At 47.1% G+C, this 71,072-nt stretch overlaps 3 protein-coding genes and 1 non-coding gene across 5 annotated transcripts; 2 read left to right on the forward strand and 2 right to left on the reverse strand.

Annotated features, from left to right (window-relative positions):
* Positions 1–5,417: 5,417 nt before the first annotated feature.
* On the forward strand, positions 5,418–59,721 carry LOC8025744 (SH3 and cysteine-rich domain-containing protein). Of its 2 annotated transcripts, XM_040207731.3 has the most exons (14): positions 5,418–5,483; positions 11,015–11,167; positions 11,645–11,914; positions 12,714–12,896; positions 29,806–29,966; positions 32,794–32,905; positions 34,097–34,275; positions 35,914–36,053; positions 37,781–37,863; positions 38,531–38,612; positions 40,315–40,593; positions 45,375–45,479; positions 46,413–46,543; positions 46,786–46,872. In XM_040207731.3, the coding sequence occupies exons 2-14, from the start codon at positions 11,060–11,062 to the stop codon at positions 46,870–46,872; spliced, it is 1,920 nt and encodes a 639-aa protein (XP_040063665.3). In that variant the 5' UTR covers positions 5,418–5,483; positions 11,015–11,059. The 2 variants fall into 2 exon arrangements, with proteins under 2 accessions (XP_040063665.3, XP_042145452.1); XM_042289518.1 differs by lacking the exons at positions 5,418–5,483; positions 11,015–11,167; positions 11,645–11,914; positions 12,714–12,896; positions 29,806–29,966 and adding exons at positions 31,873–31,967; positions 47,625–47,676; positions 53,812–53,949; positions 56,351–59,721 and having other exon boundaries at positions 46,786–46,868.
* Trnaf-gaa lies at positions 13,933–14,014 on the reverse strand. Its single transcript has one exon. It is a non-coding gene; the product is annotated as a tRNA-Phe (tRNA).
* Positions 59,722–65,958: 6,237 nt separating the features above from the next.
* On the reverse strand, positions 65,959–66,761 carry LOC8025743 (alpha-crystallin A chain). Its single transcript, XM_029971403.3, has one exon. The coding sequence runs from the start codon at positions 66,642–66,644 to the stop codon at positions 66,093–66,095; it is 552 nt and encodes a 183-aa protein (XP_029827263.2). The 5' UTR covers positions 66,645–66,761; the 3' UTR covers positions 65,959–66,092.
* Positions 66,762–67,519: 758 nt separating this feature from the next.
* Positions 67,520–68,204, forward strand: LOC8025742 (alpha-crystallin B chain). Its single transcript, XM_029971405.3, has one exon. The coding sequence runs from the start codon at positions 67,642–67,644 to the stop codon at positions 68,131–68,133; it is 492 nt and encodes a 163-aa protein (XP_029827265.2). The 5' UTR covers positions 67,520–67,641; the 3' UTR covers positions 68,134–68,204.
* The last annotated feature ends 2,868 nt before the right edge of the window (positions 68,205–71,072 follow it).

Consider the following 71,072-nt stretch of genomic DNA (forward strand, 5'->3'; position numbering starts at 1 on the left):
AGGACAAAGGTACAGGCGCGTGAACCTAGCTCAGCAAAACGCTTTTGTTTGTACGAGAACTCCTGCATAGGAGCCGCTTTCCAAAGCCACGCGATCGTGCCCTTGCCTTTGTCTGCACTGCTGATGTTGGCTTGTTAGAACAGCGTCCAGTGACTGGCGGAAAGAAAACAGTGCAAAGGGTGGGGCGCACGAGCGTCTGGAGACGCGGAGTCCCGCTCGGCTCGTGCGCTGGCTTTGGCAGTGCTTTCTTTCAGCGTCTCAGCTGAGACGCTGTTTCTAGCAAGTTGGCCCTGGTTTGGAGCGCACGTTCGTTTATTCTACACTTGAATATTGGCGTGACGAAAACCTCGCACGCACAAAGTTTTCAGTCACTGAGAGTTACACCTTTTAACTCTAGCGACGCTAAAACGGCTTGAATTAGTCGTGTCACAAATTTAGAGTTCACGACCACCGCTAGGGGCTGTTTCGCGGCCTGTGGTTGGCCCAGAGAAGCTCGCCTATTCAAACCAATGTATGGCCAAACTCTCTCGATAAACGGCTCTGGCTCCGAGCAGCTGCAAGTGCCATCTGGGCCCACCGTGCAAGCGCGTCTTTATAAAAGTCTTCCCCGCGCGCGCACCAGTGCGCTGCCACGCGCGCTCATGAGGGGCGACGCACGCCGCATTCCAATCCACACGAAATACTTAACGCGCGAGAGAGGGAGAATGTTGCCTCGCATAACACTGACGACCGCTCGTTGCGAGACACGTTTGCGGACTACTTTTATTTCATGAAAAACGTGGCGGAGTTTTCGGACCGTTGTGCACAATTCGTATCTGAGAACTGAGCAACATCTTGCGCGCCACCTGTATCCTAAAAGGGGAGAAATAACGCAAACCTCACGGCAGGCACGTAGCCAGGAAGGGGGGGGGGGGGGGGGGGGGGGCATGGGGACTGGGCCTTCCCCTCCCCCGAAATCTCCCTTTTACTGGGACCTCCTCTCTCCCTCCCCCCCCCCCTTTCCATAAAGCATAGTGTCATGGGCGCCCCCCCCCCCCCCCCCCCCTTGAAACAAAATCCTGGCTACGTGCCTGCCTCACGAAAGGGAGCGGGGAGGGCGATTAAAAGGCCACCGTCGACCAGTTCACGCTTTCCACTTTCCCTCGCTTCCTTCTCTGCCCCTAATACACTGTCCACCGTTGCCTGTTTCCTTTTCCCTCATGGTGACGAGGATTTTCTGCCTTGCAGAATCTCAAGTCTGGTCGTCGACCTTTAAAACGAAAGAGGTTGTAGCCAGCCGAGGACACAAAGTGGCGGCGCTCATAAGTTCCACGCCAGCCCCCAAGCAGCTTTGCCCGTGCTGGGCCAGCTGACGTCACGTCTCCCGTGATGCGATCGCGCTCTCCGATGGCTCATCTTCGAGCGCTCGCTGAAATTGGTTCTTCGGAAAGAAAACTTTCAGCCTTTCCACTCTGGTGAAGAAGGAAGACCAGCGAAGCTGTACTATGGTGGGAATGATGTAATGGACGGCCGCAAGTCGGCAAGACAGAGTGGAAAGGCTCGAAAGGTTGCCGCCATCTATGAGCGACCGCGGCAACCAGACAACCGACAAGCCGGTTGTCTCGTTTCCGCCGTCGCTCCTAGATGGCGGTAGCTGTCCAGAGTTCTGTGTCATCATTTGTTTGCTGAGGGACACGATCCTGGGGAAACTAGCCCTTGACAGCTCCACTGTAGCAATATAGCCGTCCGTTCAAAATATAAGCGTACGATGGACATTAACAGATATAGTTGATCGTATTTACCTTATTTCTGAACGCCAGAGAAATATTTTAAAGGGACCATGAAATGATTTTTCAGATTTTTCCAAATGAAAACCCCAATAGACCGATCCCACCAGCCAGTTTGACTACGCCACCGCTGCCGCAATGTATCGATGGAACTTTAGTCTTTCTGCACGTGGGAAAACTTCGATGGAGCTCTGCGCGTGTAGAACATAAGACGGCATGAGCCCTCGCATGCACGGCCGTCTGCCTCCTGTGAACCAAAGTTGTGGCGGCGTCACGCATGCGTCGAACGCTCAGTGAGATCCGCCTATTCATCTTCAACGTCCGTGGAACCCGAAGCAGGAATCCGTCTTCGTTTTAGTGCCTCCAAATTCTAACACACACACACAAAAAAAAAAAAAAGATGAAAACTTACGTTTGCTTTTTTCCTCGACTCGACCGGACTTGGACACCATGTAAAATCACGTGGCCGTGACATGCAGGAAGCCTTTCAAACCGGAAACGAAAGTTTCTTCAGCCGAGCGTGGGAGTCGCGTTGGACACGAGCAGGGTCACATGGACGTATGGACGTGCATGCGCTCGTCAACAATCATTCCATCGGCGAATACTTGAATTTTCGTTCGTGGACAATGAATGCCGTGACGGCACTCGTCATCGCTTGCAAATTACAAGTTCCATAAGCTCTCGGAGTCATTGAACCTAAAGCCCCTTCATGTTCCAAAAGTAGAGCAAGGTGCTTCTATGCACGAGGCACGTGCAACGTGCGGCGCTTGGGAAGTTCATGGCAGCACAGCGCAGCACTGGGCTAGATTTCAGACGCCATGAATTTCCCACAAGTGGCGTGCGGCACGTGTCTCTAGCATTTCCACAACAGTGAATGGCGCCACTTTTCCCAGGATGGAGGGTCTTCGTACCACTACCCAAGTTCTTCACGACTACATGATTTATCATTTCCCTTTTGAGTTGAGGAGGAAAGCTAAGGCGAAGAAAGAAGTTGAAAAATCATTTCCAATTCAGCATTCCCTTAACCCCGGAAGCAGCCGATGCTGCGAGGTGTATAGGACAATTCAAGCAGCGTCAAATGGCGCAAGTCATTCGGCTTTTTCTGTGTATGATTGGTTCATCATTGACGGAACACGTACATAAACATCGATGAAAACCATAGGGTGCACGCTTTTGACATGTCTAATAGACCGATGTCACCAGCCAGTTTGACTACGCCACCGCTGCCGCAATGCATCGAGGGAACTTTAGTCCTTCTGCACGTGCGACAACCCCGCTGGAGCTCTGCGCGTGTGGAGCACGGTACAGCACGAGCCGTCTCGTGCATTGCCTTTTGCCTACTGTGAACTAAAGTTATGGCGGCGCCACGCATGCGCCAAACGCTTGGTGAGATCGGTCCATTGATCCAATCAACTCGTAAAGTCGGCTGTGTTTAGGCTGATGCCCGTGTCTTACTAGAGCGACAGACAGAAGCAAAAGACAGCGACAAGCCTCAAACCCATGCAGTATGCTCGCGATGGTACATTTGCCTGGCGTTTAGTCGTTCGGTGCTCGTGAAGTAAGCACGAGCGATTGCAAGTCTGCCAAAGATACCTTCGCGTGCATGATGCTCGTGTTTGAGCATAGCCTCCTTTATCCTACAAAGCCCCTCAAATCACGAAAGACTCTGGTTTGAGGCTTGTCGCTGTCGTTTGTTTCTGTCTGTCGCTCTAGTGGGACACGGGCATTGAGGTGAAACGAAGTAGCGTGTCACAAAAGAAAATTTACGCGGTCTTTTTTACCGGAAAAATAAATTAGGCATCGCCGAACGCTCAATCTCCGCCCAAAGGTAGAGCTAGAGGTCACAACCAGATGCCAAAGTTTCAGCCCGATCCGATAACTTAATCAAAGGTTATAAATGATTTTCTGAAAATTTCAATGGGAAAATGGTGGCCGACGGAGTTTTCAAACAGATAGGGCTCTATGGCACCAGAAACCGAAAACGGGCAAAAATGGGCTCCATTTTCCCATTGAAATTTTCAGAAAATCACATAACTTTTGGTTAAGTTATCGGATCGGGCTGAAACTTTGGCATCTGGTTGTGACCTCTAGCTCTACCTTTGGGCCGAGAATGGGAGTTCGGCGATGCCTAGTTTATTTTTGCAGTAAAAAAGACCGTGTAAATTTTCTTTTGTGACACCCTGTATAGTATATCTTCCACTGAACTCAGTGTTTGTCCAACGCAACTGCTTGTGTTGGATAAGCCATTATTTACGTCATCTGCCTAAATCAAGCGCGGGGCATAGATTGGATACGAGTGCTGGGTCAGCGTTCAGATGGCGTTGCGTAAACACAAACAAATAATTTCTGGTGATTACGTCGCTGTCCACGCGGATGTAGTTCTTAGCGGCAATTCGTTTGCATCCACATATAGTCACATCCGGATTATACAACAGGGCGTATAGTGGCCGGAACACGACGATGCAGAAAACCGGAGAAACTGAAAAGAACCCCCCCCCCCCCCCTTTCCCCTTCTCGGCGCTCATGTTGCAAAGGCCGCGACCTCTGCGCTCATGTTGCAAAGGCCGCGAGGCTGCAGCGCTAGGCCTAATCCAAGCAACGTTCGACGCCGAGACGAGCGAGCAGAGCTAAGAAAATCCTGCACACCAATCTCGTTACTTGATCACGCTACGCAACTTCCCTTCTTGCTGCCGTTTCTCGTCTTGGGGCCGCGCAGACAACCCCCCTTGGGCAAAAGAATAAAAAAGAAAACTATTAAAAACGGGAAAGGAATGTCGAGCGAGCCCTCGAAGCAAGCGGAGCACGCTAATCAACTTCGGGCCTTCTCTTCTTGCTTGCGCCCGCGCGCTCTTGAGATGCACGCTTATTACTAATTATCCGGGATTCATGTTCGGATGAAGGGCCTTCCCAAGGACAACGTCTTTTGGGATTGTATGCTTGCATTCGCTTGCAAGCTGCCTACGTGCGGGCGGGCTTCATTAAGCCGAATGCGCTCGTACGTGCGTGCTTGGTGCCTCCACAATCTCCCGATGCATTGCGCGATACCCGGAGAATACAATTTGAATCGTATCTTCATCGAGGTACGATGAGCGAATACAAAACAATACATAAAAAAAATTGGTTCAGTCGTTTTTTTCTGTTTTTTTTTTTTTGTATTTTTAGTTTTGTTCTCATTTTCAATTTACTTTGTTTTTATTTATTTATATTCTCAGTGACATTTCTTGTCGGATGGGAGGCAGGGACAAAGGGTATTGCAGTTTGAGGGGGGCCCTCGCCCCCTCCATGCTGTTGAAAGCGGTGCGACACAGATATAGGCAGCGTTATTCCAGCATGACAACAGAGAAATAAACTAAAATATTCGGATGAACATCGAGATACGCAAACCAGCGCAAACCGAGGAACATAACAACAGCAGTAGAAAACTCAACTACAACGCACATAAATGCCTTAATTACAAAATATTTAAAAGAAACATAAAATTCAATCCTTGACGGGTTTGTCGTCTTTGTGGTGGTATACTTCCAGTCCTGTCGTCTCGAGTCCGGATCGAACTTTAGAACGAAACCGTTGATGAGTTGTCGCGTTGGAACGTGTCTCTGTGTGGGCGAAATGTCTCTCTAACACGCGATCGATTTCACCCAAAACAGGCCTCCTCATCACAGCAGCCTGTTCAACTGCTGGGAAGTCCTTTTGCAAGAGGTCGAGGTGGATTCCCAGGTAAGCTGATGGTTATCCTTCGTTGCTTCCGATAGGTACAGTATCGGACAGAATCAAGTGGAATGCGCGACCGCATTGCTTCCGCCTCGCCGGTAACTTGCCCCAGAAGCAAAATAAACGTTAGATGTAGGGACAACAAGCAGTTGGTCTGACATCGTATGGAGACACTGGCTCGCGCTATAGATGATAAATTGAACCAGTGCAGCGTAAATTCTATCCTGAAGTCTGTAACCTGCATCACGAAGACGACCATATGTTGCTCGTCTATCAAAGCGGGTAGGTGTGAGTGTGATAACTTGAGCAGACGACATTCCAACGGGCAGAGAGGGCTTCTTTATTGACCGTGCTATACTTATAGGCGCTTGTCACGTGACATCCGTGACCGGGGTGCGCACAGCCGATGCGCCGTGGTGCGCCGTGACTTGCAGCGCCACGCTGCTACATTCCTTCCCCCTCACATCAGCTTCGGAAGTCCTCCGGTTTGTACCTGTCCGGTGGACGCCGCACTCGCGTACTTCTTCTGGAAGTCGGTGCCTCAGTACAAGGCTCCGGTGTCGTCACTGGCGCACTTGTGGAACTCGGTGGTGGAAGCGGCTGCTGACGCGTCCGTGTAGCTTGTTGACTGCCGGCTTGAGAGTCCGCTGGCATAGCAGCAGAAGCAACTTGTGGCACCATCGGCTGGGTTTCTCGAGGCACCGGAACATCTGGGAGCGTAGGCTCCTCCGGCGTAGGCGGTGCAGCAAGGGACGTCGGGCTTGCAAGGCGGTCTCGGATGTGGTCGGCGTGTGTGAACCGCACAACTTGCGCCACTTTCACTAAATATGTCACAGGACTGACGACTTGAGTCACCACACCTTCTTCCCATGACACTAGCTCGCCTCGCACCGTTTTGACCAACACAGTATCACCCACAACAAAAGACCGGTTAGCACCTCGCGACGCATCACTCTGTTCCTTCAGGTGCTGCTGTTTGTTTTGCATGGCTTTTACAAAATCGGGTTTAAGCAAAGAAAGTTTCACTCGTGGCTGTCGCTTCAAAAACAGCTCGGCTGGAGTGCGACCAGTGGTACTGTTTGGGGTGTTTCGATAGCTCAGTAAAAAGCTATCCAAACGCTCGAGCAAAGAGTGTTTCTTGCCACTCTGTTTCTCGTCTAACAATTGCTTCAGCAGAGTTTTTTTTGTGGTCTGCACGAGACGCTCTGCTGCGCCGTTGGAGGCAGCATGATAGGGTGGCGTCTTAACGTGCTTGATGCCATTCACCCTCATAAACTCAGAGAACTCATCTGAAACAAACTGAGGTCCGTTATCACTCACCAGTACCTCTGGCAGCCCATAAGCCGCAAATACACTTCGCAATTTGTCGAGTGTTTTACCAGTAGTGGTGGAAGACATGGACCACACTTCGATCCATTTCGAGAAAGCATCCACCAGTACTAGGAAGACATGGCCTTCTTTAGCAGCAAAATCCACGTGTACTCGTTGCCACGGCTTAGTTGGATAGCTCCATGGCTGTAACGGTACAGGTGGAGCAGCGTTCTGAACAGACTGACATACGCGACACTGTCGTACGTAGCTCTCGATTTCTAGGTCTAGCCCTGGCCACCATACAAAACTTCTGGCAAGCATTTTCATGCGGCTAGCACCTGGATGGTCCTCATGCAACAGTGCCAAAACCTGTGACTGCAGCTTTTCAGGTACAATCACCCTTGAGCCCCAGGTGACGCAGCCTTGCTCAAATGACAACTCGTCACGTCGTACATGGTACGGTTTTAGCTCTTCGCTACTTTGGGCAGGCCATCCATTCAGAACGTAGTTAGCTACGCGAGACAAGGTCAAGTCACGTTTTGTAGCTCTAGCTACATCTTCCGCGGTCAAGGGAGTACTGTCAAACAACAAAAGACACTCAGCAGGGTCGTCAGCTGTTGTCATCGGTCGTGGGAGTCTAGACAGAGCATCAGCCACCTCGACATCTTTTCCTTTACGGTACTCGAGTTTGTACCTATAGGCTGCAAGAATCATTGCCCATCTTTGCATTCGAGCTGCCGCTAGCGTAGGTACAGGCTTATCGTGCCCCAGTATCCCAAGCAGTGGCTGATGGTCTGTATAGAGAGTGAACTCCCTACCATACAGGTAGCGATGGAACTTTTTCAGACCAAACATCAGAGCTAGCGCTTCTCGCTCGCACTGCGCATAGTTCTTTTCCGCTGACGTGAGCGTTCGCGACGCGAACGCCACTGGGCGCTCTTCCCCTTCTGGTGTTACATGAAAAATGACAGCACCAATCCCGTACGATGAAGCATCACACAGCAATGCAATTGGCTTGTCTACGTCGTAGAACGTAAGAACCTGGCTGTTTACGAGCAACTGCTTCGTAGCAGCAAAGGCCTCGCTGCACTTCCGAGTCCACGACCACTTTTCACCTTTTTTCAACAACCGATAAAGCGGTTCAGCTACGCACGAAACATTCTTGAGAAACTTAGCGTAAAAGTTTAGCATCCCCAAATACGCCTTCAGTTCCGTTACGCAGGTGGGCTCGGGCGCTTCTGTGATAGCCTTTGTCATTGCTTCTGTCGGGTAAATGCCATCGGCACTCACCGTGTGACCCAGGTAGGTCACCGAGCTTTGGAAAAAACGGCACTTGTCCGTTTTCAAAGTGACATTGTAGTCACGAGGTCGACGCAAGACGCATTCCAGCGTCTTTTGACAGTCCTGGGTGTCCTTTCCAGACACGATGACGTCATCAATGTAGCATCCCACATGAGGTATGCCTTTAAGCACCTCGTCCATGAAGGACTGAAAAATGGCTGGCGCACTGGCCACACCAAACGGTAGGCGTTGGAACTGAAACAACCCCATGTGCGTGTTTATAGTCAAAAGTGGTTTGGACTCGGCAGCCAGCGGTACCTGCTGATACGCAGCAGAAAGATCCAGCACGCAAAACACTTTGCCACCTGCGATGGCAGTGTACAGATCTTCAGGTCGCGGCAGTGGGTAATGGTCGGTTTTTAGTACAGGGTTGATCGTTACCTTGTAATCCCCGCACAACCTGAGTGATCCATCTTTCTTGTGAATTACAACTACCGGAGTCGCCCACTCACTGTGACTTACGCGGCGTAAAACCCCGCTCTTCTCTAGCCTGTCCAGCTCTTCTCCAACCTTATCGCGTAACGCGTAAGGCACCGGTCTCGCCTTGCAAAAAACCGGCGTACAATCTTGTTTTAGAACTATCTTCGCCTGATAGTTGTTCGTGACACTAGACTGATTAGAAAATACTGTCGGGAACTTGTTACGCAGCGCTTCTATTCGGTGTGAATCAGTTACATGCTCCAGTGACATGACGCTTTTCCAATCAAGTCTGAGCCTCTCAAGCCAGTTCCGCCCCATGAGCAACGGCAAGTTCTTGCCTTGGTTATCGACGACGATAACGGGCAGTTTCAAAGTCTGGTTTTCGTATGTGACGGAAACGTCACATTGCCCTTTTACCGGGATTCGTTCACCCGTGTACGTTTTTAGGTTTACCCGAGATGGCTCACACTTGACATGAGGGAACACGGTTTTCGCAACACTTTCAGGAACAATTGTTACAGCCGCTCCTGTATCAATTTGCATGAAAACGTCCGCCCCTTCAACATTGACTTTCACTTCATAACCCGAACGCACCGTGTTAAGGCAGTGATAGACGTCCAGTTCTGAATCGTCCTCCGAGCAGTCCACTGCATTCGTGTTCTTGGGTCCCTTTTTCTCGTTCGAGCACACTTTTTGCAAATGGCCTAACTTGCCACACTTGTGACACGTAGCATTCTTGTACCAACATTTGCTTGCCGCATGCGCCCTTCCACATCTTTCGCAAGACTTCTTGCTTTGCTTGTGTTTTCGAACGTCACGCTTATTGACGTTATCTTTCTGGTTCGCTCTTATCTCGTTCAAAGACGCGTCTTTGCTTCCGGCGTGTAGTAACGCTGTCTGTCGTGCCGCCTGCTCTTGATCCAATGCGATCTTGCATGCCCTTTCGAAGGTTAAGCTTTCTTCGGCGAATAGCGCACGTTGCGTTTCTTCGCGCCGTATTCCCGCCACAAGCCTGTCCCTCAGAGCATCTTGCAGAAACTGGCCAAAGTCACACTTCCTTGCCAAATGCTTTAGCGCTACAATGAAATCTTCAACGCTCTCCTGTTCCTCTTGTACACGTGTGTTGAATTTGCACCTTTCCGCTATGACCGAGCTCTTCGGGCTATAGTGGTTTTTCAGCAAAACTTTCACTTCTTCGAACGACTTATCTCCCGGTACTGCCGGTACGACCAAGCTTTTCAGAACTTCGTAAGCTCGAGGTCCTATAACGGTCAAGAACACCGCTAGCTTCTTTTCTGGTTTGATGTCGTTTGCGCTAACGAAGTGCTCGAAACGCTCTAAATACGAGTCAAAATTCTGTTGTTTTTCGTCGTATTCGTCAAGCTTTCCAAGAGGTGCCATATTTCGGCAAACCGACGGTGTACTTATCGGTTGCTGGCTTCCGTCCGTCGTGTCCGCTCCGTCCGTCGCCCGCTTGAGATGCGATGACTGCGCTGCTTTGGCTGTCGCTGTCCGTTCAGTTGGCCCCGCTCGTATGGTGCTCGTCTGCTGCCGTCTGCGACGCTTCCGCTGGGCAGCGCGGGTGCGTTGTCATCCTCGTCGCCAATGTGATAACTTGAGCAGACGACATTCCAACGGGCAAAGAGGGCTTCTTTATTGACCGTGCTATACTTATAGGCGCTTGTCACGTGACATCCGTGACCGGGGTGCGCACAGCCGATGCGCCGTGGTGCGCCGTGACTTGCAGCGCCACGCTGCTACAGTGAGGATTTATTCCAGGGTCCCTGGGTTATTCATGGCGACTGATTTGATAAAGGTATACTACGGTTTAAGGATAACGAGGAAAGGTAGACGTCGGTAAAGTGGATATGAGCAAAAAGCGGTGATGTGACCGGTGGCATAAGTTAAGGGAACAATGAATATAAACTTTTAGTAGACCGTGCGCTAGAGCTTCGCATTGCGAGCTGGAGCTCGTGCCGTCACTTTGGATTGATCACGCGACCGCTAAGTCCGCAATTTGCAGCGTACTACTAAAACTCTTTTAAGTATTGTCTTATTTTCTTTATGGCGATCCGTAAAGCGAAAGATATGTTCGCCCGGCTGCGAATTATGAGGCACTTTAAAGTTTTAGACACATGGATTGTAATTTGTAAAAGCATTTGTCACAAAATGTTAGCTGTTATTTTCTTTAATTGGCAAGGTGATGCAACACATTAAAAATGTTTCTCATATCCACCCAGCCAGGCAGTCAGCTATAATTTGTTTCACTTTATGTGCAAGCAAAGCCGGAGCTACAAGCACGACTATGTATATGCAGCCCAGAACGATGCTGAAACGTCGGAGCTCACTCTTGTACGCCACTTGTGGCTTGTGCTACGCTCGTGCCTAAAGTGAAACGGGGGTAGCATGTCCCGGTCGTGCATCGCCATGCGTTGGTTCGCTGAATGCGTCCCTCCCATGTCCAGGTGCACGGCGACATCTCTCGGAGCCTGGGCCACCACGTCGGGGCCATGCTGCTGGAGAAGACGTTCCACCGCAAGGTGCAGTCCCGGAAGATCTTCCAGCACCGGGAGAGCTTCGAGACCATCCTCGTCAAAGCGGAGGAACTGCTCAACAAGGTAGGGCAGTCCGCTAAAACTCCGCTTCGTCGCCACAACAATAGGATAAAGACAGGACGTGGCCTACCATCATCACGCTCCATGCTTGATTTTTTCACGTTCGTATTGGTTTATGCCGCAACCTCAGCAACTTATTGCTCTCTGATGTCACGAAGAAGATTCGCCTCTCCCTGACGTCACGAGTTGTAAGCCATGGCTACTTATCACTCGTTACAAACTGAAAGCTCGATCGCTTGTGTGTGAAAAACACGATAGAGGTCTAGGAGTTTAAGATCCTCATATTCTTAAACCAAGACCATCAACGTTGACGGTCTGACGTTACTCTTATTTCCTTGCAGGAATTGGAAAAGTAGTAAAGACGTCATGTGAGCGTTTGTCCAATCGTGAATGGCGATCACAGCCACGCTTATGTTCGCGCGCGTTGCCAATGGGCCCGTCGGCCATTAAAGCGCGCGCCCCGCCCTCTCTCGACGACAGTGCCAAGCGGAGTACGCCGAGGCGTACCGCACCGTGAGCCGGCGCGGGTTCTCGGACCCGGTGGACGCTGCCGATGACGCCGCCCTGGCGGCCTACTACGACTGCCACAATGCGTACGTGCAGCAGCTGGCCGCCACCAACGGCATGCTGGACGAGTACTACGGCAACACGCTGCCCCGGCTGCTCGACGAGCTGCAGGACGTCTACTGCGACCTCAGCACCGTCGTGGCCCAGTCGCTACTGGCGGCGGCCGACCTCCTGGCCTCGAAGGTGCCGATCCCTCCACGTCCCTCTTCCGTTTCATGTCCTGTGTGAGAGAGGAAGTATGTGTGCTCAAGGAAAAGTGTGATGTGCTGGCGGCTCTACACACTAAAAGCCAAACAGGTATATTCAAACAGCCTTTGTCCCCAGGGCCGGCCCTTTCAGGCGCCCTGGGCAGCAAACTCCGGCCGTGGTGCCTCCCCCCCCCCCCCCCCCCAACGTCTCCGGCCGCGGCGTCGACTTGGTGCATATGTCACGTGACATCAATTATTTCTCAGCAAAATTAAGCGAGAAAACTGAATTGGTGTTGAGGCCACCTGACGTTTCCCTATATAGGTGCATAGGACACATGACGTTGATTTTTCCGCTAAATTTAGTAGAAATGCGCAAACAGTCGAACAGATGAGTAGACAGACGAAGTACAACATTGAAAAGTGGGGAAAAGAAATTAAAATTAAAAAAAGTTGGTTTTTTTGCACAGGGTTGGCGACGGTGTGCGAACGTCGAGCTCTTATTGGCTGATTTGAAAAAAAAAATAGTGGGTAGACATCAAAGCCTCTAGTGTTAAGGTCTACCCACTATCCTCTCAATCAAAACCAATCAGAACTCGGCGTGGTTCTGACGTCACTGCAAACCCCTGCACAAGGAGCAGACGACTTGCTCTCCGCATTGCTTTTCGAGTCGCCAAAATGGCCGCAACGTTTCGACCATCCTTGGTCCGTCGTGATCCATTTACCGTTTTTTTTTTATTTATTTATTTTTATCACATTTACATGTGCATATTTGTTTTGTTTCTTTTCTTGGTCAGGCTCACGAGCAGGCGGAGCATTACGAGGCTGTGGGGTCGTCGTGCCGGGCCGTGAACGCCAAGACGGACCTGGCAGGCTTCGTACGCACCCTGTTCACGGACCGGAACACCGGGGTGCCCCTGACGCCGCCCCGGCACCACTTCCTGACACCCAGGGGAGACGACGAGTCCATCTCCTCGGGCGTAAGTGCCGTCGTATCGTCTCACGCGCGAACCAGGTCGGTACATGGTCGGCTAGAGAGAGGTGGGAGGGGGGACGTCCGCGCGGGTGAGAGCACGCGGCTCGACAGCTGCGGTGGCGCTGCTGTCGACATGGCGCATGCGCAGACGCATTGCTTTACGGAATTCTGGTTTATGCGCATGCGCTGTGCCCACACCTCGTGTGGGCAAACGCGGGTTTCTTTGCAAACAGCGCGTTTCATACCAGTTTGTATGGAGGTATTGTTAAGCCGTAAATGGGAACCTGACACCTTATATCTTTTCATATACTGTATATATATTTACTAGTGATGGGCCGAACTTTTGCCTAATCGAAAGTTTGGCGCCGAATCTTGGGATTCGGCAAAGCCGAACTTTTGCCGAACTTTTCTAAAAAGTCGGCAACGATTTGGCAAAAATACATTGTTACCAGACTTACGTGGATATTTTTTTCTGGTGTAAAAAGGGTGTTACGTTGTATTTTTCTTAACTTAAATGCAACATGTAATGCATATTGGCACAGTTATTATTAAATACGGTGATATTTTACAAGATAATTGTATCGGTGATGTTTTTGTGTTTTACTAGCAATTTTAGTGACTTCTTGCAGAGTGGCGTGACAATGAGGTTGGGTAGTAGCAACGTTGGGTAGCAGCGAGCGCAGTCACGAATCACGCTACGAGAGTTTTGGTTTGGACGCCTCATCAGCGCAAGCCTGCAAGTCTGTGTGGTGTAAATACAAAGGCAATAACGATGCGTTTTTATTTCCTCTTTGAGGCACCGTTTCGAGCGCGAAAATGAGTGCAACGGTTACCGAACCTTCACCAGTAAAGATAACAATATTATTGTCAGTATGCATGTTTTTCTATTTGAGCAACTTGACGTCAGCTTTGCATGAAAATGTGAGTCCCATATTCGCAACGTCTCGTTTTAGGGGCAAAGCTCCTTAGGGTCTAGCCTTGTCCGTCCGTCCGGCCGGCCGGCCGGCGTCCGTGCTCACATAAAAAGAAAAAAATGTTTGCGCAGTCGACAGGATTCGAACCCGTGCGTGGAGACCCCAATGGATTTTCAGTCCATCGCCTTAACCACTCGGCCACGACTGTGGTACGAGCAGGGGGCTCTGAGATGTGGTAGTAACTGAAAAGCTGGGGTGTCATGGATGAAACATTGCATGTCGCCGCTCAACGTCTATACAGGAGAGGGCGCTGCGGTCAAATGCGTATATAATCGCGTTAAACTTTGCATGCATTGGCTCAACGTTTATAAACGAGAGGGCGCTGCGATCAAATGCTCAACTGCGTATATAACCACGTTCCATACCATTCATTCTCTTTCTGACATGGACCGTTGACTTCAACGGTGGAGATGCGTTCCCACGGCTTCTAGCGGATCCAAGCTGATCCGCTAGAAGAACCACTGGCTCTGCATTTCACCGATCATAAAGCAGTAATAATAAAGTCGAAACGCAACCCGGAACTCAGCACTACCTATGAGCAATAAAAAAAATCATCCCCATCAGCACTACCTATGAACAATAGAATCAGTATCATCAGCACCACCAGAGCTTCGCCTCAATCAACATCATTCACCACGTGGAGATGCGGTCATTTTTTAACCTTTAAATTGCCAGTTTCTTGTGTTAGGATACCCACGGACGTTTAGGAAGATGGGGAAAGTTAAAAATGTCGGACGTGCAACGTCGAGCATTATAGTTCTGTGTTTAGTTTCATGCAGATACATGAAAATCGCAAAATAACGCTAATTAGCGTTATTTCTTCAAAACTTCGGCATACGCCGAACTTTGCCGAATCTGAAGTTCGGCAGATTAGGACCATCACTAATATTTACGCTGCTGTCAGCTCAAAGATGGTGCCATATGGCGGTAGTGACAGATGAGGCATGAAGCGTGGGGCAGCGCTCTGGGAAGCTGGAAGAAGCAAGCGATGCCCACATATCCCCTTCTGCTCCACCGTAACGTCGGTCAGAGAAAGGGATATGTGTGTGTGTGTGTGCCTGTGTGTGTGTGTGTGTGCGCGCGCGTGTGCGTGTGTGTGTGTGTGTGTGTGTGTGTGTGTGTGTGTGTGTGTGTGTGTGTGTGTGTTTGAGTTATACGGCCAGGGGGACATAGTATCGGAGGCTAATCGTCGCCATCAGTCAGTTAATTAATGAACAATTGTTAACTAACTTTTTAATTCCAGAAAATAGACATGGTTCCAATTACAAACTTACTGAGCGTCATCGAAAGCCACGAACTCAACTCTTTTTAAGAAGACATGACGTATAGGGGCAGCATTTTACGACGTTCGGTAAAAACGCTCCATTTGGACGCGTTTCCAGGTTTCGGTTCCTTATCGGGGCAAATCTGTGCGCCCGCGGTCCTGCTCCCGGTGGTAGGGCGCGAAGCCACCGCCTCGCCTCCCCCGTAGGGTGGAGAGAACTCTGGCGCACGTGTGTTGCGCGCCTCGGCCACTGGGAACGAGGATCGCGGGCGCACAAATTTGCTCCGATAAGACACCGAAAATTAGGAAAGCGTCCTAACTGAGCGTTTTCGCGGAACGCCCTAAAATGCTGCTCCTAGCTGCCTTATATCTTTCTAAAAAGAGATGATTTAGTGGTTTTCGGTGACGCTCAGCAAGTTTCTAATTGAAAGCATTGTCTATTTTCACTAATTAAAAAGTGATTAGCAAGTTCTAATTAATTAGTAGGCAGATCGTTACTATTAGCCTCCTATACTGTGTTCTCTTGGCCGTATAACTCACTTGCACAAACCGCATAACTGTAGCTTTAACGGAGTTTTTAAATCTGTTACACTGAAAGAAAAAAAAAAACCTTATATGTGCAAACTGTTTTTTTTTTTTTTTCTTACAGATTTGTTTAAAAAAAAGACGTGAAAGCTACACTAATGCGGTTTGTGCAGGTGGGTTATACGGCCAGGCGTACATTATGTAAGTGGTTAATCTTTGCGACAGGTCGGCTAATTAATTAAAATTCGTTAATTAACTTTTCAATTAATCAAAATAGACATATTGTTCCAATTAGAAACTTGCTGAGTGTCATCCAAAACCCCTAAATCAGTCATTTTTAGAAAAACATTCAGCGCATGAGAAACGTAGTGGCGCATTAAAGTTACCACTCGTGGAGCAGGTACAAGGCTAGAGGTTGCGGGAAGGCGCCCGCGCAATTTTTCCGTCTCTTATCTAGCCCCAGCCTTGCGCCTGCTCCACGAGTGGTAACTTTAGTGCACTACTACGCTTTTCACGCGCTCGAAGTCTTTCTAAAAATTACTGATTTAGGGGTTTTGGATGACGCTCAGCAAGTTTCTAATTGAAACCATGTATCTATTTCCACCGATTAAAAAAGTGCCTTAACAAATTATAATTAATTAGCCGACTTATCGCAAAAGTTATCCACCCAAATAATGTCCGCATGGCCGTATAACCCACATGCACAAACCGCATTAGTGTAGCTTTCACGTTGTTGTTTTTTTAAACAAGTGTGTAAGAATAAAAAAAAACAAAAAAACACGCTGTATATATCGTAAAATCCCGAGAGATGCCCCACCCCCGAAAGGTGCCCCACCGCTATTTTCGGCTTGATTTGATATTTTACTTTAAACACTGAAAAATAGCCTACTTCTAGTAATCGTAGAGTTCGGATCAAAAGACCGATATCAAGAAGCGTTCCGCGCAATCGTAAGGCCGCCATAACTTTAGTTCAGAGGGGGCAGGCGGCAGTGCACGAGACGGCTCGTGCTGTTTCGTGCTCTACACGCGGAGAGCTCCAACGAGGTTGTCGCACGTGCAGAAAGACTAAAGTTTCCTCAATGCATTACGCCAGCGGTGGCGTAGTTAAAGGGATACTGAACCAAATAATTTAGTGCCCATAATAAGTGGCGCACGTTCTTTCCACGAGCCAGCAGCCGCCGGTGTGCGCGAGCACACGCAGCGAAAATGACGTCACAGACCTCCATTCGCGCTTAAGAGGACAGTGAAATGCATGGGCTTTGGGCCAAAGGAGAATAAAGACAGGCTTTTCATCTCTACAAGTGAAAGCTACGTGCTTGTTAGACCAATTAATCGCTTACCTTTTACACCAGACACCATGTGTAGATGAAAAACTTGTCTTTATTCTCCTTTGGCCCGAAGCCGATACATTTCACTGTCCTCTTTAGCGCGAATGGAGGTCTTTGGCGTCATTTTTGTTGCGTGTGCTCGCGCACACCGGCGGCTGCTGGCTCGTGGAAAGAACGTGCGCCACTTATTATGGACACTAAATTGTTTGGTTCAGTATCCCATTAAACTGGCTGGTGAGATAGGTCTATTATGACCTCGGCGAAAATGCCGCTGGCTGCAGGTAGCTATGGCGAGATATAAACCAACATTGCTGAATGAGAAGTACGGCACTTTTAGATGCGGAGCATCTCTTGCTCGGGTCTATGTCCCGCGGCGTCGTAGTCCGCACTCACACTACGCATGCGCAACTCTCCTCCTTCCCTCTCTCCAACAGCTGCGCGTTACTCTCTCCGCTCTCTCTCTCTACCAGCTGCGTGCACTTCGCGTGCGTTCGCTTCGACTCACACCGCGCGCGCATGCGCAACTCTCCTCCTCTAGTCTCCTCTCCTTCAAGTGTGAATATAAGGAGCGGTAGCGCGCTGCGCGCGTTCAGTTCACCGCTGCCAACGCTTCGTGCATTTTGGTGTACTTGCGCTTCAGTCCCTCTCGTTTCGCTTTCTCCGCATCGCCGGCGTCGTCTGCTAGCGGAGGAAACGGCACTACGATCTCGGTAGTGTCGCTAGGCATGAACGGAGCGCCGAACCTCACGTACTAGACGCTGCTCAATAAAGACCTTCGTTAACCGTTTCACCTTCGTCTACGCAATTAAAAAAAATTACACCATCTTCCCGAGGGGAACCATGGGGTGATGCGGAGCATCGCGGAGTTTCCAACAAAGTTCACGCGATGTGTGGTAACCAACGCAAGTTAACAACGTAATAACACGCAAGTTAACAACGTTACTAACACCGTTAATAACACCGTTAATAACACCGTTAATAACGATCCGCGATGCTCCGCATCACCCCATGGTTCCCCTCGGCAAGATGGTGTAATTTTTTTTTGCTCCAGTGCCTCTCGCCGCAATAACAAGTTTAACAGAGACACATGATCTAAAAATAGCCTTTCTTCAACTTTTCTTGATCGCACACCGAAATCAGAGCGCAGCTCTTGAGGAGAAGGAGGGAAGGGTACGGAGGAAAGGGTCACGTGACGTCACGTGTGACGTCACAAGGGTAAAATGTCCCCGCTAAATTTGGCGATAATTTTTTTTCCTTTCGGGGCTGGGGCATCTCTCGGTATTTTACTATATATATATATATATATATATATATATATATATATAGAGAGAGAGAGAGAGAGAGAGACGTTTTCAGGCAGCTGTGCATGTGCGCCACCATAACCGACCTTCAGTTTTTGTTTCCTCTTCTTCCGTTCGCTTCACTTCATCACTTCCACAGCAGGACAGGTTATTGCCACTTTAGGTGCTACTGTGTCCTTCTCCCAGCATAAGCCTTTGTTGAGTCAACGCCAGCTTCAGTGGCTCGGCATCTCGGTAAGACAAGAGAATGTCGGTAATGGCGGCTCAATCTGGCGCGTGTTTAAAGCGTCTATATATAAGTCAAACATACGTACTTCCGAAGTTACTATGCTAGGAAGTTTATTTTATATGTTATGACAGTTTCGCCAAGAGGCTCGGCTTCGTCAGGAGGTGTCACAGAAGTGAGGTGTGACGTCAGAAAAAAAAAATCACTACATCTCCACGTGGTGAATGATGTTGATTGGGGCGAAGCTCTGGTGATGCTGATGATACTGATTTTATTGCTCATAGGTAGTGCTGATGGTGCGGATTTTTTTTTTTTTTTATTGCTCATAGGTACTGCTGACTTCTGGGTTGCGTTTCGACTTCATTATTACTGCCCCAGCTCTAGCTGGTGCCGTGGTAGTAACCCCAGCTCTTGAGTTACTGCCACATCTCAGAGCCCCCTACTCGTCCCGCAGTCGTGGCCGAGTAAGAAGGAAGCCGCCGATGCTTTGCACGAGGTACTGTCGGAGGCGTACGAAAAATCTTTGTTGCCGCCATATTTTCTAAAGTCCCATACTGTACTAGTCCCAAAGTCCGACGACCGCGAGTCAAACTTTTATCCGTTTCGTCTTACAGACCAATAAGTCTTACGAACGTCGACTACAAAATATATATGAAAGTCTTAGCTAGACGGGTGCAAAGCGTTATCACATCCCTGGTCGGGCCGCATCAGACGTGCGGCATAAAGGGTCGTACTATATGCACGAACATTCATGTTGCTCGAAGCATTTTAGTATGTTGCGACGCCTTCGAGGGTCGTGTTGCAATGCTGCAACTAGACCTAGAAAAGGCGTTTGATCGTGTCTCGCATGATGTTCTTTTTTTTTTTTTTTTGTATTTTGGAACACGCAAACGTCGGTTCTGTTATTTTAGATGGTTTAAAAATAGCTTACGCGAACTGTACGACATCAATTGTTGTTAATAAGAATGTCAGTGAAAGTGTTGAAGTCCACTCTTCTGTGAGGCAAGGTTGTCCTCTATCCCCTTTGAATTGTTCGCGATTTATTTAGAACCCTTTTGTTTAAAGCTTCTTCATAACGAATCCACACGAGGGTTTAAATTAGAGTCATCCGAAGTTAAGGTCCTTTTTTACGCGGACGGTATAGCAGTTTTTTGTACTGACCATGACAGTTTGCGTGAAGTTGTCAGAGTCGCGGCTGCCTTTTGCAGGCAAACTGGCAGTGTAATAAACTGGAGCAAGTCTGCAGGGTTCTGGCACGGTAACTGGGCCACCGCGCCTGGGATTTTTTTGAACGTCCAGTGGACAACCTTGCCGGTGAAGTATCTTGGTGTGCCCCTCGAACACTACCGAGACACTAATCAAATGTGGAATGAAGAGACTGATAGGGCGAGGGCAAAAGCGGAGGGTTGGAGGGGTCGCGATTTATCTATGTTTGCGCGCGCCACTGTCTGTAATTTATTTTTGATCGCGAAAATTTGGTATATATTACAAGCGTTGCCTATGTCGCGCCTTAACGTGCAGAAACTGCACAGAGTTTTTGCAGTTTTTATTTGAAGTTTGTGCTGGGAGCGCTCTTCCCGTACAAATTTGTTTCGGTCTGTTCGTAGTGGAGGTCTGGGACTGTCCCACTTGTTCATCCGTCAGATTGTTTCAAGCTTCATGTTTTTGCGAGACCAGAATGATTCATTTTTGCGTGCAGTTCTGCAGGTCCTTTTGCAAAATTCTCTGCCCGAGTTTCTTCTGTCATCTAGTGACCCAATATGTGCTAACGTTCAAGGGTTCATGCGAGAAGTTGTACTTTCCTTTCGCTCAAGGTACGCTTTTCCTTGGAGTATCTAAGTTCAGTAAGTCACAAGCGGCTGTATAAAGACCTCGTGGGCGTTCTTTTACCCGTACCTTTATATAGGTCACTGTACTGTGACGGACCAGGGCAGGGCGTCTTAAAGAGGGTAAAGAAAATGCCGGTGAAGCCTTCTTTTAAATCATTTTTCTTTAAACTGCACTGCGGCACGCTGCCTGTTAAGCCGTGGCTTGAGGAGAGAGGTCTGTTTGTCCCATGGTCGATCAATTGTCTACTATGTAAAAAGCCCGAAACAATAGAACACATATTTCTCGATTGTTGGGATGCGGTTTTCCTATGGGACATTCTTCAGAGCACGCTGAAGAAAGACCTCCCCCTCACGCCACATGGCATCCGTTTTTTGCCGTTGGTCAATGAATGTGGGGTTCCGTACGACTTGCTCATGCTTCTCGGCCTCCACGGCCTCTGGAGGACCAGAACGGGAGTAAACAACGCAGACATAAAGGTGCGCCCCGCTAGAGACTACTTTATTGAAAGTGTCGCGTATATTCGGGAAGTGTATCGCGCTCTGTCAGAGCCTCCGGACTGGATATCCATTTTAGAGACGTTGGTGTGTTTAAAAAGGTTTTAAAGTAGTCGCGTGACTGCACAGAGGCCTACGTGCTTTTAACATTTGTGAGCGTGAGTGTGCTTTCTGTTGTTGTTCCTATTGTCTAATTAGGCAATAAATTAAAAAAAAAACAGTCGTGGCCGAGTGGTTAAGGCGATGGACTAGAAATCCATTGGGGTCTCCCCGCACAGGTTCGATCCTGTCGACTGCGCAAACATTTTTTTTTCTTCTTTTTTTTTAAGAAGACAGATGGGATGGCAATCGATGTGAGCACAGACGCCGGGCAAGGCTAGACCCTAAGGAGCTTCGCCCCTAAAAAAGATATATAAAATGAAGCAAAATTATGCAAGCAGAATCAGCCGTCTATTATTCGCGTCTCCAGCTCGTTGCTCGCCTTCCCGCGGTGGAAACTGGACGTTCTTCTGCTCGGCGGGCACTGCGGATCTGCTCGCGATCATTGCTCATGAAATGTCATTTGTGAATGCAAACAACACCCTCCACTGTCCCCAATGTAGTGCTGCAGCTGGTGTGGAATCGTACCTGATAAGAGAGTCTGTACTGGAAGTCACGCACGCGGACGACCTCGAGAAGATTAAATAAGTGTTGAATCGTGTCTCGCTATTGAGTTTGTCTTAAAATGACTGACGAAAATTACTTACTGCCAGAACAAGTTAAGAAAATATTCAACACAACTAAACATGAGATATATAGTGTATTTCATCTTAACCTACAATCTGCACGTAATAAAGAGGATGAACTTAGTATTTTACTAAACAACTTTGGGTTTAGTTTTGACATTCAAATGTTCACGGAAACATGGTATTATGAAGAAGGTGACGTTATACACTTGGAGAACTACAAAACATTTTATTTAAATCGCTCTGCTAGACGTTGTGGCGGTGTGTGTATCCAAGCAAAAAATAGTATCGAGTGCGAACTCATAGAACAGTTTTTTGTGATTAATGAGGACTATGAGATATTGACTTTAAAAATAACGACTTTTTGTTTTCAGTTCTTTACCGCCCACCAGGCGGTAATATTGCTCAGTTTACTACATTTATTGAGTCCCTATTTTGTTTCGTAGGAGACAACGGCCTAAGAATAATTTTGGGGGGATATTTCAACATTTATATGTTAAGTGATTCAAAACAAAAAGAGATTTTAGCATGTTGATTGAGTGCTTTGGATTTGCTAATACTATCAATTTCGCTACTCGTGTGACTTCAAACTCTAGCACACTTATAGATCTCTTTCTTACAAACGTTGATGCCTCACTGTTACAAAGTGGTGTTGTGGGCTGTTCAATCAGTGATCATCTACCCATATACATTTTTGTGCATCGGAATTTGCCCAAGGTAAGCATAAATGATGCTCTTTCATTTACATTTCAAGACAAGTCATTTACCGCTTTAGAAAGATTTAAGTATGAAATTGAACATGCGAACTGGGGTGCGGTATTCTCTGCGGACTCTACTGATGACGCATATGATTGCTTTATAATGATATTCACTACAATTTACAAGAACAATTTTAAATGTAAGACACATCGGCCCCCAAAAGGCTCTCGCAAACCCTGGGTGACGGGCGAAATTCTAAAAAAAAATAAACAAGAGAAATAGACTTTTTAAGCAATTTGTTCGTACAAAAAATCCTGAAATACTACATCTTTTTAAGAAATGTGGTAATGAGGTAACGAACTTAATTAGACGAGCAAAATCTACCTATTACTTTAACATGTTTAGCAACTTAAGTACCAGTGCCAGTATGTGGAAGAAACTCAACTCGATTTTAGGAAAAACATCAGCCTCTTCTAGAACTAAAACATTAAAAATAAACGGACAAGAACTCGGAGGAGCTGAACTAGCCAACAAATTTAATGATTATTTTATTAACTTAGTCAGTAATGATCGCAGTAGAGTGAATGAAGCATTGCTATATGTATCGAGATTTATAAATGAAAGTATCTTTTATCCTACGGATGTTCATGAGGTCAGCTCTTTGTTTTGTAACCTTAACAATAGTAAAAGTTGCGACATTGATGGCATCCAAATAAAGCCCGTTAAATATGTGATTGCGCAAACTGCACCTATTTTAACTCATTTGTTTAATCTATCGTTATCACAGGATATTTTTCCCAAAAAAATGCAAATAGCAAAAGTGTCGATACTTTATAAATCTGGAGATAAAATGATTTATCAAATTATAGACCGGTTTCTGTACTTCCGATATTTTCAAAGGGTTTAGAAAAGCTGATACATTTTCGATTAAACCAGTTTTGTGAAAAATTTTCAGTTGTTAGAGATTCTCAATTTGGGTTCAGAAAAGAAGGGCGATCGACTGAACTTGCTCTGTTGAATATGAAAGAAATAATTCTGAAAAATTTTGAAAATAAACTTCTAACGGTAGGAAGTTTTATAGACTTTTCGAAAGCCTTCGATCGGTTAAATCATGACACATTAATGCGTAAACTTTACAATTATGGCATTCGTGGAAATGCGGCGGCGTTAATAAGAAGTTATTTGAGCTTCCGTTTTCAGTACCTCAATGGCTACGTTTACATGAATGCGATCGTAGCGCATTGAATCGAGCAAGGACCAATCCCACGCAGCCTGTCTTCTTACTTCTTCCTCTTCTACCCAACTGCTACCAATCAAAATCGTGAAATCTCGACTCGATGCGCTACGGTCGCATCCATGGAAATGCAGCCCATGGCCACTTCTCTGATCTAAAACAACTACAGGCAGGTGTACCACAAGGAAGTGTTTTGGGACCTATTTTATTCAACCTATACATTAACGACATCATAAATATTTCGCATAATGCCCAGATAATAACGTATGCGGACGATACGAGCATATTTTTTCAAGGAACGGACATAAATATTATTTCATCTGAAGTGAATAGTTTTCTCAATGTGCTTAGTTCGTGGGCAACGGCAAATTCGTTAAAAATCAATAGCAATAAAACAAAGGCCGTTCTATTTCGTCCTAAAAGTTCTGTGTGGCAAATAGATATACCACTTAAGCTAGATAGATCAACCATACAAGTTGTTCCAACGGTAAAAATACTGGGGGTGTTCTTTAACCAATACATGAGTTGGAACGAACACGCAGAACATGTTAGGTCTAAAGTATAAAAAATAACGGGTATTATTTATAAACATCGTTTTTGTTTACCAGAACGGGTCAAGATTATATTATATAACACATTGTTTGCTTCACATTTAAAGTACTGCCAACTTGTATGGGGCAATACGACAAAATTAAACCTAGACAGATTACATATCGCACAAAAAAAGATCTTACGTTTAGTAGCCAATGTACCATATGGTAGTCATGCCGATATTTTATTCTCAAAATTTAAGGTAACAAGTATTTTTGACTTATATACACAGACATTAATAAAGAAATATAAAGATAGTATTTATTATAATAACAAATCATTCCTTTCCTTAGCTTCGCTGGAAGAAAACTCTTCGTTTTATCATACGCGTAGTCCAGAGCACTGGAGAGTGCCGCATCCCAGAACCAATTACGGATTTCAAATGCTCCAGTATACTGTACCGTCTACCATTAATGAACTCGTAAAAAACAATATTCACATAGAAAATATGTCGAATAACCAAATTAGACAATTGTATTTTAATAACAAATAATATTTTAAAAGTTCTGTGCTGTTCAGCATATCAAAAGCTGTATAATGTTCTGTATGTATTTTTTTTTTTTTTTTTGCAAGTGCCGACTAATCTGCCGAAGTCTGTATGGGCGGCAGGGACTTGTCAAGCTACGCAATGTAGCTTTTTTCCCTGTCTCCTTCTCCAAACTGGAGTCAATAAAGTTGAATTGAATTGAAATTGAGTATTGCGTGTAGAAGCAAACGCATGCGCTGTGCGTTTGCGTTAGAGTTGCGTGCGAGTTGCGTGCTCCAGGCTGCGCATGCACGTCGTCGCCATGCTCCAATCCAAGACTGCAATTTAAGGCTCCACGCACGCGCCGCACCGTGGAACACGCAAACACACAGTGCTTGCGTTCGCTCATATTGCAACACCAAAACGGCCCCCGAAGAACGTTAATCGTTTTTCAGGAGGCTTAAAGGACCTGTGCAACAATTTCAGGGCTTTGCTTAAATAATTTGGGAATTGGTGCCTCGACCTTTCTGAAGTAAAGAACAAAAGACTGCTTTTGCCTGCATGTCCTAGTTTTTATTTTAAAAATGGACAAAGATTTAGGTTTTCGGCACCTCTCAACTTTTTCACTAGCTTCCGAGTCACGTGTGCTGTGACGTCAATGGGGGTCGCGCGGGGTCCCGGTTAAAGGAGCTGTGCAACAATTTCGGGGCTTTGCTTAAATAATTGTGGAAGTTGATGCCTGACACTTCTGACGTGGACTACAGAAAAAAGATTTGCCTGGATACCCTAGTTCTTATTTAAAAAAATGAAAAATATCCATGTTTTTGCCACCTCTCAACTCGTACATCGTCTCCCGCATCACGTGCGCAGTGACGTCGATGGGGTAGGCGCGGTGTTCCGGTAAAGTTTTCTCTCTAGAGCCATCAGTGAACAGCGAGACTCATCCGCTCGGGACCGCGTGACCGCGTGACCACGGACGCAGCGCGAACAATACGGTGAAAGGAGAAAAGCCTCATCCGGATCCGGCCATACCCGTCCGGCTCTGTCCCCCTCCCCCTCCGGCTTCTGGCGACTGTTCGCGGTAGCAGATAGAGCTGACGGCTTTGTGGACATAGGATAGATGGCGCCACTAAAACTCCGTATAATAAAAAAATTTGTCGATGATACAGGGTTTTTGACGCGTTTATATATATATATGTTGGAACGACAAGATTTATAGTAAAGTTACCTTTTATCAAGCAGGTATTCGCACAACTTGCTATATTTCTACAAGACCCCCAGTGACGTCACGCTGCGTGTTTCTCATGGCCGCCGCTCGCGGCTGTAGGTCGGGGAATAATCTAATTTTTGCCTCGCGATGACGCGGCGGAATCGCAACGTTTTGAAGGAAGGAGGTGTGTTTTCTGTCCTTTGTGACAAGATAAACAATGTCAAAAGTAGAAGATGCCAATTCTTTCAACGTTAAAATAAAGGAGCCAGTCCCTTTTCTTGTATTCTCCACCTCGAAGCCACTCAAAAATCCCACAAAGGGTGTCTTTTCTCCCTCTCTCGCCTAAGGTGTGTGTTTTTCCCTTTTCCTCACAACCCTTCCGCCTCCCCGGTTACTCTCGCCCCCGACCGCCAAGTAGGCATATCCGGTATGGGCGACGAAAAAATATCAAAACGTTTCAACCTGCAAATAGTAAAAACGGGAATGTTTCACGGTTACGTTTATGTCCTAAGTGCCTTCTCTTGGCGTGGCGACGGCAAAGCAATCTTTTCGCCCATACTGGAAGTGACGACAATTCAAGATGGCGGCGCCCTTGCGAAAAAGGTCTATATGCTCCCCCGTACTGAAAGAGGGCGAGAGAGAGGAGAAGAAAGGACTACCGGCGCGTTCCCCCTTGCTGGTGCGTTAAAAAGCGTGAAAATCCCGGATGAGAGGCTTCGCCGGTGTTGGTTGTATACATTGCCCGAACGTCGCTCGCGCTTTCTTCTCTGTTTTAAACTCCCAAACTTAATTAGCGCCATGGGCTTGGATGGCGACAGTCCCCCGGTCATCGGGATACCATTGCTCGATCATAGGGCGCACGAATAACGACAGAAAGCGTCGAATACTGTCCAAGCACCTATGTAACTTGCACGGAACCCAGCAAGGCGAGTGCGCGGCTGCAATGTCTTGCTCCATCGCTTTCCACATGACCCCGATCTCCGGCGGCAGTGGGTTGCGTCCGTAAGCAGAAGATACTTTTCCCCAACGCCATCTTCTCGACTGTGCTCGGGACATTTTGTGAATGGAGCCCGTATCGAACGCTGTACCGCCGATGAACATGGGGTACGCTCGCAAAATGCGTGCAAGTTTTCTCGTGATAAGTGCTACTTCAGCTTCTAACTTTCTGTAACCTAATTTATCTTAATATTGATATTTTGAAGTAGTGACACTGACTCCATTTTATTATCTATTACACCGCCGCGGGTGGTGTGGCTGGAAATAGACAAAAAGTTAGTTCTATCGATTTTTCTGAATCGCGATCTCTTGCGCGATACCAGAGGGCTGTGAACCTATGTTGACCGTCACAACGCCGACTAGATTCTTCTTATTTTCAAAATTAGTGCATAATGTAGCTAGAAAGAAACCTTCAATTTCTGTTGCTGAAAGTTGAAACATGCCCCTGCATCGATTTCAAATCGTTGAATCATTGGTCGACTCGCTCCGGCAATAGATTCATCTCGACTCCGCTGTTTTCAGTTCTGGAAAAAAAGGCACACTCGTCGACACGGGATTCTCAAATAAAACGTTTATAAATACCTTATAAAAACGAGGCGAGTGCTGCAAATATTGTATCATTTTACAGCGATTGAATTTCCCTTCAGGTTTTTTTTTTTTTTTTTATCGTTTTAGATGCAGCACACCGAGAATGTTTTTGGCATTTCGTGTCGTCCACAGCAATAAAATATGGTGGGAACAGGGACGCGCGAAATAAGGATATTGCATGCAACGAACGAAGGCAGCTCATTCCGGCTTGAAGGTGTGTATAAACGTTTTATTTGAGGATCCCATTTCGACGAGTGTGTCTTTTGTCGAGAACTGAAAACAGCAAAGTCCAGATGACGAATGTGAATGTGAATGCATTCACATTCACATTCGTCTGGACTAGGCTCATCTGGACTTTGCTGTTTTCAGTTCTTGACAAAAGACACACTCGTCGACATGGGATACTGCCGGAGCAAGTCGATCAAAGATTCAACGACTCGAAATCGCTGCAAGATCATGTTTGTTCAACTTCCAGCAACAGGAATTGTAGGTTTCTTTCCAGCTACATTGTGTACTACTTTTGAAAATAAGAAGAATCTAGTCGCGTTGTGATGCTCAACATAGGTTCACAGTTCTCTGGTATCGCGCAAGAGATCGCGATTCAGAAAAACCGATACAACCAACATTTCGACAATTTTCAACCACACCCGGCGGCGAATATGAGCCTTCAGCTAAGTGGTGTAAATGATAAAATCCAGTCAGTGTCACCACTTCAAAATATCATTATGAAGATAAATTCAGTTACAAAAAGTTAGAAGCTGAGACAACAATTATCACGAGAAACCTTGCACGCACCTTGCGAGCGTACCCCATGTTCATCGGCGGTACAGTGTTCAGTGCGCGCTGCATTCATAATGTGTTCCGAGCACAGTCGGGACTCGGGAGGATGACGTTGGGAAAAAGTATCTTGGGTTTACGGACGCAACCCACTTCCTCCGGAGATCGGGGTCATGTGGAAAGCGATGTAGCTTAGAGACATTGCCGCCGCACTTGCCGGATTCCGCGCAAGCAACATGGGTCATCTGACAGTATTCGACGCTTTCTGTCGATGGTGTCCCGATGGCCGGGGCACTGTCGTCATCGAAGCCCGCGGCTCTAATTAAGTTTAGGAGTGTAAAACAGAGAAGAAAGGGCGAAGCAAGTTCGGGCGATGCATACACCCAACATCGGCGAAGCCTCTCATCCGGGACCTCCACTCTTTCTAACGCACCAGCAAGGGGGAAAGCGCCGGTAGCCCGGTTTCCCCTATTCTCTCTCGCTCTCAAAATGGCGCTACTCTAGCCTTCCGCTTTCCAGCGTGCTATTACCTCAAATTCTCGTTCATACACTCCCGCGCGCTTTTAAACCAAAACAGCAAACGGAACTTAAAAAGATGAGAGAGCCGTTTACAACTCCCTGTAACGCCCAATTGGAGCGCAGCTCTTGAGGAGGAGGAGGGAAGGGTACTGAGGGGAGGGTAGACCCCTCCTCCTCCTTCTCCTCCTCCTCCCCTCATTCTTTAATACATTCCGGGGGGTCACCTGACATCTTATACAATCTTGTGCGCAACAAAGACGAGGACAAAAGCAGAGAAGAGGACACAACAAGGTGCAACTTTCAACTGAATTTTATTGAAAACGTGTTCCGGTATATATAGTCTCAACCATCGTCACAATGACAACAAAACGACAAAAGTAAAGGAAAAACACCATCACAGAGCATAACTGTTAGATGAATCAATCCAACAGTTATGCCTCACTGTTGGATGAATCAATCCAACAGTGGGGTACAACCCCACTGTTGGATGAATGCGTAAAAATTGGGAAATGCAAGTCAGCGGTAACACGCGAAATCATAGAAGCCGAGCACATTGATTATTTAGGAGACATGTGTGTTGCTATGCCGTCGATTGCATTATCGGAGAAGGAATTGTTTTTCCTGAGAACGAGATGGTGTTGTTTCCCAGTTATGCTCTGTGATGGTGTTTTTCCTTTACCTTTGTCGTTTTGTTGTCATTGTGACGATGGTTGAGACTATATATACCGGAACACGTTTTCAATAGAATTCAGTTGAAAGTTGCGCCTTGTTGTCTCCTCTTCTCTGCTTTTGTCCTCGTCTTTGTTGCGCACAAGATTGTATAAGATGTCAAACCAACTCGCCCAAACAACCACTCTTCTTGAAGTCACCTGACCTCGGGGGAGGGGGTCACGTGACCTCGGGGGGGGGGGGGTGACGTGACTTCGGGGGGGGGGGGGGGGAGGGGGGTCACGGGGGAGTCATCTTGGGGGTCACATGACCTTGGGAGGGGTCACGCGACCTTGGGGGGGTCACGTGACCTTGGGGTGACCTTGGTTACGCCGACGCCGCTCAAGCCGGAAACGGGCGCCTAAGAGCTGCGCTCTAAAAAAAATAGAAGGAACGGGTTCCGCTTTTCTTATTTTTGCGGGCTCGTTTTGCGGCTTGGTTTGGACCGCAATTTCCAGGACTCCCAGCAGACGCTCGGCGAGCAGATGGTGGTTGACCGGCTGGCGTCCCTCTCGGTGGCGGCCAGGGCAGAGAGCCTCAAGCAGGACATCGGGCAGCTCGAGACGCAGGTCCGCCAGCTGCAGGAGACGCTCGACGCACTGCTCAGGCTGCAACAGAGGTGGGAGACCGGTTGGCTCGCACTTTTTATTTATAAATACCGCTAACCTCCTTTTGGAGGTTGTGGCAGGAGGGGTCGGTACACTTTACTGGACAAGAACTCGTACGAGAAAATAATAAAATGTAGTGAATACGCAATAATAATATAGAAATACAACGAACAGCAAAACGATACAAAACAGTCAACTATTGACGGACAGCCTTCCAATGTTTTTTTTTTTTTTTTTTTGTTTTTTTAAATAATACGACTTTTCAGTAAATACAGCGCCAAAAAACGACAGGACAAAAACGAGAGTAAACAGGACGAGGCGCACTCGCAACTAAAGTTTATTTAGGAAAAAACACATAATATATAGGCCGTCAAAAACGCCTATTCATCCCTTCAATCCAGAAGACCTCTTGATAAAATCAAACTCTTTCCCTGAGAGGGCAAGGGAAGGCTCGCTAACGCAGTCATCTCCCTTTGCTCTAATCTCAAACGCCTTGTGCACTTCTGCACACTACGACTTATCATGAGTTCACCTGCACTTCGGAAAGGCTGTTCCACGCTTTGATTGTTCGTGGAAAAAAAGGGTAAATTTAGAAGAGTCAGTACGACAAAAATACGGAACCAGTGCCCTGTTGTACAAGCTTCGCGTAACTCGGACCAGTTGTGGCATTAAAAATCGCCATTCAGTAGCGTATATAAAAACTTTAGCCTCGCTGCACGGCACCTTGAACATAGGAGCTCTAATTGGGCTTTCTCGTACAGCGAACATGGTACTGGAAACTAAGCGGGGATAGGCTTTCTAGAAACTTCACTGCCCTGTCGGTACACCCTCCGTGCGGCTGACACTGGCGTGTTGAGGTACAATACTTTTTTTAGGGTTTCCAAAGACACGCGAGAGCGTAACAACAAGGCGCGCGTTCGCCCGTGATATGACGTGCGGAGTCACATGACGTCAAGTCACCACGTGACCGTCATACGCAATCTATGTACGACAACTTTGCCAGGTATGGGCAAAGTGCTGCACAATTTTTACCTCAACATCTACCTGTTGTGCATCATTATAAGCATTCGTCGCTCATGAGCACGTAACGCGAAAAAAGTTAATGAACGAGTGCACGAAACTGCGTCTTTCTGTATGTACGCGTTTTTGTTTGTTTTTTCTGTTCACCTGCGCGTTTTTTTTTTTTGTGTGTGTGTGTGTGTGCGCGTGCGTGCGTGCGTGCGTGCGTGAGTGCGTGCGTGTTTTTTTATATATATATATATGAGAGTTTTGGAGTATCTGTGATCGATTTATTTATGCGGATGGTTGTGTCCTTGAAGCGTCGCCCAATATCAATTCTATGATCGTCTTTTTTTTTTTTTTAATAAAGAAACTTTAAGGTCTGTATTTTTTCCTTCTGGTCTTCGTGTGCGACTAATATTTTTTTTGTTTATCACAGAAATATAGGATTTAAATTCACATTTTCTCTCCACACACAAAAAAAAAACTATTAATTTGCTTAGTCGCTTTTTGCTAAGTCAGTGCCACTCAAACATCATATTCCCTCTGTACATGTTCATTAATTATATCGTGAACATTGTTCGTCCCGTTAATACCTCGCACGTACCCAAATCGCGCGCACCCGCACTCCTAAGCAAACAAGGGGAGCAGACTACGCGAGACGTGTGATTAAGCCGGGAGGGCAAATGTATCCCGCTTGCCCCACATTCGCCGAGGTACGACTACTCGGAGACGCATTAGCCAAGTAATCGAACTCTTCCGTGGTCGCAGATCGGTGCTTTTGATCGATGCGACGCACATCATAGCTTCATAGCCAACGTCGCGCAGTACCTGTAATCGTCGTCTGCTACCGCCCCCGCAGTCGGCGACAGGAGTTCCAATCGATGGGGACATCAACGGAGCTCGTTCGCCGCCATTTTGTTTATAAATGGCGTCCGGTTCTGGTTTCCGCGGCGTTCCCTGCCCGATATTTCGGGCTTGGGACGGCGGAAACAGGCCTTGGAGGGTGTCAGGTGAGTTCTTGAGCGAGCCGGATTGTTCCCACCTTCCTCATATATACTTATAAAGTTACTATTTGCGACTTAGAGAAGGGTCTGGTTCGCTTAACTTCGCGAGCAGCTGATAGTTGCGCAAGGCGCCCCTTGCCCAGCCGTTGCTTTGCCAAGCTCCGACAAAAACATCGCGGATCAGACTCGCATTGCTCCGTTCCTCATATCTCTAATTTATCACGTACGTAGTCTGTTTCGACTTTGACGTTTCCTGCGCCGCAGTGGCCGGTTCTGTCGCTAGTCGCGAAACCGTAGCTTGGCGTTCGAGATCAATGGAGAAGTGATGCAGTGTAGCTAATCTAAAGTGCGCACTGACCCGGTTATCCCGCGGTTATTCAAGGGCGGCAGAGAAACAAATTTCAAGGTTATTTCGGTTGCGGATTTCGGCCACGTTCTATGTGCTGTAGTTTCGTCATAGTTTTTAAGTAAGTCAGGTTGACACTGATACTAAATTTCTTGGCGTTTACCGTGTTCGGAAATTTTTCGCTCTACGACACGTGACAAACCGCAACTATTTACGCGTAGCGATTACTTTTTCTTTTTTTTTTTTCCTCTTTCACCGTGTTTTTATGAGGAAAGAGCGAGTTTTATTAAAACTACAAGTTTGGTGAAATGTACTCACCAGTAAACAGTAAACGTTTGGGGTTTTGGGAAATACAATAGACTAAGCAATACAAAGGAGCGCTGATGTCGCCTTTGTGCCATGTCAGTGTACAACACCTGTCTGTAAAAGGAAGAAAAAAAAGGAATGGGTATCGATTATAGCAATATTTTTGTCTGCTTCTTTCAGGAGCTTGGAATCGAGCCTGTACAACAAGGCCAACGAGCTCCAAGAGGACATTAGTTTGAAACGATTCGACCTCCACGTCGCACAGATACACTTGGCAGCTGTCAAAGCTCAGGTCAGTTTTTCCTCTTTTCTGCATCTCCTTGTATAACCAGTAATAGAACTCCCGCATTTCCTTTCATTTAACAGATAACTGGCATCAGTGTTTCGTCAAAAAGTATTGCAGTATGCACTGCTAACTTCAAACCTTAGGCTACGAGGTTACGCTAATAGAGCTAACTTTAAATTGAACTGTCACAAGTGGCTTTCATCGCATATATCGCCGTGTTACGCTGTCAGTAAAGTGTTCAAAATGTTGATCTAGATCAAAATTCGTTTGCAAGGAGGTTTAAACAGAAAGAGATAGTTTGCCTTCAGTTGGCATCCAATGTGTCCACTGTAGTGAAGTACGCCTCTTAACCAGTGTCTGCTTCTTATACGCATCACACAGTAGTGGTTACGTGGTGGCACAGCAGCACGATACTCACCCAATCAAAATGGGCAGGGGTGCAGATCAAGAAAACGCCTTCTAGAATAGTTAGTCCGTGCACTAGAAGCTTGCCGACGTCATTGTGAGAATGAGTACAGACACGGATAGGACACGAGCACTGCATCGGCGTTCGGCTGGGCCCGGCATCCAGTCAGTGCATCGAAGGACACTCGGTGTTCGGCTCGGGCCCCCAAGTCAGAGCCCTCGGAGTGTGATGATGTGCCGTGGAGCGTGGAGGTAGACAAGGCTGTGATTATTCTAGGTGGTGTCGATGGAACCTAAGAACGACTCCTGCATTCTATACTTCGCTTCACCGTAACTTGGCGAAGAACAGACACTACGGCCCATTTGAACTGTTCAGAGCGACGGCAGCAAAGCGCATGATGGCCCGTACCAAGGGTACAGAGGCGAGACTGTAACCTGTGCAGTTCGAGAGGAGGGGAAGGAGAAAATCCCCTCTTACCCTTACCCAGACCTTCTTTTAGCTGTCTCAGGCATTGCTTTCCTCCCTCCTCGGAGATTAGCCCGTCACTCGAACTCAAACAGCTTTCCTCTCTCATGCCCGTGGCTTGGACAGCACTGCGTGCAACTAGTGAGATAGAGAATGGCCACGTGTCTCTCTTTGACGCATCGACTGGGACCGTAGCCTTCGCCGTCTGCCGAGTTACGGCGAGACGGAGCGTAACACAGACCACAGTGACGACCCACGTCACATAGCCACGCCAGTCTCTGCCCTAACTGTCGCGAAAATGAGCTGTCGGAATCATCTCTTTCCAGTTCTCCTTGTTTCGGGGGAAGGAGGTGGAAGCAGTGAGCGAGGAGAAGAACTGCCGCGACCGCAAGGCGACGACCCCGGCCCTGCCGGTGACAGGCACCATTAAGAACAAGTGGCTCAAGGCTTTCCGAAGCCTCAAGACCGGCACCAGCAGCGGCGGTGCCAGTGGGGCCTCGGACAAGTGAGCAATTTGATCCTCGCTTCCGTCGGATGCAAACGGTCCGACTGCACTCCAAGAAAATCGGATTGTCTAATTTCCAGCAAAGCAGAACCAGTCACTGCTGTCTTTGGAGGTAGCGCTCGGCGAATTGCAAGGCTGAAAATATATGTTTAGATCCTAAACGAAGTCTGTGCTGTGGCACTGGGCATGAGAGTTCACCGTGCTCTGTGCCACGGCGCAGGTAGTCTTTTTTTAGATTTAGACATACTTTCAGCATTGGCGTTCACCGCGGAGTGCAGCAATAGACTACTTCTGAAAATCCCCGCATGCAACACTGTGCGCGTGTCACTATGGAACCTGTTTAACTGTGGATGGGAGTCGCATGGTTTCGATTTCAACTGCCCCATTGACAAAGTAGTGCGTCTCGGTACTGCATGAAAATAAAGCTGGCACCCGCTCGCATTGCCACCTATTCATCTTCGTGAGAGCCCACATTGAAACGTGGGCATCCAGCAGTTGTAAGGACCTGCCCAGGCAGGAGAGAGGAATGGGGAGTTCTGCCCATGTCCCATACCTGTCTGGCAACCTGGCTACCACTTAAGAGTGGAGGATGGCCCTCCCTGCTCGTGGATAGTTTAAGGAGCCTAGGACGTTGAGGAGACGATGGAGCAGGATGACCGGCCCAGTATTTTACTTCTGCCACATGCCAACGTAGTCCTGGTTACCTGCGCACAAACTCTGGCATGTCCGGAGGAGCCCCAGAGAGAACGCGCACCAGCATTTTATCTGTGTTGTTATAGTAGCATCTACCGTATTATAAATTTAAGGAATGTCACACATTCTTAAGTGTAAGCACTGTGTTTGGTCGTGACAGGATGTTGTGAAGTGAGGTGGGGGCAAATCGAAAGCGAAACTTGGGCCAAGGGGTTCCCAAGATGCTTTGCACGGCACTACACCACTAGGACCGCCTCGATTTTGGATTTTAGGATGCTCCACGGAAAAGTGGAAGCTCCAGATTTCCTAGAGTGTAGTCGGAGCAGCGAAAAGAGCGATTGACAAACATGAGGGATTAACAATGTGGCGTCACGAAGCAAAGCAGTCGGTGCCCGTCTTCTGTGCCCTTGTAATACTTTGGCTAGTACGGTAATGTGTGCGGTTAGTGTAGCAACTGTCAACAAGCAACAACTGTGTAATTACCAGTCGAGTATGCTAACCACAGCCCCACATTGCCCTTGTCTTTGGGCGTTTCCTATCTGTCCTATGAATGCACCAAAAGGGAATGTATCCATTCAGATGTGTTCTGGAGGCACAAGCTGCCGTGTAAACGCACTACAACACTTTTTGGCTCACAGTAACTGCTCGTCGTGCTCCAGAATTTCCCTTACCGTTTCTGCAACCATGTGTACATGCACACTTTCTTGTTTAGACTATAAACTCATGATATGATCACCTACGAAAGACAAGAACCACACGAAATATTTTGCGGGTTATTGTCATTATTTTAAGCGGTCTCTAAAAACGAGATATTCTCAATAGTATTTTGATGAACGAACTGTGCCAATTGAATGAGACGAATCCTGGTGCCAAGGACGGCACCAGGATTCAAACGAATAAGTGTAACAGGGCCCATCTGCAACGCTTGACGTCTCCGTCTTGCAGGCCTGACGCATCCGACAAGAGGGGAAAGTCCGGCAACTCGGGCGGCGGCTCATCTTCCTGGGACACGGGCCAGCACATGTTCCAAGAGTACACCTACAAGAAGGTGACCGCCTGCGATGCCTGCCGGGAGATCCTCAGAGGTGAGAATGCACGACGTCTTTTCTTCGTCGTACAGAGTAGGGTAGCTCAGTAAGCTACGCTTCAAAGTAACAGCACTTGAGCCATTTCGGTGTTTCAAATCATTTTCGGCTGGCAGATACACCGAAATTGGGATGCTCACAGATTACATCCGCATCGATTACTCAGACCCTTCCTTAGAGTCGAGGACTGTTTTATAAGTACCACGGCAGAATGGGCGAGTAACTCGCTCGCCAATTACTAATGATGTCACATGAACGCTTTCAGTGCCCAATCCCGTCCTTTTACTTTTTCGGCAACGTCTCGCTCTGTGCAGACGACGAGCAGCCACTCGATCGTCGGCAGTCTTGTGGCGTCGTTCGACGTGAGAAAGCATATATGAATGTTGCGCGTCGGGATGCCGCGAAGATGCAGTAACTTCCAGGTCTGGTTGTGTGACTGCACTACTGCGGTGACAGTCTGAGCTTGCACCGCTTCTGCTCGACGTCCATTTGTAAACCAAACGCCTCAAGCAACGGTGGTTGACTCTTGCCATCACGTGCGAAATTTGTGTTCGCACAAATGTTTGCTTTTAGTCAGCTCCGTGGAAGGAGTATATACCGGGCGTTTCAGCAAACGCTTTCAGAGATTCCTAAAAATAGGACAGTTGAGAAACAAAAAAAGCTATTTCCGGGAACAAACTGCCAGCCACAATGGATGCCACAGATTGCAAAAAAAACAAAAAAACATATGAATTAGAAAAATGATTAAGTAAAATTTACTAATTCCTTTTTAATTTGTGAAATAAACATATGGTTCCACTGAAAACTTGCCAAGCATCATCTATAAACCACTAAATCAACTCTTTTTAGAAAGGTATAAGGCAGGGGCAGAATTGACTCCTATTCCGCAGAAACGCCCAATTTGAATGTTTTTCTAGGTTTCGGTTTGTTATCAGAGCGCATTTCTGCACCCGCAGTCCTGCTCCCTGGTGACCAAGATACGCAGCACACATGTGCCATACTTTCCTCCATTCCACGAGGGAGGTGAAGTAGTGGCTTTACGCCACGACCGCCAAGGAGCAGAATCGCGGGCGCAAAGATGCGCTCCGATAAAATACCAAAACCTGGAAATGCATTTAAAATAGGGCGTGTTTACGGAACGCCGGAAAATGCTGCCCCTGCCTTATACCTTTCTAAAAAGAGTCGATCTAGTGGTTTTCAATGATGCTTAGTGAGTTTCACAGTGGAACCATATGCCTACTTTCACTAATTAAAAAATCAATCAGTCAATTTTATTTATTTCTTTAATTAGTATGCTATTTCCAACACTTGACGTCTGCTGGGGCTAGCAGTTTGTTCTCGGAAAGAGTTTATTTTTTTCGCAACTAACCAATTTTTAGTGATTTTTGAAAGCCTTTGCTGAAAACACCTGGTTGCTGGAATGGGGGCTGTTTATATCTAGCAATGGAAGGGGGTGAAGCCCAAATGTCATTCCATCTGTACATTCGCTTGCAAAACGGGAGTCAACTACGCTCAATGTATTCACACTGCACGGCATTACTACTCGAATATGCCTTTATAGCAAACAAACAGCCGCCACGCAAACTGCCGTCTGTCGTGCCTTCTGCCCACAGCAAGATGTCATTTTGCCCCTATTCTTGTTCGAAGGGCGCCGTCGTCACTTCAGCAAGTCTTAATATACCGTCATGAGCTCCGTGTCGTAATCTTCTTGCGTCACGCTTCCGCAGGTCATGTCCGTCAGGGACTCAAGTGCAAACTCTGCAAGTACAACGTCCACAACGAGTGTCAAGAGAAGGCCGGCCGCTGTCAGGTGCGCACGCTCACCGTCTGCCTCCTTGTTCGCTTTCTATACTCCGTTTCACTCTATGTGTAGGCGGAGCCGAAGCTGAAAGTACAAGCATCTTGACCTGATTGATGTTTTTACTGCACGCAGAAAGCCCGGGGCTTGCTCTTCTAGCTACTCCTACGCTCACACTAAAAGTGAAAGGAGGCTCCAAACGTTGATGTGTTTTTACTGCTGCAAGCTAGCTACCTGATGCCACAATACAGATGTCACTAGCTGACATTCACTTGAATGATAGTGCAAGAGCTATTTCCATATGGAGATGCCATCATGTAGAACTGAAAGCCGACACCACCCATGACTTGCGATGTCAGTAGCCAGCCAGAAATCTTCAGAAAATGGCATCCAACATTTCATCTTGGTAACGCATTAGGCTGAAACTTTCGAATGCCGGCTTCCCCGCTTCATCTGCCAGTAAAGCACTGCTAAAAACCTTTGAGCATTTTCTAGGGTGAACCGGTATGTTGTAATGCAGTTTATTTAAAACCCATTTCACCCAGTGTACCTATTCTGCTTACTTTATATATGAAATCTGTCACATTATCTCGTAAAACTTGGGTACCTTGCACCAGGTGCTCTGTGGCATCGTGTGGGTCTGACTGCGAGGCATCTGCCGTCATTTCATTTTATGCAGCCCAAGCCCCGTCTGCTTCGGAGGCAGCGTTCTGCATCCGAGATCGAGACCAAGATCATCCCCGCCGAGCCAGAGGAAGAAAGTGAGTGCGGTAGTTTGCGGATACCAAACAGAATGGGTTTTGACGTTCATGCTTTCAAACCTAGAGTGTAGGAGCACAGACACAAAGATACTGCTGGTGGTATCTCGATGACACAAGCACACCTGCATCCTCAATCTTGAGATTATCCTTGACAGAAACTTTTCTCAAGATTCTGGCGCATTCAAAGCGTGCCGGAAAAATATAGATAGACCCCTTGACACTTCGCCATCTGTTTACGTCGACAGGCTTTGTCACATCTCTGATAGAAAAATAAAAAACACGAGCATAGAACAAATGGACAAGGGATTCCGCTCCTCAGTGCTGGCACCTCAGTCGCCTCTGGAGAAGGGGCCGAGGAAGCCTCAAAACGTCTCGGGTGCCCGAGATTTGGGGCTCGGATGGGAGTCTTCCCATAATTATTATTGTCCCAACCAGCTGTCATATGTTCACGTTCAGATGAATTCAGCTTTGCGGCTGAGTAATCGTCGCTGAATTCAGTCAACAGTGGAAAGCGTATGCACAATTCATTCTTGCCGAGTTGCTAAGATGGCACGAGATGTATTGAAAAACCTCAAGTCGAGAGAGAGAAAGATTTTTTACTTCAGCACGAAAGATACAATTGTGATGAGGGTGCTGGAAATAAAGCCACCATAGTAGTCATGGACAGAATGGAAACGGCAGGGAAAAGTTTTGGTTGTCCTGCTTCTCCCCTTTGATAACACTGTGCCCGGCAAGCGCAGCATTTCGGCCAACACTGAGCCTACGTCGGCCAATACTGAGAACTGGACAGCAGAGGCTGGCCAACAACTTCCCGGTACTGGCTGATGAAGGCCCAGTGCTGGCCGACATGCTGTGCTAGCTGGGGAGTGGCTGGAACACCACTTTGACTGGCGTGTTTACCGTATCCTGAAGCATGGTCCCTCAATTTCCGCCCGACAATATCGTAGAAAAGTCGTGCTGGTCGCCGGCTGTGATCCTGGCGGCATCGCAGTAGCAGTAGCGAATGTGGCAGACGCCTGTTCGCGGCAGGCCGCTCTCCAGCTTGACAGTCCACGGAAGCTTCGGCAGTCAGAAGTTGGGACGCTGCGACGACGGCGGCGCTGGCATTCTCCCATGCTTGTTTTCATTCTGATTTCTACGTCCAACTGCCAGGATTGCGACATCGAACGGCACAACACTTCGGCATTTGTGATGTCATAGTTGTTGCCACTTCAAGACCACCTTTGATGTTTGGGCGGTGGTGCCAGGCACCTTAATAACGCTGCAACATCATATGAGTGTCAAGTGTACATGTGCTGTCAAAACACAATGGTAACCATGAAGCGCGTGCTAAAAATTGAACACTCAGAAAAAAAAAATGGCACTTTTATTTTGTCAATGACTATGCAGAGTGCAAGTTTGTCTGCTTCTTGAGTAGGGGTTGTGGTGACGTCAGAATGCCAAGCTCTGATTGGCTCCGATGGGAAGGGTAGTGGGTAGACCTCAAGGCAGCTAACATTGAGGTCTAACCACTATCCCTCCGTCAAAGCCAATCAAAACTCAGCGTTCTGATGTCAGTGCAACACCTGCGCAAGAAGTAGACGAAGGCGCACTCTGCATAGTTTGTAGCTTGGTGCGCTCCTACCCTGGCCTACTAACACGTCGCCGTGCGTCGGCTTTTCCGGCTACCGCGAGTCCTAACGCCTGCTCGTGACGGCCCCAGGACCCGTGACCGTGGCGACGGGCATCCCGGATGCGGTTGATCCCATCTACCAGCTCCTGAAGCAGGCTGGCGACCTCGGAGGCGGCGGCCGGCGTGGCGAAAAGGAAGGCTCCCTGGCGCCACGTCTGAGCGGCGGCGGCGGCGAAAGCAGCAGCATCACGTCGAGCGTGGCCTCGCTGCAGCAGAGGCGGCCTCGGTCTAATGCCTCTTCGTCTGCTTCGTCGTCGTCGTCGCATATGCTCACCGTCTCGTCACACCAGCACCACCCCTCGTCCTCTGGTGAGTCAGCGACGCATTTGCCGCGGGCGAACTATTTGTGTCGTCACTTGTACGTGTCGTACACAGACGTACAATACACGTGCGTGTACTTCTACGTGGTCACTGCCATCTTGAATCGCAGAACTGCCGGTGTGCAGAGAGCAAGTCGTCTGCTTCTTGCGCAGGAGTTGCAGTGACGTCAGAATGACGCCGAGCTCTGAATGGCTTTGGTTGAAAGGATAGTGGGTAGACCTCAATGCTAGATGCCTGGAGGTCTGCCCACTATTTTCTTTAATCAGCCAATAAGAGCTCAGCATTCTGACGTCATAGCAACCCCTGTGCAAGAAGCAGACGAACTTGCGCTCTGCATAAAGGAAAACATTGTTTTCCTCTCGCCTCGCGGATAGGCGTTCACGTTTTTGTCGTGGCCGTCAATCCTTCTTGGTTTGCCTCTTCTAGATTCTTTTTTGCTTCTTGTTCCAAGTTGCGCTGTCTTGCTTTTCATCGCCCATACTAGATGCGTTAACCATATGGCTAGGGACTAGGGTAGATGGAAGAGATATGTACATACCTGGCTGCACTTGTGCAATCTATTTTTTATGACGCACATTAACGCAGGTTCGCACATTTGTATTGGAGCATGCTTGAATGTGTTCTGCTCGTTTGCAAACCTCTTGCAACAAAAAGACACAATGGCACCATCTACTGGATAGTACTGGAAACACATCCAACCAATTGGCATAGCCAGACTGAATATTTTTCAGTAATCGCTAGATGAAATCTATGCACTGTATGAAAAGGGATTGCTTATAACATTTTCGGAAATATTTCAAGGCCACAGTGAAAGGATGACGCATAAAAAGTGGTGAAAATGTGTATGCAAAGCAGTGTGCCAGTGTATTTTCTCGTTGTACGAGCTTCGCACTCAAGCACACTCAAATTTAAATGTGAACCAGTCTTCAAAGACTGCAGTCTAGCCGTCATACTGCACTGGATAAATTTCTCATCTAAAGTCCAAGCTAGCCAACATTGTCCGAATACTCGCATCTGATTTGCTTTCTTTTTTTTTTTTTTTGGTTTGTCAAAACGTTTATGTATGCCATTTTCTTCTGGAGTCTATACTTTGTTTCAGTTTAAGTCCGGACGCAGCCGATGCTACAAGCGCGAGCTCCAGGCTTTCGGTGTTCCTGCCAGGCACACTCGCTCGTGCAGTGCAAGCACTGTTCAGGGCCACATGGCCGCGCTTGTAGCATTGGCTGCATCTGGCCTTAAGCTGAAAGGAAGTATAGTTGGTGTTCCGACAGTATTGTTTACTTAGAACACAATAATATTCCATATGAAAGCGTGGCAAATGTTTTGTTTACGTGCCATGACACTAAAATGCAATTGGTTCTCGCCAGCCTAACTTTTCCCGTCTTCACTCCGTCCTCCAAACTTGAGCACTGCCTGACCCCTTGCACTTGTCGCATTGTGACATGTTTTTTTTTTTCCCCCGCGTGGAATTTGCGACGCTGTTTGTCGGGTGGTTTGACTTTGCACAAGAAACAAGCGCTGGGCCTCTCTCTGGAAAGTGGACACTGTTTGAACGAATTCCCACACTGTGCGAAGTGTGCACGTTTGCGTGCACGAGGATTGGGTGTTGGTTTCTGGTGTGTGCAGGTTTGGTAACATTGGTTAGGACTGCCAAATTAACATACTCTCAGACCACCGATTAAAAGTGCATATGTAGAAAACAAATAGGTTTGAGTATACCTATTTACTTTGTTGGCTTAATTAAGTGAACATTAGTCGTTTACTCCTATTAACCTAACTGAACAGTTCTCCTATGTGGCTTTTTCGTATGCAAGCATACTATGGCGTCATCAAACTCTAACCGGCCGACATTACCCGAAGAATTAAACACAATTTGCTCTTTCTTTTTTCTGCACAAGGCAGACACGCAGCAGTGACACAGGCTTCCATAACATATATGCACGCTCAAAAAATAGCAGCATGTCCACAGCTGCAGGCTGCCACTCACAAAGCCTCTGAACCGAGGTGTGGTCTACACGAAACAAAGAACACCCTTTTCCTAAGTGACATACTATCACTTAAAAAAGGGACGGTATACCAGCTTCTCGTCACGTCTTCGGTCGGTGAAAACACGAGCCCCTAACCAAACACCGAGACAGCACTGGTTTCCAACCTTTGCCCCGTGTTGGCCGTCTTTAGGTGATGCCATAAATTCGGCACAATGGCTGTATTATAGTATCTCAGATGTGTTGGCACACCGCTGTGACGACCCTGTACAAACTGAGAGCGGGCGAAGAGCAGCCGAGTTAACCTCACTTTGCAGAAAGTGTCCCCAAAAAAGCCCCCGCCACACCTCCTGTCTCTCCGACACGTTTCCGTTTCCCAAACCACCCGACGCCACGGCCAGATCTCCGTTGTCGTGGTCCGTGCTGCGGTGTTGCCGAAAAGTGTGCATCATGCTCGCTTGCTTGAACGTGTCTCTGTGTCTGTCCCACTTTCTTTTTCTCTCTCTCTCTCTTTCCTTCTCTCTCTCTCCTGTTTCCTCGTCGTTGAGGGCGCCGCGCAGCCCAGCGCAAGAAGTGCTCTAAGGTTAACAAGGGCAGCCCGAAGGCGTCTGCCGAGGGCGTAGGTTAATGGCGGCCTCGGCCCCTCCTCCTCGACCCAGTAAGGAACAACGAGCAATCCTCTTTTCCCTCTCTCCCTTGCTGTGGCCGCCATCTTTGCCGCGAGCCATCCGGCGTCTTAGTTCTGCTTCCGCGGCGCCGCTAGTCGCCTGGCCGCAGCCAGCGGGCGCGGACGTACATGCCCTTAGGGCGATGGTCATCCGTCTGCTGCGCTGACCTCCTTCGACAAGGAATATGGTTGTCGGAACCTCTTGGTGCGGTTCCTGGAGCGTGTCTTCGACTGGCGCGTTTACCGCATCCTTAAAAGTAATCCCTCGATTCCCGCCCGGCGAAGTCACAGGAGTGTCACATCGTTGCTGGACACGATCCTGGCAGTGTCGCAGCAACGGACGCGACAGTCACCTGTCCCGCTGTGGGTCGCTCTTCAGCTCCACAGTCTAAGGAAGCTACGGCAGCCGGGAGTCGGGACGCGGCAAAGACGGCGACACTCGTGCTCGCTCGCACTATTTGCCGGAGCCTCTGCGACCAGCTACCAGGATCGCGACATCCGACGGCGAGACACGCCAACATGATTTCGCGACACCTCGGGACCACTTTCGATGTGTGGGTGGGACAGGACGCTAAATGTGCCAGTCGAAGACGTGATCTAGGCACCATGCTACCAGAAGTGGCTGTGCCTGCGTGGTTGCTGCTGTCAGTGTTGTAGAGCGCGACAAAGGAAACCGCAGTGCGCCCAAGGCGGGCCCGTTCTGTTTAGCCGTGGCTGCGCCCTTGGCCTTTTAGTAGTGTCTCCTTCCGACTCGTTTGGTTGACTCTTCCTCTTCTTTGTTTCTTAAGTTGATGCTCGTACGCTGTGGCAACCTGCTCCGTGCCTAACCCCAGCAGTGTGTCCGCCCTTGCATCGTGTCGTGGCTCTTCATTTGCCCATTGCGACGCAAGAATGATGGCAGAGGCTCTTGAAAGCTTGCGCTGCTCCGTTGGCAGTTCGGTTGCCCTTGCCAGCATGGTCTATTGCAAGTGTTTGTAAAGAGTGTGTTCATGTAAACTGTACTTCTATGAATTTTTTAAAAATCTTTCCATTCTTCTTACAAGCTTAATTAAGAATGCACAGGCGGTGTCACCCGCGCAACCATTTCCTCATTGGTGACACCATGTTTTTTTTCTCTCCTCCATGCCCACTCTTTGCAAAGCCCGTTGGAGACAGATAGTATCAGGTAGTGTGGTGTTGTCGCTTACTGTTTCGGTGTTGCATGGTCCCATGGTCTTGCTGCCTCAACATGATGTTGACAGCACATGCGGTTGACAGTAAATGTCATTGATAACACATGTTGACAGCACAGCAGAGCAGGGCTAACCCCGTAAACATTTCTTGGTCTCCAACTTGCTGCACTGCAAAGGCACACATTTTGCTTTTGCTTGAAAACTTAGTTGCCTGAATGGCTAAACGAACCATGCGCATTGTGCCGCACGATACTTGCATGCCTTCCTCTCTGTAACCACAGCACATTTGTTGTTCTGTTTAACAGTTCATGATCGTTCCCTGGCGTTGGGACGGGTCTAGGACATGAAGATGCCCCAGCAATTGGGAGACACTTCCTTTTCTTTTGATTGTTCTGGTTTACATTTTTGCTCTTCATTAATGTTTTAATGGGATTGAATGCACCTTGTTGTGACCAATAATGGTCTGGATCTGTCTGGCCCTGTATTTACATTTGGGAAAACTGTTGAGAGTGCATGACATATCAAACTGAGCAGTATTGCCTTGTAACGGCCGACGAATTGAACACAACAGGTTCGAAGCTGGAGCTTACATGTGCATTCAAGTTTGTAGCTTTGCTCGTGTGTAGGCATACGGTATGCAACCTATACAAATGACAAGATAAACAGCATGACCTGACCGGAAAATACGTAATCATGTTACTTGCCAAGTCTCAAACCGAAGCAAAAGGTCTCTCCCTGCTGAGCCGTAGCGACACAACTAGCTGCTGTTTATGCGGTAGGAGTCGCCAACTTAGGATGTAAGGGAGGCTGGCTCCTTTAAGTGTGCGTGCGTATGTCTGTGCATCTGTTTGCCGTAGTGGCTTTCTGTGCCATAGAATCCCGTGCTGACGTGGCGGAACCCCGCTTGTCCCTTTGTTGGTCCCCCCTCCCCCTCTCTCTCGACAGCCCCACACAGCCCCCAGCGGAAGAAGCTGTCTTTGCGCATGAAGAGTCTCTCCTTGGACAGTCCAGAGTCCAACGAACACGCGCATCGCCGTCGTCAACTCACAGGTGGACTTCTCCGTCTCTCTTGTCTTCTCCGCCCTTGTCCCCCCTCTCTCTCTTGCCCCTCCTCGAACCTTTGCGGTCGCTGTTTGGTCTCTAGAACACTTGACGCGGCAGTTCCGGCTGCCTGGTCGGCCGACATTTCTCCCATGTCTGTGTGTACTTGCATAGTGTGGCCATGTGGATTGAGTGGTTGTACACCATGTTTAGTCACGACTAGATAGACCGCCCATCATAATGGTCGCCGCTGGTGCATTCCCATTTATGTGTTGTATGCGAGTCATCGAGGAACATTTGAACCATTTATTTTTAACCCAATCCAGAGTCATTCATAAAGATTACTTCAAAAACCTCAGCTCATCTTTCAAAATCTAGGTTTGTACTGCACATTAAAAAAGAAAAAAAGAATCTACGAGGGGAAAGACTTGTGAAAGAGAAATATGAAATGTGAATGCATGGCTTTCAGAACAAAAGCATCCGAATATTTTCCAAAGCAACACTCAAGTGAGGATGCAATTATCACTAATACACTATTGACGTGCCATACTGACGTGCCATACCATCCATACTAACAATGCACGTGTTTGCAGTTTCGAATGTAGTACCAGTAGTGCTCGGCATAGGGGCATTTCAAGAGCAATGCTCGTCTATTCTTTTCTGTCTAACAAAGCGAAGAACTGCGAGATCAACACTTGTCCATTTTTGCTGTTCAACGAGGTATAAGGATATCACGAGAGTGGCACTTGTCCATTTACGCTGCTCATCGAGGCATAAGCACATATATAACGAGAGCGATGCTCATTCGTTTTTGCCATGAGGCATAAGCAGCTTGTAAGAGCGAAGCTCACCTATTTTTGCCATTTAACAAAGCAGAGCTCGCACCGAGAAAGTGTCACCGCGTGTGTAACATGCGTCTCGGTCTCCGCTGCCTCCATGCAGCGCCCCAAAGCCCCGTGCATGGGCGGAGGCAACTGCTGAGCACCAAGGCAGTGCGCATGAGCTCGGTGGACCTTCCCGACGATAACGAGAAGTCTCTCAGCAGCGCGTCCACTTCCCCCTGCCCCTCGCCTGTGAGTAATTTCCGTCTGCACGCCGTTGATGGAAAAACCAGGTTGCATCGTATAATAGTCGGCGACAGACCAAGAGCTCAGGGGAAGCTCCTCCCACCCCTTTCCACTTCGGCAGAGCGACCACTGGAGAGGAGGCAATCTTTTCTTCAGCGTTTACTCTGCTGAGGTGGAAAGGATGGAAGGAATTTCCCCTGAACTCTCAACCTGACTCTGACTATAGACCTAGCGCTGTGTTTTTCCAGAAACCGCACCGCCTCCTTCCGACCAACCTCTATGTGGTCCTGTACAACTTCCGAAGCCGCCACCAAGACGAACTCGATCTCAAGTGAGCCGTCTGTCCCCAGTTTACGTTAGATGGCTGTTGCATGTCTTTACGTGATGTTTGCATTTGTCTAACAGCCGTGCCCCTGACTTGCGCTTGAAGTTTATAAAAAGAAATAATACAGAGTCTGTTATGGGGTGGGTTTCATTAGAAAAATTACACACTTGACTGACACACAGGTCATGTGACCCCATTAAGTCGCATGACTGTGACATCACATGACTACCATGACCTGACATTGTGCGGCATCATGAGATCACGTGACATTACACATGCACACAGCATGTGCCCAGCTCGTTCGCAGCAGATTCTATGTGTCCCCAAGTTTGTCCTATGTATCAGGACATTCTTAATTTTCTAAATTCTGATATCCATGACATGTAATTTTTTTAATTTAATTATTGGTGTAATGAGCCTGGCACTGTTAGTATGAACAAGCGATTGCCTAGTTTGTTCCGTATTTTTATCGCAAGCTGGAAAGATGTTGGCAAAACTACTAACGCTATGAAATGTGTTTATTGGGTGTACGTACCAACTTGAGCAATAAGAAACCCCTTCTGACCAAACAGCCAAGTGGGGCCAATGTCACGTTAGTGCCAACTGTGACACATTGTGTGAAACAAAGGGAGCGCCCATTGGCCTGCCTCCTGTCTGCCATTTGCCCACAGTGCGTGTGCGCCCCTGGAGAAAGCATACCCCCCAGGCAGTTGAGTGCCTTTCGACAATTGCATCGAATATTTGTGGCACTTTCTGTTGCAGGGCTGGTGACACAGTGACTGTGATTGACACCACCGATCCAGACTGGTGGCAGGTAAGCCCCGTGCCCAGACCCCTGTTGCTTCAAGATAAGATTAAAGGGGCGATGCAACAAATTTTCTACTTTAATAGTACAGCTTAGGATTATTCTCGGATATTTATTACCTAAGAAACTCGGGCTACTTTTTATCTCTACGCAGTGGCAGTCGCGGAGTAAATACGAGAAAAACGGACACCATTTACCCCCGCCGCCAGAAAAAGCAACCACGTGATCCGGAGCCGATTATATGCCACCAATATTTTTAACATAGCCATCGCTAGGGTTGGCACAGCACAGGGCGCGCACTGAGCTCTAAACATTGTTAAGGTTCGGCTGGTCCCGTCCTCCCAGCAATTGGGCAAGAGCCACCACCTGAATGCATGTCGAGACATTGATTGTCACGAGCCAAAATTGAATGCCTAACGCAATCTTCATGCCCACTGTATGAGCAGCATTTAAATATCATCACAGCGGGGATCGCATAACTTGATGACGCACGCCTGGGGATCGCATTTTTGGCATTGTCCCCACAGCTCCATCATCAAATTTCGCGAAGGAGAGACTGAAAGAAAAGCTCCGCTTTTATCCTTCAAATCCCACCGCGACGAAGGCGCTTCTTGGTCAGTGGTGTTGCGTTCGAGTATTCTTGGGTCCCACTAGTGCCAGTAAGATTATGTGAAGTGAAAGACGTTCCTACCCAATATTGTTGCACAGCCCCTTTAAGACAACTCCTTGTTTGAGTGGCTCGTAGAGTCTGATAAACATCTGCTGAATGTGCGTCAGCGTTAGACGAGGGAAAAGAGAGGTGAAAGAGTACCGTTCCAAATTGTAAGGGAAGACACTACTTAGACAAAAAAACACTTCTGCAAAAAAAGATGATTTTGAAAAATGCCCTATTTACATCTGCCAACATCTAGAGAGTATATTCCCAGAAAGTTTCATTTATTTACAGTGTATAGTTATTCTTTTATCAATTATTTGCAGTTCACCAATGGTAAAGAAAAGGTAGAGGTTCGTGCACTTCGAATGTGTTTTTCTCCAATCCTTTTTTTTTTTGGCATAAATCCCACCTTAACAAAACTATTGTTTCAGTATGAAACTATCAAAACTTAATATTTGTGGCTTATATGCCGAAGCTTTATGGATCCGGTTACTATAAACTTAGATTTTGCATTTTCATTTTACTTTATTATGAGAAATTGTCATTTGCAAAACATGGTAAATCTAAGAACGTACATTTTTTTCACAATTTTTTGTTTTACCTGAAAAATGCATATTTTCTTAAATTTCTTTGTATAGCAACCGGCAACAGGTATTCCAGTATGCATTCCACCAGGAAAATATGTGGTTATCGACACCATTTCTCAACGATAGATTCATTGAGCAGATTTCATGCAAAGCTATGCTTTACTTCGTTCTGGGGGTATAGTACCCCATATGACTGGTACACAGGGCTGAAATTTTGCATACTCGCCTCCTATATGCCTGTAAACACCACCTGCAAATATCACGCCGATTGAGTGAGCAGTTCAAAAGTTGACATTCCCAGGTCGCGTCCTGAGAACTCCGCCGATTTTTCGAGTCTTCGATTTAGCTGAAAGTTGTCAGACCGCATCAGTAACCCTTTCTCAACTGATAGCCAAAATATATTATAAAAATTAAAATTTTTCATGAAGTTATTGATTATTCGATTTACGCTGGCCTCCAGTGTTCCGGGAGGAGACTCTTTACTGGCAACAATGAAAAATCCCTGCTTTTCTCTACTCGTGTACGTCACCAGCGGGTAGATGGACAAGCAACCTGGCAGCCACTAAACGGCTTTCGTACGCCAGCGATCGGGATTATGTTTTTACAGCTTCAAGGTTGAAAGTTCCTTTGCAATGGGTAGCAATCTGTGCTTCGCGGTAGGTTGTAACAGTGGTGGTAAAAGCTTTCTTTTTTTTCTTTTTTTTTTGTTATCTTGGGAGAAACAAATGTGTTTCTCGGCTGCAATGGAGGCCAGCCAGGTCAAGATGCTTGTGCGCAAGCTGTGTGCCGAGAGATGTAGCGTCACATGAAACATTCTCGTTTAAGCTCGCATTACTTTATAGCCGCATGCTGCGAGTTGAGTATCCTTCTGTAGCAGGGACGGCTTCAAGAGTGGCAAGCGCAGGCATATGCCGGCTGTGACCACTTGGACACCCGTCCAAAGAGGAGCGCTAATAATATCGAGAAAAAGAGTGTACATTATAGCACTATAGTCGACATTTCTCGCAGTCACATTGGTTGTTCGCAATTGTTTCAGTGATTTTTTTTTTAAATTTTTATAAGCACTATATTTGTTTCGGGCATCGAATCTAGCTCAGACTACTGTCGGAGTTCCCCTCACGTGGCCGATCTGTTGGAGACGAGAAGTGAAACATCTAAAATAAGTTCAAGTCTGAGCTTAGACATGGCTTTCGACACAGTGCTATTCGTGTCTGGTGTTACTGAGGTTTAGGGAGCAGATATTGAGCTTCATTAATATACAATATAGCCGTTGCATTTGTCAAATGGTTGGCGTGCAATATTCTCTCACAGAAGAGGTGGCGAATTCGTCTTTATTTATTTATTGTGGCGAATTGTTATATAGGGCTGAAAAGTTTTCAAAATCATGAAAATATTCATGTCGTTGACGGAAGGCACGTAAATATACAGGTGATGGAGGCTGTGCAAAACCAAAACTTTATCAAAAAATAAATCTTGTATAGAAACACCCGTTTTTACCCTTTCTATGCACTTGACGATGAGTGTTTAAGCGCTATGTATTCTACACTGAGAGTAAAAAAAAAAAAAAAATAGAAATTATGTACAAATTTTTTTCGGGGTAACTGTTGTTAAATTATTTTTAATTAATAATTTTATGGTGCATTTCTGCACTTTGTGCACTATTGCATGAAGTACAGAAAGCAAATATTATTATATTCAAGCAAATATTTTTTGTATGAAATTGAATAGTGTACCTGTGTATTTTATACGCCTTTCATTGCACCTGGATGTTTGGCTTGGTAGTTGCGGAGTTCTTTTATTTTTTTAATTTTAGCACGACCTTCATGAACAGTAACCTGCCATCTGGCCTCCATGAATGCAGTTCTTTTCTTTTTATCCATTTAAATGTTTACGACTATCGCAGCCTACATCTGTTAGGGGAGGTGAGTAAAGTTGGCGCCACAAACACGTACGTTGAAAATGGCACCGACCAGAAGCGCTCTTCTGGAGTGGTACACAGATATTTTCCTGAATTACTCAAGCACCAAGGACAATATGCATGCTACAAAAGTAGTTACACGTGCTGGCATATGCAATAGTCGTTTTTCTAAAGAAAATCTAAAACAAATGGCGTGTTACTTCTGGTAAGACGAGCGTGTGGCCCACCTGTACCCACATTCCGAGCATTATCCGTGGTGCTTGGGTAATTTGTTAACAAATGTATTGTGTGACTCTTTGACCTTTCTTCGCCAGTGTAACTACTAGGTTCTGATAGCATTAGAACGGAATTGCTTGCGATTTCACGAAGCTAGCAAGCCACGCCTTGAACGTACCGAGTTGTAAAAGCAATTTTCTCAAAATCCTAATTGCATCCATTTTTTTTTTTTTTTTATATAGCACATAGGCTAAGGTCATACTTTGTGCAACTCGAGATTATTGTCAACTTCAGATAGCACGAATGCCCCTGTTTTCTCGCTGTTCGCCGCGAGAAAGGCGGGCGCAAGCATACCCGATTGCCGGCCGCGCGCCTTGCTGCCCGCCGGTGACGTTACGTTTGAATGGCGGGGAAAACTGGGAAAAAGCTGGGGAGAACAATGTTTCAGTTTTGGCAGCGAACAAAATATCACTTTCTTAATTAACTTGAGTGAATCTGGGAAAACAATATAGCATTTCGGAATCAGGAAGTCATCCGCCTCCAGATGATGCCTTTGGATTAGGTAGCTTAAAATATCGGCAGAGTTCTTCTTTAAAGGGCAACTTTACTCCATTCCGAAGATTTCGGGATAATAAGTGAGTTCGCATGAAAAAGCACTAGAAAAAGAAACTACGTCATTTGCTTTGCAAAAAATGGTATATATATATTGTTAAATCTAATCTTTAATACGAGCAGAAGTCGAAACCGAAAGTTCAGCTCCATCCGGCAACATTGGTCTCGGGCTACCAAGAACATGGCTATCACGTGGTATGAGATGTCACGTGATCCTTTGCGCAACAAAAGGTGGGCTTGGGGCAGGTTAAATCAATGTATGATCCAAGAGTGGTGGTTGGTTGAGTTGCGTTGGTGAAGCACGTGTTATATATGAAAGCGTGGTGATGTCACTACGTGATTTCTATGCTGTTGGGTACTTTTCCATTTGGAGTTGCTTACGCATCCGTAATCTTTACCAGGAAACACACGCGGGGAGAATGAACATGCTTTGCATTGTTTGCAGGCGCCGTTATTATCCATTATGCGGTTTACACTTCATACAAGGGCTTGGAATGACGTCAACCCTTTCAAGGCAGCTGCAAACCTAATCTTTACCGGAACGCGTGGGCGGGTCTTCCTATTGTTCACACGCACCTTATCCATCACGTGGTTTTTATGCTTGTTTTGTGGTTTTCTTTATTGAAACAGATACTGAGCTTTTATGCTGTTTGCTTGATTTCAAAGGAGATATGCTGTTTTGCCTTCAATTGTTTGCCGGGAGTTTTTTTGCTTTCAACGCCAACGACACGAAAATTTCCTTGGCTGGTAGAGGTATACAGCTTCGCTGTAAAACAAGCAAAAAGGGGGATATGGTGATGACGTTTCGCTCAATGTTGGCTATGCCCACCCTGTAGCCTTGACTGCACTGTTGGTTGCACCTCAATTCACCCGCTCGAGTCAGCCGATTCCGACAACTTGGCGGGCAGCAAAGTTTGCCGGACCGTTTCATGAAACATTTAGACAGAACTATGTCATAATATTTGATGTCTGGTCTTCCTATGTGATACTGAGGAAGACTGCATTGTTTTTACAACAAAGAAAATGAAGCAGAGTTGCCCTTTAAAGCATCAGATCCCAAAAGGTGCAATTTAAGCCAAAACAGAGTACAGGGTTTTGACAGACTACGGCATGCTGGTAATGTTGCAAGAATAAACTGGAAAGCAACACAAAGGACAAGGATAGGATTGCTGTGTGATGCTGATGAGCAGTCATGCTAATCGGCAGGAAGCAACAAAAAAGGACAAAAACAGGCAGCTGTGTCATGCTAATCAGTCCATTCGTTAACGGGCCTTCTAACCGACAGATTGTAATGGCTTACCAAATTGGTTGGTGAGCCTGCAACCAATTGTCAGCCTCTTATTTCCCTTTCGCTCGGGCGTCGGGACCAGGCCTGAAGGGAAGACGTTTAACCTTTCAATTGCGAGCCACACATTGTGCAACGCAAACTGCACGACAACAAACCTCCCTCAAAACCGCATTTGCTTCATATTCGAGAAACACCATTACGTCATCGGCCCACAACGCCAGACGTCGGCTCAGTAGGGTGAAGAATGTGATGCAAAATTTTGCAAAGTCAGTTTCGAAACGTAGGCTTTCACTCGCCTCGGCCCAATCTTTTGGCAGTGGCAACGATGCCCGAGTTCTAGGACTTTGCATGAGTACGAGCCAAACCTGGGAAGCGGTATGAGGTGCCATGTAATTGCAGTTGCAAAGTTGGGCACATTTGTAACGTAGAATGCTTTATGGGCCGGTTTCAAGAGCTTCCCAAAAAGTTGCATCGAAAACGTGATTACACGGGCTTGTGACGGTTACGTGGTCGATGCCCCTATGGGACACGTCGTCTCGTAGTTGGTGCCACTACAGGAATTATGTGGGAATGTGACATGATGTCACGGTGCCACATGACAATGTGATGTCGAAAAGTCGTGCCGTCACATGACGGCGTCTCGTCAGTGTCACTTGACATCATCCGACATCGCGTGACACCGTGACATCACAGTGTACTGCGACGTCACACGACATATGATCACGGGGTTGGTGTCACGGAACCACCGTCCATTAAATTTAACGGGAAAATATCACGTCTTGCGCTATAACATCCACTCGCATTCTGCAGAATTCTGGCTTTATGCAGGATCAAGGCGATTTATTTTTTCTCTTTGTCGTGCGTGCAGGGCAAGTGCATGGGCCGGTCAGGTTTCTTCCCTTCCAAGTATGTGGCCAAGCTGCACTCTGGGGAGCGGGCACTCCAGGTCGTCCACTCCATTCAAGTGCTGGACGGCCATGAACCAGTCAAGCTGCTAAGGGACCAGGTGAGCTGGTTCGCTCAGCCACGTGTACCATCCCCTCCTATGAGCACACAGAGTAAGGGCCTCCCTAAGGGGCACGGTGCAGCTCAAAGCACGTGGAGCGAACGCTTGTCTCACGGAACGCTGGGATCCTAACCTCGGATCCTCAGCCCTGTCCGTTTCAATCTTGGTCGACGTCGTACGTCTGCGTGCATCTGTGTGATCACTAGCTTAGCAGTCGTTCGTAAACGGGCCAAATTGCTCGTCTGCAGTGCAGCCGTCAGACAAGGCAGACAAACTTTCTGCCGTCTAAACATTCATGCGACAAATTGGGCTTCAATTCCCGAAGCTGCTGCCAGGCCAGCTTAGACGATACAGGCAATGTAGAGCCTGAAAAACTTAAAGGGGTACTCCGCCGATTTCTTCATGGTCCCCGATTTGCTTGAAATTTTGCTAAACTCGCCAAACAACATCGCCAAAATAGTATCCCAAATATTGGGTCAAAATAATTTTTTTTCGCAAAGTTATTGAATTTGCAATTTTGGTCCTCACCGTGTTTTTCAAACTGAAAGTCTCTACTGGCAACAATGAAAAAGTGACATCAGTGGAAGTGCTGGGGTTCACTCTTTAGACTGTAGAATTTGTTCCCAACTGATTCGAAACAGTTTCATGGTGTCAAATGAATGCTTTGGAAGCTCGCTCCAGTCCCCGCGCTCCAGCACGGAACGAATGATTGGCATATTCTATTTTTAAGACTGCTCGCCCGACTGGCAAGCTTAACCTTCCACTGACGTCACGGCCCTGAAAAGGGCGGGTATATTTGAATGTTTGTTTTTGCATCATTTTCATTTGTCGATTTCGCAATAACTATTATGAATTTCACGATACTAAATAGCATACCAGAAAGGGTAAAGGCCGGGGAGTCAGAACATATAGTTTGTTGAGGTAGCTCAAAAATCGGCGGGTACCCCTTTAAAGGGGTTATGACACGAAAATTAAACGGATAGATTATTCTTGAAATGGAATGCTCATAGGCTACTTAGTGTATACACCAAGTTACACGATTTTTAGAGCTATAGTAATTGCAATAATCAATTTACGAATTTTTATCATTTTCATCTGGCGACCAGGCAACACTGCCCCAGCTAGTCACGCCATGGTGTCCATAAACCACGTGACCATGAACGCTCTTTCATTCTAGGCGCCCCCATGATGGCCCGAGCTCTCCTCGCCGCGATACGATCAAAACCGCTCAAACCCCTTTTTCGGTAACCTGGAAGCTATTCTTGATCTCGCCCCCAGCCTGTTGACCTTCCACCCTGCATGCACCTGCGAGATATTCCTAGACGACGGTGACCACGGCGAGCCCGTCTGCAACTCGCCGTCGCTGTGGCTGGTCGCCAGCGGGTCGCAGTCAAAATGAACAGCTTCCAACATCTGTTGATAACAATCACTCTCATCGCTGCTGCGATCATTGTCGAACACTTTGACAAGGCGAGCGATGCCGTAGACGTAATCGTCACGGACCGCATGCTCGAAACGCGGAAGGTAAACGAGGAAACTGAAGCTCGAGAAGCCAAGAGAGCCAAGTCTGTGAGTGCGTGCAAGGAAACGCCGCGCTGGAGGCTGGCTACGTCACCAGCCTTCAGCTCCACCCGGCCGGCCCCTCCGAGGGATCCGCACATAAATCGATTTATCCACAAAACTATCGCGCCATTTTCAATACAAATTTATCAGGATTATAGGAACATACTGTGGGTTTTAGCAGTATTGTTATCTCATAATTTATTTTTGGCGTGTCATAACCCCTTTAAGGGGATCAGTGGATGAATAGTCTAGCGCACACCAGTTTAGAGCACGTAAAGCGAAAGCTCGCACTGCAGAATTTGGGATCCTAGGTTCAATCTTCACTCCTGCTCACTTCAATCTGGATGAGCATCGTACCGGCATGCAGTCATGTATCGCTACTGCATGGTGCGCATTAAAGACCCCGGGCTAGCGGTTGTACTGCGCTGGCTAAATTGCTCATCTACAGCTGAGAGACAAGTTGCTCGTTGATGGGAGACTAACTTCAAGGCTGTATAAACATACCCACAACCAATCTTTTTTTTTAAACGTTATGTATTTTTGTTTGCCACCTCCGAGTGATTAACTCTTATTTGATATGTGGACGTTTCTGCAGTGGAAAATAAAGTATGGCACCTCGTATTAGGACTCCAGTGAAACAGCCATTTGTACAAAAAGAGTGGCGATTTGGATATTCAAGTGTGCCATACAGGCATTAGACAGACAGGTCATATACAAATCTCCTATTGATTCCCCAACTAACCCAGATGTAGTAAAACAAGCGACCTACCCCGAAACGAACGAGAACAGCAACGCCAGTTTCTTGGCGATGGCTTAGCCAGCGACGTTCCCTTTGCAGATTGTCATCCAAGTCGGCGACGAAATGGAAGGCAAAGTGCTCGTTCGTACCGGCCTTGGCGACAAGGCCCTACCCTGCCCCCTCAAGTACCTCCAGGAGGTGTGAGGACGGCCTACCGACGGAGAGGCTCTAGACCGACGCGAGATCGTGGGGTCTTCAGTGACGACGCGCCACGTCGGTCTTGTGAAACTTATCTTCAACGCAGCCCGAGGAGGAGGAAAGCTGCTGCACATCGTCAAAGTGGTGGTGCTGGTCGCTCTACGTGCGCTCGTGACGAAACCTTCCGACGCGCTGCAACACTTTCTCCTCGTGTTGGAATGTTAACAGACGACTGATTTCTCGCCTTTACCGGCTTTTACCAAGGGGATACTCCTGTCTTCGCGTTGGCTCCAAGTGGGACTGTTTGGCGGCTTCAATTCTGGTCAGTGCCGCCATGCTTGTTGTTGCTGCTCTCGTTTTAATCGCCGAATGTTGGATGACATGGGGGTTTTTTTTCGCTAGAAAGAGAGCACTGAGATGTTTGGAGATGAAGGATGCGGTTTTGCCGGATGCCAATGCCGTCTTTTGTAGTCACTCCAGGTTTCATGGAATTCTTAGCGCCGTGATTGTGTCCACTGATCCCGCTATGGGACTTGAGCTAAGCACTTGTCACCTCTTTGCGCACCCTTCTTCTGTCTCGCTATCGCAAAAAAAGCAGTTATCTTTTGCCAACGTGCATACACGCTGAGCCCCCCCGCCCCAGCAGCTGTTGGTCGACAACTTGGCCACAAATTTGATTCTCGAGCCAAGACTTTCTACGCTGTAGCTTTGTTGTTGGATAACTGGCAGATGTAAACAATTTGTAGAAAATTTAAGAAAAAACTAGCACATGGTCATTTTGAATAGTGCGGAGTTCTTGCTTTAGCGGCCCCAGCTTCATGACTTACTGCACCTTCATTATCACTTTCCACTCGTCCCCAAGAAGCTCTCGAATTTCCCTGCACTTAGACCGTGTGCGTGCTTGTTGTAGCAAAGCACAGTTCCCCTTCCATCGAACATACTCGCACGCAGATCTCGACCGTCAACCTTTTTCAAGTCACAGTTGTCAAAACGCTTCGTGCTGCAAAGAGGGCGACCACCTTTTTTTCCTCTTTGAAAAAAAAGATTCTGACGAAGACTAGCTTGTAGGTACCGATTGCACGAGTGCAATTTGCGTAGGTCGCATTGACCAACATTGCATAGCTGACAAACGTGGTGTTGCCTGACTCCTGCCAAGCCATACCCGTGCGCTTGTTTCCCCTTTATTTATTTATTTATTTAGACCTGCAGCAAAACGCGTATATGTTCGTTGAAAGTTGTCCAACGCTCGCCTGTTTTTACGCCATGTTTTTACACCCGTCGGCCTATTGCTGCAGGTCGGTTCTTTTCTGCCGGATGTTTCCGTTATTTTTATCCCGTCGTACGCTACGACGGCGGTGCGATTGCTGATAGCACAAGTCGTAGATATTCATTGGACGGTGCAGAATATATGTTTCATTCGCGTTTCGAGAGGCGTCGTGTTGCGAAAGACTAGCTTTGTGGCATAGCATGATCTTTTTAACTTGTACATATGTACAGTGTGTGCACTTTATAAGCAAATACTGTTAACTGCACTTTGAAGGCTCAATGTGGAACGCTTTCAAGCTTTGTTTGTTCTTTCTATCGGTTTTTCCAAGGAGTCCACGGACGTGGCTCAAGATTATAGCTTTGTGGTTACAAAAAAAAACCAAACGGCAGCGTAGCTTGGTCGCTGCGCTGAGCACGGACTCGGAGCGATCCCCGTGCCGTCGCTTTGTAGTTTATGGGGTCGCGTAAGTATAGTTGAGAATTCTACGATCATCCCAGTCTCGTGAAGTTGTGTGTACCTGTGCGGAGTGTCCACATATCAGAAAGCTTGTGTAAGGCTGCGAGACACCAGACAAAACACCAGATCTTGAGGCATGCTATCTTAAGCGGTGGCAATCGGTTTGTCAAACGATGCTTCGTCGACACTGCAACGTTTCATCGACAGTTCGCTTCATTGAAAGGTGTTTGTTTTGTCGAGATATTTGTATTGTGTCATCAAAAGCATTTTCCTGCACACATTGCCTCGATTCCTGGCATCCAGATGGTAGCCTAGCTTGCCGAATCCTTGGTGGTTCCAATCGGGCCTGGTGCAAGCTCGGGCCTTAGATTATGCGGAGCACGGGTTTGTCTGCTTCTTGCGCAAAGGTTGCGTTGGTGTCAGAACGCCGAGCTCTTATTTCCTGATTGAAAAAAATAATGGGTAGGCCTCAAGGCATCTAGCATTGAGGTATACCCACTATCCTTTAAAGCAAAGCCAATCGGCGCTCGGCGTCGTACTCCTGTGCACTGATTGGGTGACCACACATAGCACAATCTGTAGGGAAGCTTAGGGTTAGGGCTCGCGAATTCGTTTTTGCCCTAATAGGGTATAACCTGTGCAAGTTTGCTTCGGTTCCAGTAAGCTTACAGCAAATGAAACGAAGCTAGTATCCCAATCCAATCCACTTGGTAAAACAAATATGCCATCGACAAAACATCACAAGAGCGTGTGTCTACGAAACGTCAGTCTCGACGAGGCGCATGTCGATGGAAAGTTGTCCGCAAAACAATGTGGACCTGCCTTGGATTTGCAAACTTGTTGTCGAAACGTGAGGCAGTGTTGCACACGTGACAAAATGTCAAAACTGTCTTGCAATGTTGCAAAGATGCCGGCACGTTTACAAATACCACCTGCGCTTCGCGGAGCTTTTATGGGAGCAAAAACGTGTTAAGCGAAACAGAATGTGACCAATGGTGCGTACGGGAAGTCCTGAGACGCAATCTGACGTTGCGAATATGTCGAAACGTTGACGACGCTTTGCTTGATCGCAGCATGTTGGCAGTTGCTGTATTAGGGAAAAAAACCAAGGTCTGCGAGCCGCGGCTACACGCTTGTTGGAGCGTGGTGGACCCTGTGGACGCGCTCCGTTTTTAGGCGTTTGGTTGTGAAAACGTAGGTTCAACAGCGACCGTAGGATACAAGCACACCTCACCAGGTAACCGCACAGGCGCTATTTTTATAAACCGCCAAATGGGGAAGCCTGCAAGGTCCCGAACCACGGCAGTAGCGATCCCGGCATTTTCGTTTCTGCGCTTTGGAAAAGCCGTATACTGCACCTGTCACACTCTGTCAAAATGTTTAGTGTGGAATTCGCCGCCATGGTGTCGTTGCCCCCCCGCCCCGTGATACATTGTGCGTTTCTTGGCCACCATCCCTTGCTGACCCTGGCATTCTAGAGTGGCATTGATTGTTTTATCTGGTTGGCAATTTAGTCTTTAAAATAAAAATAAAGTTGTTTTTCTGCTTTCGGGCTGACTGGGGTAGTGCTTCTTGCCCAACCTAAGTGGTCAGTCAGCACAAGCAGTGGCAGAGCTAAGGTGTCTTTTCAGAGTTGCAAAGTGTGGGGAGGGTGTTGAAATCCCCCGGGGATTTTAGCACCCCCCCAAACTCCACAACCGTAGCTTAACCACTGAAAACAGGTGTGATTACTGTAAAATATTGCGGAAGCGCCCATTTCGTTCAGGTGCCCACTATATTAACATTGCACTAACTTGAGAGTTCTGCAAATTGTACTTTAGGCACCCAATTTCGCCAAACAAGCCTTTGTGTCTAGATTAACCCAGTTTTCAGTGAAAGTAGGGTCGGCGCTCCCCTGGTATTTTACGGTACTTGTGCACGTTAAACTGCAGCATAGCAAATCAATTCTCCAAAAATGCAAGTTAACTTTGTTTTAACTGAAATCTTTCACACTTCACTTCCCTAGCTGACTGTGTTTTCTTACAAACTGGGTTTTCTTGCAGGCTGTGTTTGTTTTTTTTGTCTTTGTTTTTTTTGCTGGCTGTCTTTTTGAAGGTTATGTTTTATTGCAGACTGTTTCTTTGCTACAGGCAGTTTCCTTGCAGGAAATGGTTTAGGACACAGGAAGATTAATTTCAAGCTTTTCGTTTTTTACCTGTGTGATAACTCGGGACGCTAGGGTGATTCATTTTCAGACGGGCAGTATAATTGTCAGACAGCGTTGGTGTTGTTCAAAAGGTCTGGAGGTCATGTCTGCATTGTTTTCGTCATTTGACCGTTAGATAAACGGCATCTGAGACGACAAGGCCGAGCGATTCCAGTTACCGAAACATTTGTGCTTCACACGAAGTACATGTTTCAAGGCAACACACAGTTTTTATTCATCTTCTGCCAGAATTTGTATAAAACTGACAAAAATGCCAATCGATAAAATTTCCTCTTTTTTTTCTGTCGGAGGGTAAAATTACTATATTTTGCACAGCCATGTTGAAAAAACATAAGACAAGAAGAAAAAAAATGGAACAAACTCCATCTTGAAACACAGCTGAAATTTTATTTCTATGTCTGCCTGGTCATATTCAGCGGACCACCCCACATCGTCAGAACTTACACCCGTCACCCCCGCAATCAGCAGGTTGGAACAGTCCAACCAACAAAAGAGGAAGACCTCACTACCGTACCTCCACCTGAGAAGTCCAAGTAAGCAGACAGATAAGAGAGAGAGCGTATCTTTGTGTGCAAGGTCCCTGAGGGTAGACTGATACAACGGCCGGAACTGGTGAATCATACTTTATCATTCTCTTCAAGTGACGTCTTTCTATGCTAAGCACCAGTGTCCCTATTCAACCTGAACAACAATTATTACAATTTTCCGTTTTACGATTTGCCACACACAAATTAACCACTCTTTTGTGCTCTAGGATCCAGTCCTTAAAACAGCATCCAGTCTGACTAAGGAACGAAAACCCGCATACCATAGAAATTTCGTACACCTCTTGACACTTCTTTTTTTTTTTTTTGGCCAACCCTGCTCATGAAAAAATGGTAAACACGCCCACTTATCAGACTTTTTGCGCTCCACCACACTCTTTCTTCGAGCAATACCTTGAAGCAGCCAACCTGGACATTTGAAAAGGCGCACTCTCATGATGGCAGCTGTGGCAGGACAAAACAGCCTTGCGCACATTTTTGCCATTGCTCGAACATGAGTTTTGAACTTGAAAAACCTTCAGATCTAGAAACTGAAGATTTCCAGGGTGCTTCTGTATGATGCTGATGGCAACAGCATCACACTGCACTTGGCAAGTTTGTTTGGGAATGGAGACCGGTCAGATTTCTGTGCGGCACACCGCAAGTATGATGCATTTTGGGACAAAACTCGCACAATGCCAATGGGTGTGAAACAAACTCAATCACTCCACACAACTTTCTGTTCTGGTATGTTTATATATATTTTACTTGCCTAGTATTAGAGGACACAACGATGGCATTTTCCCGAGATAACATTGTTCTTTAACGCAAATGCGCTCTGTGTGCTTGAAGAGACTTTGCGACCGCAATAAGCAAAAAGCATCAGCTAAATGATATTTACCACATTTACAGCTGTTGCCTGGCACGGTTCAACTTGAATGTCAATTGAAAGTCCTAAAGGCTTCTAGCATTAATGACATTTTAGGTGTTCGTCTGACAGGGGTCAGCATCTGTCGTAAAGTAAAAGGTCACTAACTGGAATCTCCACTCAGCACTGCTGTTAATGAGGATGAGATCTGGCAGCGTGTCCTGTCGGATTTCCTGCAATCTTGACTTCAAGCCCCACTGGCTGGCAGTGGGTTGTCACTCAGGAATTCGGACAACTTGATTGGGTAAATGGATCTGTTCCATTCAAAACCGTGTAGCTTTTTCCTCGGATAACAGGGATAGGTATTATTCCTACTGATCAGTGATTATTCCCTAGAAACGTTTGCTCCTCCTCAAAATGTGAGAGTTGATATAGTTTGTTGCAGGTTCAGAAAACTAGGACAAGACCCTCCCACAAAGCTCTCCGCTCACCATGATTGGTGATTTCTTCCTCTCCAGTGGTTGCTCTGCTAAAGTGGAAAAGGTTTCATGGGAGGATCTTGTCTTGCCGCAAAGTATAGAAAAGAGTTTAGCGAGATTCGAAGCTGTTGCCTTGCCTAAACTTGAACCGCGGTCAAGGTGTTCTTGCGCAAAAGCGACGAGTGTGTATTGGTTCCTCTTTAGCACGAATACTTTCCAGGATTGATTTTGGTGTTCTAGACCGAACTGTGCACACGAGGGCGCATTTCATGTTGGCAAATAGCGTAATAATCGGGCTCTATGTGGACAATTTTTTTGTTTGTGTATTTCAGGGTAATAATCGAGCTTTATGTGGACTATTTTTTTGTTTGTGTATTTCAAGGACCCAATCTAAACAAATTAATTTATTTTACAAAAAAAGAAAGCTTTAGAATGGTTTTTTGCATCCGAGATTTGTACAACTGGAAGTCTTCAGTTTCTAGGTCTGTAGGCAAAGATGCACATTAACCTGTTTTCTCTCTCTCAGCTGCCATCCAAAGGCAGTGAAGCGAGGAGTGGCATGGTACCTAACGAAAAACACTTTTAAACAAGTCTTGTTGTGATCATCTCCACGAGAATGCATCTTTAAATGTCTAAGCTGGCTACGTCAAAGTATTGCTTGGGTGATCGGCAGAGCACGAGGCGAAATACATAATTTAGCTTTGGAAACAGCGTGATGGAGCGCAAAACGTCCAATAAACAGGTGTGCCTAAAGTTTTCCCTTTTTTTATGCATTTTTACATGATTTGGAGACTTTGGCAAAAGAAACCATTGAATAAGAGTTGGTTTAAAATTGTGTAGTGTATTTTTTTTTTTTTTTTTTTGGTGGTAGGCAGCTATTTTTGTTCAACTTCTTTATCAGTTTATAGAGTTTCTATTTTTGAGTTAGCAGGCTGGTTAATACCACAGAGATGTGGTAACTGGGTGTCACGAGGCCGTGATGCATACATTTTCCCATGGCATGCGGGTTTTCGTGCGTTAGTCAGACTGGATGCCATTTAAACGACCGGATTCCAGAACTTGAAGGAGCGGTTGATGTGCAGCAAACTCCGAACCTTTATAAAAGACTTGTAAGAATGCATCAATTGTTTTCCAGAATGGACAGGGACATTGGTGGCCAGATTGTTTCCTCAACATGCTACCTTTCATCCACAGTTAATTTCATCGTTGTTTGTTTCGACACGCCTAGAGACGTTTCGTTGAACACAACCCTGCTGTTCTTGCCACAAACTTTTGGCGTTTCGCCTGGCTTACAGGGGAAAAGAAACAAGCATGCCTGGGTGATTCACGCGCTAGACATTATACTCTATTTCACCTTATGTTGTACCACTGCAGGACAGGCTACAAGTACGAGCTCCTTGCTCTAGGTCACAACACTATGAGCTCGTGCTTCTAGCCTTCGCTGCGGTACAGCATAAGGTCGGCTTCCAAATTTTATTGTGCCCATTGTAAAAAAAAAAAAAATGAAAAATAAATGTTTTCGACGAAACGTTTTATGAGTATGTCTCTGTAGTGTTCTTGATTTAGCGAAATGCACTATACCCGGTAGTCAACATTGGTGTATCGAAAGTGGCAGATTAAAGGAATTTTAATAACCATGCTGCAATCCTCAATCCCTAAACACCCCAACGCCAGTCTTAACGAGCGAGTTTCCACGAAACACCAGCGTCCACGCAATGTGTGCCCATGAAACGTGTCTTCTCTAAACGAGTATGCACAAAGGACTGGACCAGGCCCAGGGGCATTAGTACTTAGCATAAAAAGATATGATAAAAAAGACGATTCGAGCCCTTTTAGTTCCTGCAATATCAGTGGCCTTAGACGTGGAGATACGGTCCTTATGTTTATGTCGGCTTCTCAAAGAAAATACCAAAGTTGTTTTTGTTACGTTTGTGTTGGGGCTTACGGGCGTAAGATAAAATTTCAGCTGTGTTTAGGGAAGCGACTTCCAACAGACCTTTAGCGTGTGCCGCACAGCCTTCGAAACATGCTTTCAAGCAGTACCTGACCTAATAAAAACGACAAGGAGTCTTTTTGGCTACCCGGCCTCCGGCACGCGCTCGGCGACTTCTGCCGTGCACGTGGCTTCACCTGCGTTATCCTGCCAGTAGCTCCTAAATGCCTCGGAGAAAAACTTACCGACGAGACAGACGCAGCGTATGTTTTCAGCCGCATTTCCAAGATGGCGCCACTAGCACCTCAAGCCGCTCCAACACAGCTCTTTATCTGACAAATTACTAGTGATGGGACGAATCTTTATCCGAATCGAGATTCGGAGCCGAATCTGGAGATTCGGAAAGATTCGGAAGAGTAGCCGAATCTCAAGCGATTCGGAAAAGTTCGGAAAGATTCGGAGCGTTGCCATGGTGGCCGGATCACGTTGATGAGTGTTTCAATCTTTGTAATATTAAATTCACTAAATTCTACAAAGCGCACAAAATAATATTGTAATATAATATCATAGTAATAAATAAAATGTCCCGCCTTGTTTATATTATTGTGGATGTTTGTCGAACGGTACCGGCTGGTATCGCGGGAAAATTGGTTTCGGTCTCGGATTGTGACCAAAATAGGCGTGCTTGCAGCACGTGGAAATACAAGTGCATGTTTTCATCGCCGCAAGAGATCGATGCCGTGCATGCTGTTCGGTACAGACACATTTCGTGCCGATAATTACGGTTATACTGGCACACACCACTTAAGTGAGTATGTTCGGATCGATTATCGCCAACGTGTGTCCACTGACGTGTTGTTATCGGAACGCAGGAAACAGGCTGAAACTCCTTGCGCCGTACTGTTAATCTCCCGCACTGCATTTGTACCTTTCTGGTTAATGATATCCGATTTAGTAGTGTTTGTTTCCGCGTTGGACACCCCTGTGTTGTGTTTCTTTTTCACTAAATAAAGTTCATGTAAGCAAAACTTGCTGCCGAGGACGGTACGTTTTTCTTCGCCACCGGTGCCGGTACGCGGTCGAAGTTGTGACGAGCAACATTCATCTCGCTCTCGCGCCTTACAGGTACAGACATACGCAGGTCTAGAGAAGGACACGAATCATTTCCTTGCCTGAATATATTTATTGTGCATTGCGCCACATTATGTATAATACGCAGCATTTCGCTACATTTTACCGATCACCGCGAAACCGAGACCGTGCATTGGTTAGGCCTACGTCAACCACACCGATCAACTCAGCTGGATCTGGGCGTGTGCCAGGGTTTAGAATGACAGTACAGTACATACCATTACGTTGAAATAAACGAGACAAAATCTGGTTATATGCAATAACAGTACCTAAAAAGAAACACAACTGACCGCGTTCGCGAGCTTTACGACAAGATTCACGCTGCCGTCAGCCGCTGCCGTTGCTGCCGTCTTCAACCAGCGACGAATCGGACGAATCTCCGAATCTGCCGAATATTCGTCGCGGGAAGTTCGGAAATTTCCGAATCTGTCCGAATCCGAATCTCCGGTGATTCGTCCCATCACTACAAATTACCACTCGCGTCATCTGAGGGCTGAAGCTGGCGGTAAGTGAAAAGAAAACGCGCTGCGGGTACGGGAGGGGCGTTTTCCGCGGCGCAAAAAACTCCGGCAGTATACATTCGGGCACCACGACAAGCAATGACCGCGGTCCGGGCATTTTAAGCGCCGAAAGAAGAAAAGCTCGTTTGAGATTACATACAACTTGTTTATTTATACATTACACCAACGAAACTGTTTACAAGTAACGCAAGGAACTGGAATGCTTGCAGAGGAAGCACGGAAGGGTCGTGAACACAAAATGACGAACATGAGAGCGCCTCACTTGCTCTTGACAGCACCTCCTTTGGGCGCTCCCTCGTGGTGCACGGTGATGGCTACCGGCTTGTTGGGGTCTTCCTTCGGGGTCTTGCGCGGTGCCTCCACGGCCAGCAGTCCTCCGGCCGACAGACTAGACGTCACCGTGTGTGGGTCCACGTCTTCGGGGAGGACGTAACGCCTCGTGAACTCGCGCTTGACGTAGGACCCGGTCTCGTCCGATTTTTCCTCGTGCTTGCCGTGGACTACGACGCAGTTGTCGACAGTCTTGACGGTGATCTCTTCCGGCGCGAAGTGACGGACGTCGACCCGGAGCGCGAACTTGTTCGGGTCGCTCTCCACGACAGCCTGGGACCCGCGTCCATGTCCGTGTCCGTGTCCGCGCTGTCGCTGTGGGTACGGACACTGCTGCTGGTTCCTAGGCTGGATGTAGAAGCGCTGGTGGTAGAATGGCGGGTCGAACAGCTCTCCGTCAAGGAAACTGGAGCCGAAGTCGTCGTCGAAGAGGCGCCTCGCCAGGTCCGAGCTTTGGTTCAAAAGTGGGAACAGTGCCATCTTGACGGTGCAAGTCTGAAATTGTTTCGACTCGAGCGAGCGGAAATATGACTACGCAGCGACGTCGCGACGTACGCTTCGTTTTATAGCCGCCGTCTGCTCTCCGGCATACTCTGGAAGGTTCGCGGCGGCGCGCAAAAGAAACAAAAATAAGCGTTGCGATTGGAGGGTTGTAGTCACGTGACACCAAACGGGATCGAGGATTTTCGTGTTTTTTCGAGATTATTCGGGGAGCCCCGCTGGGGAGCCCCATCATGCGTTTGGGTAGGTGCTGCCATCTTTCGGAGTAAATAAGGACTTAATGTAAAATCAAATGTTTTTTTTTTTTTTTTTTTTTTTTTTCTGTACTTATTTGGCTTGTTTCCTTTCTGTCACCCCACAATGAGCAATATTATTTTTTGTGACCTGTATTAATTACTTAACATGTTACCTCGGTATGGAATGGAGACATGACGCCTTGCCAAGTTTCCACACTAGATTCTTTTTTTCGTTGTTTCGGAAGAATTGAAGAGGCATTTTTAATGTGCATCATGTCGTGGTAATTACCCAAAATCACGTAGTTTAGTGATATCCGTCGGGAGTGACAGTAGAAACGGGCTGCAATGTCTGAAGCACGATGGGACGTAATATTGTTTGAATCTCGTGCCAAATGACGTAATGTCACGTGAAGCATTCAGTCCAATCAAAATCGGTTTTGCGCTCTCTCTCTCTCTCTCTCTCTCTCTCTCTCTTTCTCGCTCTCTCTCGCCAACACCTCCTAGTGTTGCTCTCGCTCGCTCTCGCTCTCTCTCGCTCTCTCGCTCGCTCACTCGCTTGCTTGCTTGCTTGCTTGCTTGCTTGCTCGCTCGCTCGCTCGCCTCTGCGTTCCCGAAGCTTCGCGCATTTTCGAGCAGACGACGCGGCCTATATAAAAGGAGCATCGCCTGCTGCGGGCGCTCAACACGCAGCACCTTGCTCTTGTTCTGCGCTTGGTCTACACGAAGCAAACAAGACCGCCATGGTTGTCAAGATGGTCCTCTGCCCCCTTCTCAGCGACGACCACCTCTGGTCGCCCATCAAAATGCTGGATTGGGTCGAAGACGACGACGACTGTTCGAAGCAGTGCGACCGCAACAGACGACGGCTCTGCCAACGGAAGCGCCGAAGTTCGGAGCAAGAAGCAGAACGCTCAACCAAGTTCGAAGTTGCGTGCAACGTTCGCGGCTTCCGCCCCGAAGAACTCTCGGTTCGTACCGTCGACGGGGACGTCGTGGTTCACGGGAAGCACGAAGAAACTCACGAGGACGGTGCTTTCGTAAGGCGGGAGTTCACGAGGCGCTTGCCACTACCCGAGGACGTCGACCCGAAGACCGTGACGTCAAGCTTGGACACCAAGACGGGCTTGCTGGCCATCGAAGCTCCGAGGACGTCAACGAAGAAAGTCAAGATCATCCCTGTCGTCGTTGAAAAAGCCTTAGCCATTGAAGACAAATCCACTTCTGCTTCCTGAACCATTTCTTTCGCTCGCTTCATCTTCCCAACATTCTCATCAGTAATTGTCACAATAAATTATTTGAAAAGATGATGTTAGTACATGTTACCTCCGCTGTTATTTCTTGGGTGTCTTCGCTGACAGGAAAACCGAAGATCAACTGCCAAAAGCTATCAAAGGCACCACTTCATCTTTCAATATAGAAATGTCACAAAAAAAAAAAAATATAGGGCTTTAAAAAAAATAATATATATGTTTTGTCAAACGTTCAATCTCCGCTCACACGTGGCGCCAGCGGCCCGAAACCGATGCCAAAGTTTCAGAACTTTTATATCTGATTCAATGCGGAGCGAAAGTTCGTCTGCTTCTTTTGCAGGGGTTGTGATCAGGGGCGGATTTAGAGGGGGAAGGGGGTCCGGATGTCCTGACCCCCCTCTTGATTTTTACATGTGTAAAATTTAGGGCGTAAAACAAGGGAGAGGGGGAAGGGGTTCCTAAACATATGGTACGCTGACCCAACACCTGACCCCCCCCCCCCCCCTCCCCCCTCTCAGGAAATTCCTGCATCCGCCCCTGGTTGTGATGACGTCAGAACGTCGATCTCTGATTGGCTCTGATTGAAGGATCAGTGGTGGCTAGACCTCGAAGCAAGCTGCCTTGAGGTCTGCCCACTGTTCTTCCATCAGAGCTCGGCGTTCTGACGTCACAACCACCCCTGCAATAGAAGCAGACGAACTTGCGATCCGCATTGAATCAGATATAAAGGCAAGTTCTGAAACTTTGGCATCTGATGGGGACCGCTCGCACCACGTTTTGGCGGAGCCTGGTCGTTTGGCCAGGCATAGTTTATTTTCGCGGTGAAAACCAGACAATTCCGTTCGAGGATACGCTGTAGATCAGCGCTGATTGTTGGGTGAGTTGGTACTGCGTGTTCAAAAACATGGTAGTGCTTGAGACGAGGACAAAGGGGGAGACTGGACAACACAGAGCGCTGACATCAACTGTTCAATCGCCGTGATTTGGGAAGTACTCGTATATGCACCGCGATCATTTCAGCAAATCCTCAGGCCTCGCCGCCGTTCAACGCGTGCACTGTTTTTGCCAGCCATAAGGACAAGGCTGTAAGAGAGATAATCGAAGCAGACGTGAACATAAAAGGAAGTTTTAGTAGACCGTGTTTCCCGCTCCGCTAGCCCTCCGCTACGAAGAAACCGCCACTGCGCCTGCGCGCCGATGGCCTTGGCTGTAGAGTTCCGGGTAGCGGAGGGGCTTAGCGGAGCGGAAAACACGGTCTACTAAAACTCGCTAAAATCTGGTGCAGGCTGTGTCAGCGTCGCCTCCACTGACCTGATAGATAAGGAAGGGGCGTTCTCGCGAGCGGCGGGCGAGGCCTGTGTAGATTCCGGCGTTTCTGCGCTTTATTACGCTACTGCAAGTAAGTAAGTACAGCCTGAAGATAAATGGTAACGTGGCACATACAACCGGTCGCTGCACTTCCGGGCGTATTTTTAGAATTTACGAAAACATTACTTTCTGCTAATTTTTTTTTTTAACGATTGATATTAAAATGCGTTTTAATACCTCTCTCGTACTCCTCAAATTTGATTTAATTTCATTGAATTTCTAAATAAATCGCGCTAGCGACAAGTATGTGATTTATTTTTTAACGATTGAATTGTAGTTATTTAGTTAGACGCCCTTTAGTCAACTAATTTCTTTCTTAACTGCAGCGCGGGCAAAATGAAATCACGACGCTACAAAAAAAAGAAAAACATATTTAGTGAAGTTATATTTACCCAAAGTAAATTCATTGTTTGTAAATGAAGTCATCTTCATGGTATGTAAATCAATATATCTTCATTTAATAAAAATAGACCAAAGATGTATTCATTGTAAGTAAATAAATATATATTTGTAGTATATAAATAAAAGTACCTTCGCTCTACAAAAATATATTGATTATAAAAACAAATATATTAAATCAAAATATATAATCTGAACCTACCAATAAAGATATATTCAAAGAAGATATCTTGAATGAGCTATCACTTATTGAATATACCAACGAAGATACAATCATTGAAGATCTTGACTCGATGAAAATTACAAACAAATCGTAACTTTTGTGTTTTGTTTATTTGGAAATGCACAGTTTAAAAAGCAAAAGCTGACAAAGAAGTAGTGCGCACGCTGCCCTCCCCCTCTCCCAGAGTCAGATGAGACGATCAGGCCCTCCTTTCCACTTCTATCGGTGGCGAGGAGACTGAAGCAGAAAACTCCGCCAAGCTGCGTTTTCTACTTCTACAGTGGCGCGGTCAAGGGCAGCCAGGCAGCCCAGCTTGTACAGTGTTGCGGCCGCGCACTGTTGAGAGAGGACATGGCTTCGTCTTCCGTCTCACTCGCTCCCCCTCGAGCAACAAACGAACAAAAAAAAAGAAAAAAGTTTCGCGAATTATTCATGTGTCGCGCGAAGTCGTTTTTACGAGCCTCTGGTTGCTGAAAGACGAACGGCGCTTTTGGTGTTTGAAACGCGTGCACGTTTTGACAAAGTAACGTAAACCTAATGTGAGATACGTCTACATATATCTTAATTCGAGAGACGAATCAGCCGTAAAGTGAAAGGTTTCTAACTGGAATCTCCGCTAAGCATTGCTGTTAATGAGGATGAGATCTGGAAGCGTGTTCTGTCGGATTTCCTGGTTGGCAATGGGCTGTCACTCAGGAATTTGGACGACTTGATTGGGCAAATGCATGTGTCCCCTTTAAAACCGTGTATATTTTTCCTCGGATAATAAGGATCGCAATTATTCTTTGGAAAAGTCTGCTCCTCCTCAAAGTGTGAGAGTTGATATAGCTTGGTAGGTCAAGACCCTCTCACAAAGCTCTCCGCTCGCCATGATTCGTGATTTTCTCCTCTCCAGTGTTTACTCTGCTAAAGTGGAAAGGGTAGGGGGTTT

Source organism: Ixodes scapularis, unplaced genomic scaffold (assembly GCF_016920785.2).
Source record: "Ixodes scapularis isolate PalLabHiFi unplaced genomic scaffold, ASM1692078v2 PGA_scaffold12__126_contigs__length_90152505, whole genome shotgun sequence".
NCBI lineage: Eukaryota > Metazoa > Arthropoda > Arachnida > Ixodida > Ixodidae > Ixodes > Ixodes scapularis.

Coding starts and splice junctions, on each gene's coding strand:
- LOC8025744 (XM_040207731.3), top strand. CDS start 11,060: ATGCTGCTGGAGAAGACGTTCCACCGCAAGGTGCAGTCCCGGAAGATC. Junction 11,168..11,644: donor CGGAGGAACTGCTCAACAAG/GTAGGGCAGTCC, acceptor TCTCGACGACAG/TGCCAAGCGGAGTACGCCGA. Junction 40,594..45,374: donor GCACCACCCCTCGTCCTCTG/GTGAGTCAGCGA, acceptor CTCTCTCGACAG/CCCCACACAGCCCCCAGCGG.
- LOC8025743 (XM_029971403.3), bottom strand. CDS start 66,644: ATGGCACTGTTCCCACTTTTGAACCAAAGCTCGGACCTGGCGAGGCGC.
- LOC8025742 (XM_029971405.3), top strand. CDS start 67,642: ATGGTTGTCAAGATGGTCCTCTGCCCCCTTCTCAGCGACGACCACCTC.